General features: G+C 36.9%; 1 protein-coding gene across 1 annotated transcript; it reads left to right on the forward strand.

Moving 5' to 3' along the window:
• The first annotated feature begins 8,452 nt into the window (after positions 1-8,452).
• Positions 8,453-59,623, forward strand: LOC148943088 (18S rRNA (guanine-N(7))-methyltransferase). The gene is made up of 6 exons (XM_089102555.1): positions 8,453-8,605; positions 29,215-29,252; positions 33,329-33,507; positions 40,178-40,371; positions 45,786-46,021; positions 59,457-59,623. Exons 1-6 carry the CDS (start codon positions 8,570-8,572, stop codon positions 59,602-59,604), a joined length of 831 nt encoding a protein of 276 aa, XP_088958681.1. The 5' UTR covers positions 8,453-8,569; the 3' UTR covers positions 59,605-59,623.
• The last annotated feature ends 5,701 nt before the right edge of the window (positions 59,624-65,324 follow it).

The raw sequence follows: 65,324 nt of genomic DNA on the forward strand, positions 1-65,324 counted from the left end.
TGCCCCCAGGGCATAACTTAAAACCCTTGCCCTGAGGGTTGTGGGGGATTGTCCTCCTCAAAAGCATATTTTCTTTCTGGAAATCATCTCTGCTGAGCAAAATGGCTATCTGAAAATTTTGATTGGCTGTGTTTGGGGGAATGGTGGGCGTGGGAGGGGGGCTATTTGCCCTCCAATCACTTTCGACAATTAAAAAGGGCACTAGCCCTTTGAATTTCCAATCGAATGTGCCTGTTTTTAAGTTTCTACGACAACGCCTTTTAAAAAAACCTTATATGGCTCCAGGGCATAACTTAAAACTCTTGCCCTGAGGGGTGTGGGGGAGTGTCCTCCTCAAAAACATATTTTCTATCTGTAAATCACCTACACTGAACAAAATGGCTATATCAAAAGTTTGATTGGATGTGTTTGGGGAAATGATGGGCGTGGGGGGGGCTAGTTGCCCTCCAATCACTTTCGACTATTAGAAGGGGCACTAGCCCTTTAATTTCCAATCGAATGAGCCTGTTTTGAAGTGTCTAAGACAACGCCTTCTATAAAAACCTTTTATGCCCCCAGGGTATAACTAAAAACCCTTGCCCTGATGGTTGTGGGGGAGTGTCCTCCTCAAAAAATATTTTCAATCTGGAAATCAACTAAGCTGAACAAAAATGGCTATCTCAAAATTTAGATTGGATGGGTTTTGGGGAATGATGGGCTTGGGGGGGGGGGGGCTATTTGCCCACCAAAAAGTTTAAAATATTAAAAAGGGCACTAGCCCTTTAATTTCCAATCGAATGAGCCTTTCTTGAAGTTTCTACGACAACGCCTTCTATAAAAACCTTAAATGCCCCCAGGGCATAACTTAAAACCCTTGCCCTGAGGGTTGTGGGGGATTGTCCTCCTCAAAAAAATGTTTTCTATCTGAAAATCAACTACGCTGAACAAAATGGCTATCTCAAAATTTTGATTGGATGTGTTTGGGGGAATGATGGGCGTGGGGGGGGGGGCGAGTTGCCCTCCAATCACTTTAGCCTATAAAAAAGGGCACTAGCCCTTTGAATTTACAATCGAATGAGCCTTTTTTGAAGATTCTATGACAACGCCTTCTATAAAAAAACCTTATATGCCCCCATGGCATAACTTAAACCCCTTGCCCTTACGGATCAGGGGGAGTGTTCTCCTCAAAAACGTATTTTTTATCTGGGAATCAGCTGCATCACACACAACGAAAATCTGCAAATTTTGACGGGAGGTGGCTGGGGAAATGATGGGTGTGGGGGGGGGGGGGGGCAATTTGCACACCAATCAATTTCAAAAATTAAAAAGGGAACTAGCCCTTTCATTTACAAACAAATGAGCCTGTTTTGAAGTTTCTACGACAACGCCTTCTATAAAAACCTTATTTGCCCCCAGGGCATAACTTAAAACCCTTTCCCTAAGGGTTGTGGGGGAGTGTCCTCCTCAAAAATATATTTTCAATCTGAAAATCAACTACGCTGAACAAAATGGCTATCTAAAAATTTTGATTGGATTTGTTTGGGGAAATGATGGGCGTGAGGGGGGGGGAGGGGGCTAGTTACACTCCAATCACATTCGACTATTAAAACGGGCACTAGCCCTTTGAATTTCCAATTGGATGTGCCTGTTTTGAAGTTTCTACGACAACGGCTTCTATAAAAACCTTATATGCCCCCAGGGCATAACTTAAAACCCTTTCCCTGAGGGTTGTGGGGGAGTGTCCTCCTCAAAATATATTTTCAATCTGGAAATCAACTAAGCTGAACAAAATGGCTATCTCAAAATTTTGATTGGACTTGTTTGGTGAAATGACGGGCGTGGGAGGGGGGGGGGGCTTGTTACCCTTCATACACTTTTGACTATTAAAAAGGGTACTAGCCCTTTAATATCCAATCGAATGAGCCTGTTTTGAAGTTTCTACGACAACGCCTTCTATAAAAACCTTAAATTCCCCCAGGGCATAACTTAAAACCCTTGCCCTGAGGGTTGTGGGGGATTGTCCTCCACAAAAACATGTTTTCTATCTGAAAATCAACTACGCTGAACAAAACGGCTATCTCAAAATTTTTATTGGATGTGTTTGGGGGAATGATGGGCGTGGGGGGGCTAGTTGCCCTCCAATCTTTTTCGACTATTAAAAAGGGCACTATCCCTTTGAGTTGCCAGTCGAATGAGCCTTTTTTTAAGTTTCTACGACAACGCCTTCTATAAAAAACCTTATATGCCCCCAGAGCATAACTTAAAACCCTTGCTCTGAAGGTTTTGGGGGAGTGTCCTCCTCAAAAACACATTTTCTACTGGAAATCAACTACGCTTAACAAATTGGCTATCTCAAAATTTTGATTGGATGTGTTTGGGGAAATGATGGGCTTGGGGGGGGGGGCTAGTTGCCCTCCAATCACTTCAGACTATTAAAATGGGTACTATCCCTTTGAAATTCCAATCGAACGAGTATGTTTTGAATTTTATACGACAACGCCTTCTATAAAAAACCTTATATGCCACCGGGGCATAACTGAAAACCCTGGCCGTGAGGGTTGTGGGGGAGTGTCCTCCTCAAAAATATATTTTCAATCTGGAAATCAACTACGCTGAACAAAATGGCTATCTGAAAATTTTGATTGGATTTGTTTGGGGAAATGATGGGCGTGAGGGGAGGGAAGGGGGCTAGTTACACTCCAATCACATTCGACTATTAAAAAGGGCACTATCCCTTTGAATTTCCAATTGAATGTGCCTGTTTTGAAGTTTCTACGACAACGCCTTCTATAAAAAACCGTATATGTCCCCAGGGCATAACTTAAAACTCTTGCCCTGAGGGTTGTGGGGGAGTGTCCTCCTCAAAAATATATTTTCAATCTGGAAATCAACTAAGCTGAACAAAAATCTATCTCAAAATTTTGATTGGATGTGTTTGGGGAAATGAGGGGCTTGTGGGGGGGGGCTAGTTGAACTCCAATCAGTTTCGACTATTAAAAAGGGCACTATCCATTTGAATTTCCAATCGAATGAGCTTTTTTGGAAGTTTCTACGACAACGTCTTCTATTAAAAACCTTAAATGCCCCCAGGGCATAACTTAAACCCTTGCCCTGAGGGTTGTGGGGGATTGTCCTCCTCAAAAACATGTTTTCTTTCTGAAAATCAACTACGCTAAACAAAATGGCTATCTCAAAATTTTGATTGGATGTGTTTGGGGAAATGATGGGCGTGGGGGGGGGGGGCAAGTTGCACCCCAATAAATTTTCAATACTAAAATGGGGCACAAGTCCTTTGAATTTTGAATCTACTGAGCCTTTTTTGAAGTTTCTAAGACAACGCCTTTTATAAAAAACCTTATATGCCCTCAGGGCATATCTTAAAACCCTCGTCCTGAAGGGTGTGGGGGAGTGTCCTCCACAAAAACATATTTTCTATCTGGAAATCAACTACGCTGAACAAATTGGCTATCGCAAAATTTTGATTGGATGTGTTTGGAGAAATGATGGGCGTGGGGGGGGGGGGGGCTAGTTGCACTCCAATCACTTTCGACTATTAAAAAGGGAACTAGCCCTTTAATTTCCAATCGAATGGGCCTGTTTTGAAGTTTCTACGACAACGCCTTCTATGAAAACCTTATATGCCCCAGGGCATAACTTAAAACCCTTTCTCTTAGGGTTGTGGGGGAGTGTCCTCCTCAAAAATATATTTACGATCTGGAAATCAACTACGCTGAACAAAATGGCTATCTGAAAATTTTGATTGGATATGTTTTTGGAAATGATGGGCGTGGGGGAGGGGGGGGGGGGGCTAGTTACACTCCAATCACATTCGACTATTAAAACGGGCACTAGACCTTTAATTTCTAATCGAATGAGCATGTTTTGAAGTTTCTACGACAACGCCTTCAATAAAAACCTTATATGACCCCAGGGCATAACTTAAAACCCTTGCCCTGAGTGTTGGGGGGGGAGTATCATCCTCAAAAATATATTTTCTATCTGGAAATCAACTACGCTGAACAAAATGGCTATCTCAAAATTTTGATTGGATGTGTTTGGGGGAATGATGGGAGTGGGGGGGGGGGCTAGTTGCCCTCCAATAATTTTGACTATTAAAAACGGCACTAGCCCTTTAATTTCCAATCGAATGAGCTTGTTTTGAAGTTTCTACGACAACGACTTGTATAAAAACCTTATATGCCCCCAGGCATAACTTATAATCCTTGCCCTGAGAGTTATAGGGGAGTATCCTCTTCAAAAACACATTTTCTATCTGGAAATCAACTACGCTGAACAAAATGGCTATCTCAAAATTTTGATTTGATGTGGTTGGGGGAATGGTGGGCGTGGAAGGGGGGCCAGTAGCCCTCCAATCATTCTCAACTATTAAAAAGGGTACTAGAACTCTCGATTTCCAATTGAATGAGCCCCCTTTGAAGCTTCCACGACGACCCCTTCCACATGAAGTGCCTCTGAAAAAAAAATAATAAATAATAATAATAAATCATTGGAGTCGTATGGCCTTTACTATAGGCAACGCTACAGCGTTGCCTCTGACAACCAAAGAAATATTGAAAAAAACATTTGTATATGTAAGCAAACAATCCCCTATTACGTAACAAGCACCTGCGTCTTGAAGAAGCTTTTAAAAAAAGTGCCCGAATAGGGATTTGAGGGGACAGGGCACTCCTTAAAGTCATAATGGCATCACTACTCCTCAATACATTCCTTGACCGTGCAAGGCAAGCTCTAACCCAGAAAATAGCAGCTGATATTTTTCTATTTCTCTATTATATAAATAAAACTGTCGGTTAGATGACCTTCTTCCCAGTTTCTCTCTCTCAGTTTCATGCAGCCGCTCCTCAAAATGTTTATATATAATATAAATGTAAGTTATACATCAAACTTGCAACCCCTTGTAGACGAATCTCTTAGACGAATTTCTAGGTAGTGTTCAAAAGTAAACCCAAAATATCAGTTTTTTTTTGTTTCAGTTAATATGTCAATAAATTGAGTAAATACATCTGGCCCATCACGTAAAAGTTTCATACAATAGTCCAAAGACGGAGAATCATTTCTCATTATATAATTAAGTATTCTTTGAGAAAATATTTTCCTTTGAAGAGATAAATCTTGAAAATCCCCATCTAGAATCAAAAATTTTTCCAAAGTCACTAGATTCCCTATGATATTTTGTTTTTCAAGTCCAGCCATTTTTAATCCTGACACTCTCACTACCGATTATAGAATATCAAAGAATAAATATTCTTTCTCGCTAGTAATATATCCAACAAACTTACTCCTGTTTTATATATTGATTCAGATCATTGTTTTCAATATATTTCACTAATGCATTTAATCTGTCTTGTAATCTTTGTATATGTATTATATTCACTTTTTCTACAAAGCATAACTGTTCTTCCGAATTGAATTCGCTCAATGATATTACATTTCGTGCAAACATCTCATCCCATTCTTGGGTATGCCAACAACCTCTTGTAATTTCTACTACTACGTTAGGCCCTCTAGGTTTCATTTCACCCTTGTTAGTGCCTTCAATATCCAATAGAGTAAAAATATCCATGACTAAAGAATATGCCAAGAATAATATACTCAATGTTGACGCACTTACCTCTTTTTCAATACAGAGGTGAGTGAACCGTAAGGTCTAACGTTTTAAGTCTTATTGACCTGCAAAACCAGTTTTTGCTGGATTATAAAGGTCCACCGGAAACATAACAAGTCACGTATAATTACGTCGTCTTACATGTAAATATAGGACCAGGACCAATTTTTTTTTACAACCGAGACTCCCCCGTGGATCCTGACCTCTAACAAGTCCTATTACTTAACAAACAAAAAAGCATTTGCATAAATAAACAATCAACTCCTATTACGTAACAATCAAAGAAAACATTTGCATACGTAAACAAACAAGTCCCTGTTACGTAACAACCAAAGAAATATTGAAGAAAACATTTGTATATGTAATCAAACAATCCTCTATTACGTAAAAAGCACCTGCGTCTTGAAGAAGCTTTAAAAAATGTGCATGAATAGGGATTTGAGGGGACCTTCTTCCCAGTTTCTCAATCTAATTTTCATGCAGCAACTCCTCAAAATGTTTATATATCCTATAAACATAAGTGATACATAAACTCGGAACCCCATGTAGCCCCAACTTTGCCATACAGTTTGCCTGCTCAGTACCCCGTTGCTGCGCATGCGGTGGTCCTCGTGTAAACACAATACTATGCCTATTCCTTTCTAACTGGTTTACTTACTTACTTACTTTTTCTTTCAGTGGAAACCAGATGATGATCCATCCTGCCCGGTACCAATGGACGATGGGATGACTGCCGTAGTCCAACACGATCTTTCAGCAGCAGCCTCTTCCGCAATCTTCAGCCAGTTTTTATCCCAACGACGCCCGTGTCGTTGGAAGCCACCCAAAGGATCCAGGTCATTTTTTACTGTCTGCCATTCTAACTGGTTTACCAAATCTATTACCACGTCTGCCTTTATAACTGGTTTACCATATCTTCGGTATGCAAAACCTACTTTCTTGTATGCAAATGGCCTTCGATTAAATATTCAAGCGCTGAAAAAATTTTGTAGAAATTAAAAAAGGGTCTTCCGGTAAGGTAAATGTAAAATCAACTGCGGAGCAGAACCCTAAGCAAAGCACCTAGCTCAATAAAAAAAATCGACAGTGTTTCTGAAATTAAAAGAAAATAGTTATTACTTACCCAGGGATCACCATATCCCAACCTGCCGCAGCCCCCGATCTAGAGCCACCAATTTGTACTGTAGCGTGTCCAGACCATCGATTTGCCAACTTAAGCCACTTTTGTTTCAGTATTTCTTGATGATGATCACAATGTGGGGGCTTCACAAATTGATTTAATACTATACTTTGTTGTCCAGCACAATCATCAAACACACTCCCTGGGGAAGGAGAGAACAGATTCCAGTGCATTTCCAACCATTCTATAAAATGCTGCACCGATAAGGGAAGGGAACTTAATGTATAGGTTATATATTTCCATAATTTCTTCTTTGATCAGACTCTTGTCAACTTGGATCTTTTTTTTTCAAAAAATACTGAGCTTCAAACTTTTTTCATCTTGTATCCAAATTTGACAAGCACAGTTTAAAATACATTGCAGAAATAGGTACGGATTTTAGGAACCCAAAAACTCATCTCGATATCACATGGGGAGCAGCATCTATCTTCTCTAGTAGCCTTATAGACACTTCTCTATAAAGAGCAAAACCATGAACTAGTTTGTGATCTGTCAGTGATCTGGTCAGTGCACCCTCTCACTCTGTGAAATTCGGACTGATTTTGATGTGTTCGCTCATTTCTTACTCCCTTCAACCTTTTGAACAAAATAATTGTGAATACTTTGGTGGCCATGTCCATGAGTGATATCCCTCGGTAGTTACGGCTGTTATTTATTCCTCTTTTTAAATACTAGGATTATGACTGACACCTTCCAGTAGGACGGGAATGTCTTCTTCTCCCACATCAGCCTGAAGAGGGGCTCTAGTTGTTCCGCTACAGCATGTAGTAAGGTGACTTATTGGTCTTTAGCCATTTGGTCGCGTTTAGTATTTTTGAAGTTGAAGATGGTATTATTTCATTCTCATAGCATGTTTTTTCACCTGTTGGTGGCAGCATCATCTTTACATCTTATCCATCTGTGTTTGGATTAAGCAGGTCTTTAAAGTGATAACTCCAATGATGAAGTTTATCATAGTTTGTCAGGCTTGTGAACTGATTCTGGAACTTCAGACAGAAGTCTTCTTTCATTGATTTAAGTTTCAGTTTCTCCACGTCTAACTTCCTTTTTGAGGGTTGTCTCTTTCTCTTGCTCAACTTCATATCAGGAGTATCATGGTACCTACAAGGGTAGGATCACTTTCAGATTTTGATTCCATGCACGCTCCTCTATAAGCTTTAGAATATATGAATGAGGAGCACCAACAATGACGGATCAATATATGGTCAATTTGGGCAGCTGTGGAGCCGTCCTTTGATTGCCAAGTTATCTTTTGAGAGGGTTTGTGTTGGAACCTAGTTTTGGTAATGGAAAGGTTATGGGATCTCGCGAACTTGATTAGTCTATCCCTATTGGATCAACGACGTCCGTAAGTGAACTGACTAACAATATCGTGATTGGGGTCTGTTGGGCCAACATGGGAGTTCCAATCACCCGCTAAAATCAGGAAGTCTCGTTTGGGGCATTTCTGCATTGTAATCATTAAATTTCTGCATATAATCTATTAGAAAGAGTCCTTATAAGCATCCGTTGCCACTTCTGCTCATACGAATCTCCTCTCCATAAAATATTGATTGTCCTCAACCAAAAGAGAGACAACTGATTATGGTGGACATGTGAATTTAGTCAATTGTACAGCCAGTGGGTTCCAGGTTTTCGTTTTGGATGGTTCTACTAAGCTAAAGATGAAGAAAAGGAAAATTTGGCTAACACTTTGAATTTTCAGCACGCTAGATTTGAGATTCGGTTGTTTTATAAAAAACACAACTAGCTTCTGCAACAGTAAATTCGTTTTCTTGCAAATAATGTCTAGACCTGAACATCAAGCACCACCAGAGATTGTAAGACAATCTGTTTTATCTTAGATTAGCCTACTAGACACAATTCAACTTTTGGTTTTAGACTAGGCTACACTAACTCTTAAATCACACCTATGCTGTCGTTTAGTAGTTTTTTACTATTTTAGAAACACAAGATGATTTTCAGTTAAGTAATCCCTCATTCATAAGGAAATACTCTAAAATTCTAAAAACTAGGCTTACTTCAAAACATTCTAAAATAGGCATAGCCTAGGCTACTTACTTATATCATTCCTAAATGTAGATCATTAAACTTTACTCCCACTGGTAAAATTCCACTTTAACTACTTTTGACTATCTTAGAAAGGGGCTAGGTCAGGGAAATGAAAGGTAGCCTATGGGTCTACAGGCTGAAGTATGGGTCAATATCTACCAAATCATATTATTGAGTTAGGACTAAAGGGAATACACCATTCAATGCCTTTTTTTATGCTGATTACAAATATAATAAGCATTTCTATCGGAAATGAATTTCAGACCTCCCCCTATATATGCCAATTCAGGGTTCGGCTAGGTTAGGTATAGCCTATATATGGGGGGGGGGGGGGCTGAAATTTATTTCCGATAGAAATGCTTATTATATTTGTAATCAGCACAAAAAAGGCATCAAATGGTGTATTCACTTTATTCCTAACTCAATAATATGATTTGGTAGATATTGACCAAAGTATGTCTTAGGAAGGTATTTTGAAGTACCTACCTCCACTTCTTCTCCCTCTAGAGGGTCCTAACCTTTGATGTAGGCTACTTTAAAAATCTATGAGTTATTGAAATAAAACTTTGCAAAATAGATCTACTGCTTAAATGAAGTACAACAAAATTGTTTTCAGCTTCACAACTTTGCTCAATCCCAATTTATAAGGTTTTAAAGATATACAAGTACATTTCTTAAATTTTATTAATATAAAATTCTGCAAAAAAAATAAAATAAAAATAAACATAATTCTGCTCAAATAACTGAAATTGCATTTTCAGAGCTAAAGCCAGAAAAAAAACACTGATAACTGAAAATTAAGGTAAAATGTTGTTTTGTTTAAATTTCAATGGGTAATAGCCTAGACCTGTCATGTAGGCAAATTTCAGGACCCTCTAGAGAGAGTAGCAGTGGAAGTAGGTACTTCAAAATACCTTTCTGGGACATACTTTGGCCTGTAGACCCATCCCTGAAAGTTTCATTTTCCTAACCTAACCCCATTCCAAGATAGTCAAAAGTAGCTAAAGTAGAATTCTACCCTCACACCTCCAATGGACAATATATAGCTCAAATTATATATACTCAAAGAATTTCAATAGAACAACTCTTTCCTTCTTACAAAAGTAGGTCCAGTTCCCAGAATTTCATACCCTAGTAATTCCCTACAGAGAGTAGGAGTACTAAAGTAATAGGTAAGTTCTGGGTAAAATTGTACTTTAGCCACTTTTGGCTATCTTTGAAAGGGGTGAGGTTAGGAAAATGTAACTTTCAGGGATGGGTCTACAGGCTAAAGTATGTCCCAGGAAGGTATTTTCAAGTACCTGCCTCCACTCCTTTTCCCACTAGAGGGTCCTGACCTTTGATGACCTTTAAAATCTGTGTGTTATAAAAGTGAAACCTTGCAAAATAGATCTTGCACTAAATGAACTAAAATTAAGTAGGTTAAGTTTATTGTGATCTGTGGAGCTGGTGTTGATTAAATAATCCCAATACCTGAGTCAGGAATTCATCATGACTTTAATATTATGGATAATCATTATATTAAATGACTTTAATATTATGGCTATTTTTTTTTTGCTCAAGTTTTTCAAGTCTTGGTCATTAAGGTCATTAAGGCTTTTCCAGTTTAGAAATGAAAACAGGTTCCAGCTACCACTGCATCCAAGATAGGGATGCATTTTTGTAATGTTTGTCTTAATTTGAGTTTTCTGCTAAAGTCACAACTCTAAAAAATCAAAATCCTGTCATTACCTGATTTGAACATCAAATGCTCATCATGAATGTTTTATTTGTTTTTCATTCTTATTTTTAGCTTGCAGTTAAAGATGTTGTTGTAGACACTATGTGACTTTGAAGAACTATATTTGAAAAATTACTCTGATTACCAGTGGTTCTTTTTTTCTTAATCTTTTCTTCTTTGCTTCAGACTGGCATTGCAGTATAATGGCTTTTACTTATTAGCTTTAAGAGTTCACTAAGATGGTGTACTGTTTTGACTGAGTAGATATACAATATGACAGGCATCCTGTGACTTTGACCTGCTCCTTCAACAAGCCTACATACTTTTAATTCTTGTTTCCATGTCCATTTACAGTAATGTCCATTCTTGTTTCCATGTCATGCACAGTTAGGTTGTCTTGCTGGACTTTTATTTTGCTTTTAACTTGCACTTATATATTCTTTGTTTTACCCATTGAAGACAAGCAATAAATTAATAATTTTGCTAAAAACAGGGCTAAATTTTATGCTATAAACCTACTAACTATGCTCTCAGCCTAAAGGCAAGGCCCTCAGGATAGGCGGAGATATTACTATGTTATATTCATTAACCAAAATGGGGATATCCACCTATGCTTTATTCAACATTTCAAAAATTACATATAACCCAGTATATGATCAAGACTGCCAATGCTTTGATCTATGAATATGTCCTGTGAGCATCCAAAAATGTGTCATTTTTAGCTAAATTATGTCTACATTTTGTCTATGGTATGTTTTTCTTGAAATCACAATAACTAGTTTCATATTTTTCTTTTAAAACTTGTACACCTCTTTCAAAGAAGCCAGTTAAAATCAAATGTAGTGAAAATGCAAAAAGAAATCATCTAATACATTGATACAGAATGAACTAGCATGAAAGCACATAACTCTTAAAAACATGTAAGCAGTTAAAAACTACTTGTGGGAGCTTAAGGCTCACCTTCCAACAAGAATTCTTCTTGATACACCTGGTCAGCATGAGGGGTAGCATTTTCACTTCCTTTGGCAAATTTTCCCAATCACACTACTTCTTACATATGTCATAAGGTACAATCCAGGAGCCAAGCAATGTTGCATATAGCCAGACAAGCTAGTTTGCCCTCTAATCGCTTTTCAGAAGACTCTCAAAAGAGCACTTACATTTTCAATTTCCAATCAAATGAGCTCCTTTTGAAGTTTCTACTATAACTCTTATGCAAAGTGTCTTGACTAGATAGAAAATAAGAAAAAAATAAGCAATGTGTTTTTCCCACCTCAATCTTTACTTCAGCAGTGTTATTGCACTGCCTATAATGTCTGGTTGTTCTGAGTTTTAAGTATTATTAATAAAAAAAACTTTTTCCACAAAATAAGCTTTTCAAAGAAAAGTAAAGAACTCCATTAACAAAAAAATGAGCAAAAATAAAATCAAATAGTCTACCAAGCGTGAAACTACCACAAATAAGCATTGGTAAATAAATGGAACCCAAAATGAACAGAAATTACAGTAAATAACCAAGTCAATCACAAAACAAGCAGAAATTAACATAAGTTGGGCTCAAAACCCCAATGCCTTCCCAAGGCCGGAACAAAATTTGCACTTTACTGAAAAAAATATAAATTTTTTACTTTTATAAATTTAATAAATCAAGTAATATTAACATTTTGATTAATAAATATCAGTACATTTATATTAAACTGACAATGCACATTCATTTGTTTTTTTTTTCAGTAAAGTGCAAATTTTGTTCTGGCCTTGGGATGGCATAGGTGTTTTGAGCCCAACTTATGTTAATTTCTGCTCGTTTTGAGTTTGACTTGGTTATTTATTATCATTCTTGTTTGTGTTGGGTTTCATTTATTTATCATTGCTGATTTGCAGTAGTTTCAAGCTTTGTAGATTATTTGATTTTATTTTTGCTCATTTTTTTGTTTTTTTGTTTGCTCATTTTTTTTTCTTTGATAGGTTGGATACACTTACACTATTTTGACTTTGTTAAATTTTAAGAGCAGAAGTAGCCGGAAAGTTTGAACATAATACCCTCAGTCATTCTTGGGATACTGCTGAGATGCCTTACTGGGAATTAGCATTAACACAGTGCATTTTTATCTAATCTTAAGGCAACATTTAGTTTTTAAACATAAAGGCAAATAGGAGGGTGGGCATGGGAGGGGATTAGTTGCCCTCCAATCACGTTCGACTATTAAAAAGGGCATCAGCCTTTCTATTTTCAATCAAATGAGCCCTTTTCGAAGTTCCTATGACAACTCCTTTGATATGAAGTGCCCTGGTCTAAACAACAACAAACAAAAATCATACATTATACCCACATTGATCTTTACTATAACAATTTCAAGCCTTCTAATCACTTTTGAATACTAAAAAGGATGTTAGGCCTTTCAATTTCCAATCAAATGTGCCCTTTTTGAGTTTCTACGACAACGGTTTCTGTAAACACCTTATATGCCCCCAGGGCATAAATTACAACCCTTACCCTAAGGGCTTTGAGGGTAGTTGTCATCCTCTAAGACATAATTTCCAGAACTTTCAACTATGTTAAAGAAAATGGCTATATCAAAATTTAGATTGGATGTGTTTGGGAAAATGGTTAGTCAATCTCCCATCACTTTCAACTATTAAAAAAGGCACTAGCCCTTTCAATTTCCAATCAAATGAGCCCTTTTGAAGTGTCCATGACAATGCTTTAAATAAAAACCTTATATGCCCCAGGGCATAACTTATAACCCTTGTCCTGAGGGTTGGGGGGGGGGTTGTCACCCTCAAAGACCTAATTTCCAGAACTTTCTACTATGTTGAACACAATGGCTATCTGAAAATTTTCATTGGTTGTGTTTAGGGGAATGGTGCACATGAGAGGGTGGTTAGTTACCCTCTAATCACTTTTGACTATTAAAAAGGGCACTAGCCCTCTCAATTCCCAATTGAATGAGCCCCTTTTGAAGTTTTTCAACAACTCTAACTATAAAAACCTTATATGCCTCCAGGGAATAACTTACAATCTTTGCCCTGGGGTCTCTGGGGGGTTTGTTATCCTTAAATACATAATTTCTAGAACTTTCAACTACGTTGAACAAAATGGCTATCTCTAAACTTTGATTGAATGTGTTTGGGGAAATGGTGGGTGTGGGAGGGGGGTCAATTACTCTCCACTCACTTTCAACTATTAAAAAGGCCAATTTCAATTTCCAAACAAATGAGCTCTTTTTGAAATTACTACAACAACTTTCTATATAAACCTTATATGCCCCCAGGGCATAACTTATAACCCTTGCACTGAGGGCTCTGAGAGGGTTATTATCCTAAAAGACCTAATTTCCAGAACTTTCGACTGCATTGAACAAAATAGATATCTAAACATTTTGATTGGATGTGTTTGGGGAAATGGTGGGCACAAGAAGGGAGTTAGTTGCCCTTCAATCACTTTCGACTATTAAAAGGGCACTAGCCCTTTCAATTTCCAATTTAATGAGCCCTTTTTGATGTTTTTACAACATTGCTTTCTATAAAAACCTTACATGCCCCCAGGGCATAACTTACAACCCTTGCCCTGAGGGTTGTGGGGGGAGGGGTTATCATCCTTAAAGACCTAATTTCCAAAACTTTCAACTACGTTGAATAAAATGGCTATTTACAATTTTGATTGGATGTGTTTGGGGAAAAGGTGGGCATGATAGGGGTGTTAGTTGCCCTCAAGTCACTTTTGACTATTAAAAAGGGCACTAGCACTTTGAATTTCCAATTGAAAGATCTCTTTCAAGTTTCTACAACAAAGATTTCAATAAAAACTCATATGCCCCCGGGGCATAACTTATAACCCTTGCCCTGAAGACTGGGGGGGGGGGTCCTGCTCAAAGGTATAATTTCCTGAACTTTAAACTGCGTAAAACAAATTGGCTATCTAAAAATTTTGATTGGATGTGTTTGGGGAAAAGCGGGGCGTGAGAGTTGCCCTCAAATCACTTTTGACTATTAAAAAGGGCACTAGCCATTTCATTTTCCAATCGACTGAGCCCTTTTTGAAGTTCCTATGACAACGCGTTCTATAAAAAACCTTATATGCCCCCTGGGCATAACTTACAACCCTTGCCCTGAGGGCTCTGGGGGAGTGTCCTCGTCAAAGTCATAATTTCTATCTGGAAGTGAACTATGCTGAACAAAATGGCAATCTTAAAATTTTGATTGGATGTGTTTGGGGAAAAGATGGGCGTGAGAGGGGGGTTAGTTGTCCTCAAATGACTTTTGACTATTAAAAAGGGCACTAGACCTTTGAATTTCCAATCAAATGAGCCCTTTTTGAAATTTCTATGACAAAGATTTCAATAAAAATTTATATGCTCCCAGGGCATAGCTTATAACCCTTGCCCTGAAGACTATCAGGGGAGTGTCCTGCTCAAATGTGTAATTTCCTGAATTTTAAACTGCGTGGAACAAAAGGCTATCTCAAAATTTTGATTCGATGTGTTTCAGGAAATGGTGGGCTTGGAAGGGGTGTTAGTTGCCTTCCAATCACTTTTGACAATTAAAAAGGGCATAAGCCACTCCAATTTCCAATTGAATGAGCCCTTTTCAAAGTTTCTATGACAACTTTTTTGATATGAAGTGCCCTGCTCTAAAGGAACAAAATAATGAATAATACATTGTGCCAACATTGTTCTTATATGCCCTCAGGACATAACTTAAAACCCTTATCCTGAGGGTTGTGGGGGAGTGTCCTACTCAAAAACATGTTTTCTATCTGGAAATCAACTATGCTGAATAAAATGGCTGTCTGAAAATTTTGATTGGATGTTTGGGGGAATGATGGGCGGGGGGGGGGGGAGAGGGCTAGTTGCTCTCCAATCACTTTCGACTATTAAAAAGGGCACTGGCCACTCCAATTTCCAATTTAATGAGTCCTTTTCGAAGTTTCTATGACAACTCCTTTGATACAAAGTCCCAGGGTATAGAGGAAAAAACCAAAAATAATACATTGTGCCAACATTGTTCTTTACTTACGCAGTGCTATTGCGCTGCCTATGATAGGAATTTATATCTGCTGAATTTACTTCTTAATTGTTTTATGTTCTTTGGACTATTTTGTACAAATTAGCTGTTTCACAATTTCAAAGGGATTTTTAGTGCTTTTCATCTGGATCTTTAAATCAATCATCATTACATCTATAACTTCCTTTATGGAGATGAAGAGTCTTTCCTCAGACAATGCAACGTGATTTATCTTCTGTAATTCCTTTTGGCAATATTTTTTTTTAGATATCATGTGGGATGTCAAAATTGGCTCTAGACTGATATGTTCTGCAATTTCTGTTGCAGTTTTGAGCCACAGTTTTTTTTTTGTATTTGTGAAGTGTTCTGTTGTATTCATCAAACCTTTCATCCTATGTAGTGACTTCAAAAAATTACATCATCCTTTTGAATTTCTTTATTACTCTGTTAATTTCTCTTAACAGTTCAGCAAATGCTACCATACACAAAAGGAAACAATGACAAGAATATCATGCAAGAGACTGTCTGCTTATAACTTTGTCTCCAGTGGACTCTGCCCCTGTTACAGCATTTATATAGTCTCTATTATTCCATCAAAGTTATGATATAGGCCAGGAGTGATATAGGCCAAGTAAGTATTGGCCTATTTTATAGTGTCCCCTCCTGGAAAATAGGAATGCTAGACTTATACTGCTTAAGAAATAATGGCAAACTCACTCAAAAGCTTTATAGCCTATGACTATATCTAGATACTAGAGAAGGAGGGGGGCTAGGATGCTCAACGCTATGGTAAGCTAGCATTATTATGTTTGGGAAAAATATTAAATAGGAAATGAAATAGTTTGGTTGATTGTTTTTTACTATCTGGTTTTATATTTTAAGGTAAACTTACCATAAAACATCCATAAATTGATTTACAATCTAAATGAAGCTTTGATAAAGTGTTTTTAGTATAGTTCTAGACAGTAGACTTTTCACTACTTTGTGAAGTTGGGTAGTTTAGAGGTTAATGAAATCTACAAGAATAGATCCAGAGCCTAAATTATACTCCAAGGAAAAATCTTAGGGGTAGGCTATCTCCTTCCCCTTCAAAGAACAATAAGCACTTATGGCCTTGGACAAACTTTGTTGCAAAAGTAAAACTTTCCAAAATAGATTTGTTAGGCTATAGAAATGGTTGTTTTTACAAGAGGTGATTTATGTGCTTTATGTGCTTATAGGATAAATTTATTATTTTATTCCCATTTCAGTACTTTCCCTGAAAATAATAATTTTAATTGCTGCAACGGGTTCCTATCCTCAATCCATAATCAGGGACTTTTTTGAAAAAAAAAAAATTTGCCCCCCTTTAGGTTTTGAAAAAAAAAAATACTTTTTTTGGTGTGTGGTTTGGAAATATTTTAGAAAAACAGCAAATTGACTCCTCTTCCTGGATTTTGAAAATGTATCTTGCCCCCTACCTTATGTTTTCAAGAAATAGTGGCACCGTCCATGATGCCTAGATATAATCCATGGCCTTATCTTAATGTTTAGTCATTTTGTCTCTCTGTATTTTAAAAAAAACTGATTTCTCAACAACCGTTAGTTTATACTGCAAGTTTAAAAACATTAACAAAATGTTCAAATGTTCGAATTTATCCTATGGGTATATTCAGATATAAGGGGGGTGGAGTAGGATGGAATTACAACAGTGGTGATTATAATGTTGGAAATATATGTGAATGGTATGTTTATCTCTTAGCTAGCAAATTTGTCACCTCTTTTAAGAAATTTCTGCACAAATGAAGTTAAAATTCTATATGAGTGGCTTCTTCAAAAGCTGTTGAACAAAGAGAGTGAAAAATTTCATAGAATTAACATTAATTGTGAGAAAAATTTAAATTTATCAGTTAACGAGCTCTGGAACCAAACTTGAAAATTTTTGTTTTTAAAGTTAAGATAGGTTAAGGACCATTATTTTCAGAATTTTTAAACTTTTATCCATAGAAAGAGGGCGGAGGCTCAAGGTTCAAAAAACCTTAACAGGCCCAAATTCAGGCCTTAGACCTACTCCTAGAAGTTTTACTTATGTGCCTTGGCAACTTTCCAAGCAAGCCCAAAGAATTGTAATTTTATTTTTTTCAAATGGCTAAGGAGTCTAAGAAACTATTTTCATGTGTTTTGCGGAATTGTTGTCTATGTGATTCTGTACAAATATTTATTTATAAAATAAATATTTTATAAAAGAGTGTTAAACTAAGATAAAAAAGTCTTTTGGACTAGAATATTATTTTAAGCTGAATTTACCATCGGAAAACTTGCGTCTGTGGTTCCAGGTCCGAGCGAATGGTTTGCCCTTAAAAAGTAGATTAAAAGTATTTGAAAGAAATGCTCAGGGCCTGAGATCATGTTATACTTGCTCTTTATGTGGTATGGAGGAAGAAAATTTGCTCCATTTTTTTGACAGTGTGCCAGGGGCTTTTAGGTTTGAGATTGAAGTATGTAGGTGAAGGGGAAGGGTTTTTTTCTGGGATCCTTAAATCTTCATCCCGGGAGACGATTATAGTAGTGACTGGATTTATAACAGAGGGTTTCAAAAAATGTAAATAATGGGTTTAAGGTTTTTGTTTGTTGTTAGTAGTTATACCATTTATTTAAGTTATACTGGCTGTTGTCTTGTATAATCATTGTAATGTTTGTGTATGGCCTAGCAGCTGAATAAAATATCTATCTATCTATCTATTTATAAGAAAAAAGGAATTCGCTTTCTTCCTTCTATCAAGTCATAGTCATACTAGTGATAGAGCATAGAAATAAACGTGCGAACCCAAAAATAAGAAAACAGAATAGCAAGGGCTTATTCAGGGTTCTTGTTTGGGAGGAGGGTACAAAAAAAACTTTAAAGAACACATCAGAAATTTGTTTACAAGCATTTTTGTTAGGTTTCTACAAGTTTGACAATTTTTAAGGGGGGGGGAGGTCAAACCCTGACCCCCCTCCCCTGGATCCAACCTTACTGAATAGCCATTTTTGTCTCTTGCACAGGGTAAGACTAGTGAGTTGTATTGTAGAGACTAGCAAAACGTTTGGGTAAAAAAAAATCAGTTGATCTCACTAATTAGCTGGTTATTTATTAGTTCCAGTTGGTAGTTATGTTGCATTTATCCACCAAGATAGAAATATTATGTCAGTATTTTCACCTTTATTAATTGACTTGTTTCTGTTGCTAATATTATAAAATTAAAAAAAAAATAATTAAACTTCGAATTGAATTAAATTATTCCAATTGGTAGATTTGTTGTATTTATCCAATAAGATAATATGTCATGTCAATTTTATTCTCCTTTACAGTCAGTGTGGAGATGTTAACATTTTAATTTGTACCATTCAAAGCTATAAAAGGGTGCTTTCTGAAAAAAAAATTGTACAAAATTCCAAGACTTTTAGCCCGTGTTCCACTTCATGCAATGTGTGCATCTCCCTTTGAATAGCCTAGTAATCTCTCAGGGTGGCGAATGCGACCCACCAGTCTCACAGTAGTTTCAAAAAAGAACACACGAGTCTCACTGTTTTGAATTACAAGTCTCGAAAAGATGGCGCAGGAACCACAAGTTCCAGAAACTGGACCATGAGTCTCAGATTCGAACCACAAGTTTGAATCTGTCAATTTTTGCTATTGGTTTTGCCATTTGGAATATGAGAGGCTCTGAATAGGCTGGGATAGGCACATGTAACATACATACATCTATTTCCTTCACAACCAAAGCGCATCTAATCAGAAAAATATATTGTCAACGTAATATATAATACCCTACTCATTTCTCTCTTTTTTATCATACAAACTGTTGGATTGTCTTTACAAAAAAGAACAGAAAATTAGCACAGTTACAGATAATTAGATAATTAGCTAATTAGATAATTAGCACAGATAATTAGCTCCGTTCCTATAGCACAGTTGGATAATCAGAAATATTTACCACAAATCTACCTGCTTAATTTTTTGTTGAACTATTTAAGGCTGTATAGCCATAGTTGCAATTTTTTCCCATAAGCCTACCTTACCCATGAAATATTCCTGACCTGATCAAAATTATGTTGTAAATAATCACTACATGTTTAAGTGATACCAATGGGGCAAATCTGTATAATTCAAACAATTTTGAGACCAAACTGGCTAAGCATTGCAAAATGAAAAAAAAATCGTAAAGAAGAGAGAAACGAGGATAATAAAAAAGCCAGTGAAAATCGTAAGAGAACTATGCAAATATTTTGGTCAAGACCTCTGTTCGACTGTCTTCAGTGCAGAATAAACTAATAAAACATGCAGATAAAAGTCCACAGGACAATGTAAAAAGGCTAAAAAAAAAGGCAGAAAAGGATGCATCAGCTCAACAACCCCCAACAGATAGCATCCCTATTGTGGGTGATAAGAAACTTTCCATTTTTCTACTGTATATTCCTAAATTGAGTGACAAATTGAGAAGAATTTTAAGAAAACATTACCTTAATATCGCTTTTAAAAATTCAAATAAAAACAGAAATTTTCAACTGCGGCAAGGATAAAACCAGCTCCATTCTGGCTAGTCGTGTCTATAGTATTCCTTGTTCTTGCGGATGTTTTTATATTGGGAAGACCTACTAACAATTGGGGGAAAGGTTATCAAACCACAGGTCCTGAATCAACAAAGCCATGGGGGCTACGCCAAAGGCCTGAGACTTTTGATTTTGCTTGATTTTGCATCTATGACAACCCACATAATTTCATTTTGTTTGATAACACCTCCATAATTGCACCCATTAAAGGTCTCATGCAAATTTTCAGGGAGGCAGTTGAAATAAAAAAAAAGTGTGTCCCAGTATGTCGCCGTGAACAGAGATACTGGAGAAACTTATCTAAGCCTTGTTTATAATGAAATTATTAATTCCGATCGTGTTTATGTCTGTCCACAAAATCATATTTCGCAACTTAATAGGATCTCTGATAATAGAATACTTTTATTTATACAAGCAAGCATAGTTTAGAAGCAAAAATTCCAACTAAATGGCGCTAGTACTTACAACAAAAACAAGAAAAAAATACGAGACTGTAATTTATTAAACAATGACATGTAAAAAGGAACGAACGAATTGGCGAAACTGTTTGTTCTTGGAGTAGGCAATTCCAGTCTCACTTTGTTAGCTGAGCGTCTGTTTATTTTATTCCTCATAACTGGTGGTAGAATCTTTCTATGTTTTTCACTGCTAAGAAGAAATTGGCCAAATTTTCAGATCAAACGCAAACTACGTTCGTGAAGGGATGGTAGTTGTAGGACAGATAATGCCGATTCATAACTTACATATGCGTCTGAAAGAATAACTTTAAAGACTCTTTTTCCTAGTGACTCAAGCTGATCGCTTAGTTAACTTGTTTCGTTGACTTGGTTGACTTGAGGGCCCCATACAGAGCAAGCTTACTTGAGAATTGGTCAGATGTATTTAAGATAAGCCGTCTTAAGTTGGGACACAGAAAAACTAAACCGACGTAGTAAGATAAGGATACGCACCGCACCAGTTGCCTTTTTAGTGATTGTAGCAACATGAGTACTAAACGAGCAGTCAACGCTAAATGTGACACCGAGAATTACAGCCGAAGATACACTAGGATACGGTGGAGGAGGACCGACAAAGTCCCTCTTAAGAGGATTAAAGCAAAGAATTTAGTTTTTTCCTTCATTGATTTGAAGGCTGTTGATAATACATTGGTCTTTAAAGCTGCTCATTATTGCATCACTGAATTGGGGAACTACCTCGGAGTTATCAATGAGATATTTCAGAAGAACTGACAAGTCGTCTACGTACTTAAACCTGTCCTCAAACTCAGAAATAACAAAGTTTACAACTGCTAAAAACAACAGCGTTGCAAGGTTCGTGCCTTGTGGAGCACCACACGTGAGCTCAGCCTATTTGGAGTTGGTGTCTCCAGGGAAAAGGCTGTAGACGCACTGGAAACGGTCTTGCAAAAAATCGATCACTAAAACGAGAATATGCTTGCTTGCACCCATTGCGCGTAAATTTGTCACAGCTATGAAATGGCGAATAAGGTCAAAGGCTTTTCGGTAGTTCACTAGGAGAAGATCGACAATCGCACTTCCTTGGTCAAGCCACTCGACAATAAGGTGATACATTCTCAACCATGCCTGTTAAGCAATTGGCCTTTAAAAAGATTTACATCAAATGAAAGTTTGAAATGCCATTCACTATCATATTTTTTATTCAGTTACCCTTTCATCATTACATAGGAAGGATCTTCTTATTTTAGTTTTCTTGTTTGTTTTAAGGCTTGTTTTTTTTTATATTGTCCTGTAGACTTTTATCTGTGTTTATTATTAGTTTATTCTGCACTGAAGACAGCCAAGCGGAAGTCTCGACCAAAATATTGGCATAGTTCTCATCTAATTTTAACTGGCTGTTATCATCCTCGTTTTCTCTTCTTTACGATTATTTTTCGTTTTGTTATGCTTAAAACACCCTACCTTAACGATGGAACTGAGTGAGCCTCGTCTTTAGAGGGTTAAATTTGATGTCAACTTTCTAAAGCAAAAAGAAGAGGGATCTAAAAAAAAAAAATTACATATTTGAGGGGGCGGAGTGGTTTTAAATACAAAGGTTTTTTTTTGGACCAATGTTTTCCAATGCTTCCAAAGGTAACTTCTTTAGAATATCTATTTTTTAAGGAACAGAAGTCTGATATCTTACTCTGTGTTTAGGCATAGTTGTACAAAATACGTTTAAAAAAAGTCCAAGGGAAAGGCTGGTAATCGACTGACCAAAATGTGTATCTTCTGGCATCAATTTTCCTAGGGAAAGTGTGATTAAGCAACATTTGAGGCAAAATCCTCGTCTTTAGAGTTTTAAATTTGATGCCAACTTTCTGAAAGGAATAGTTGAAAAGGAGAGTTTGCACAAAACCCATAGAGCCCTCCAGATCGCAAAATATGAGCGAGAGAGAGAGAGAGAACTCGCGAGGCATCAGCCTTTTTACAACAATGAACAGTAAGTCCTAATCCTGATCATCAACAAAAAATGCTGAATTTTGGAGTAAATGTATTGAATTTTTACCAGTTCAGCAAAATTGTGCTGAACTTCCAAGTTAAAGAAAAAGTTGTACAGATATAAAGATCACAGGAAAATGTACTGAATCTGGTACAATTGTACCACCCATCTCAAAACTGTTTACATTATTTTCTCATATTGCTAATATTGTAAAGTTAGAACTAAATGGCTGGTAGATTTGTTGCATTAATTACCAGATAAAAATGCCATGTTGGTATTTTGATCTTCATGGATCCATTTATTCCTATTGCCAATATTATAAAAATTAGAATTAGAATGGAACTAAAATTAGAATCAGATTAAATTATTTCCAGTTGGTGGGTTTGTTGCATTTATCTACCCAGATAAAATATCTTGTCAGTATTTTCACTTTCATTGATTAATTTATTTCTATTGTTAATACTTCACAATTTAAAAATTGAATTGAAATAAGAATTAAATTATATATATCCAATTAGTATATTTGTTGTGCTAACCCATCAAGATAAAAATTTCACATCAGTGTTTTCACCTTCATTGATTAATTTATTTATATTGCTGATGTTAAATAACTTAAAAATTAAATTATTTCCACTTGGTAGTTGTGTTGGATTAATCTACTAAGATAAAAATTTCATGTCAGTATTTTCACTTCCAATAATTAACTTAAAATTAGATCTAAACTAAAATTAAATTGAATTACTTCTGATTGGTACATTTTTAGCATTTATCCAGAAAGATAGAAATGTCATGCCAGTGTTTTCACCTGTATTGATTAATTTATTCATATTGCTAATATTATATAATTCACAATTAGAACTAAATTAACTTATTCCCAGTTCGTAGATAAAAATATCAAGTCACTATTTTATGCTTTGAATAATTTATGCATAGTGCCAAGATTTTATAATTTAAATTGGAACTAAATTAACTTGAGTAATTTACAGCTGTAGATTCTTTGCATTTATTCGCCAAGAGGAAAATATCATGTCAATATTTTTATCTTCACTGATTAATTTGTTCATATTGCTAATATTGAGTAATTTAAAATTAGAATTAAATTCAAATCTGAATTAAATTAAATTATTTCCAGTGGGCAGATTTTTCATATTTATCCACCAAGATAAAACGTCATGTCCATATTTTTCCCTTTAGTGATTAATTTATTAATATTCTGTATATTTTAATCTGAAATTGGAATTAGAGTTATTAAACTGTTAATTTTTTAATGCAATTTTATTGGCTAAGTAGCCAATAAATTGCCAACTGGCACAGTTACTGCCAACTGATACAAATTGCCAACTGATTCAGTTATTGCCGACTGAAACGATGCGGTACCTATTGTGCGTTAAGTTGCATTAGAAGGAACTATGATAAATTGGGTATGACCTCTTCTCAAGCAAATAAAGGTAAAGTCAGTCAAGTGTTTGGAACACTGATCAACCAACAGATAAAAAAAAAATCAACACTTAGATATTACTTAGAGAACTATTGTTACTGTTTCAGTTTTATTTATAGGTCTCCAAGTTGGTACTACTGAGGGGGTGGGGAAGAGAGGGATTGAAAAAAAAACCTAAATATTTTCAGGGTCAGGTGGTTTCAAATACAAAGTGCGGTATTTTCAGACCACTGTTTTCCAAGACTTCCAAGGGTAAGTTCTATGGAATATCTATTTTTAAGGTAGAGGATTCTGCTATCATCCCTTGTATTTGTGCGGTTGTGCAGAATAGGTTAAAAAAAAGTCTAAGGGAGATTAAGGTCATCTGCTGACCAAAATATGTATCTTCTGGCGTTCTGGCATCCATTTAGAATAGAATAGAATTTTATTTTAAAAATTTCTTTCACAGCATGTTTGCTGACTTTGAATTTTACGTCCAAAAAAAAGCACTATATTATATATATATATATATATATATATATATATATATATATATATATATATATATATATATATATATATATATATATATATATATATATATATATATATATATATATATATATATATATATATATATATATATATATATATATATATATATATATATCATCAAAAGAACGTGTCGTTCACGTCAAACATAATTAATTGTAAAAAAAAATATACGAAAAAGGTTCACACTTAATTAAAAAGTCAAAAATAAAACAAAATAGGAAACAATAAAATTAATAAAAATACATAAAAAAATACGATGAGTCAAAAATTTAGTTAAAAAGTAAAAAAAAAAATGATAACAATAAAATTGAAGACTAATTTTTCTGGCTATTGTATAACTCAACAAAACTCTTCCGATATATTTCATGTTTAGCGGGGATAAGAGTCAGTTTGTGGACTTTTTGGGATTTTATAAGACACTGTCTGTTGCGGGCGAAAAGGTAAGGTTCGGGGATGATGGAACGTAATCGAGGAACAGATAGGGTCTTGGTACCGAAACGAAGGCATAGGAGGTTCCTTCTCTCGGCCAACGTGGTGAGCTTGAACTTACCTAGAAAATAATGATATGGAATCTTCCCTTCACCATTTATGATTCTAAGTACTCGTTTTGGGACATTTTAAATCTGATAAATATGCTCTGAAGAAAGACCAAAATGCCACACCGGACAAGCAAACTCCAGTATTGGCCGAATAAAAGAACAATAAAGTTGGAAAAGATCCTTAGGGGGGCAAGAAAACTTTTATCAAAAGTTTTAGAAGGGAAACTGAAGGGGAAGCTTGTTTTAGGATATTTTGAACATGGGCATCCCACTTCAAGTCAGCAGTTATTGTCACCCCAAGTAGTTTAATGCATGTGACCGAGATTTTGGGAGGAATAGGGTTTGTGAAAGAAGGGGGGGATTTTAAAAAATAAACTGTCATAACTGACGATTTATTAGAATTAACATTAATCTTCGACAAAGAAGCCTCCTGGGTGACATCGTCAAGTAATGTCATAATTGAGATTTTAATATTTCGTCGACAAACCTCAAGTGCAGACAGGTCGTCCACATACTTCCATCGCCCTGTGTGGTGAGTCACGAGGCTATTAACCATTATAAGAAATATAAAGGGACCCATCAGAGTTCCCTGCGGCACCCCACAAAAGATAGGAAGGGGATCGGAAAAAACATTTTTATATTTAGGCACTTGAGAACGATTGGTTAAAAAGGAGGCAACAATTTGAACTAGAAAGGGACTCACTTGAAGCTCCGTCAGCAGTTTATTTAGGAGGATATTGTGGTCAATTAGGTCGTACGCTTTCTGGAGATCAATTAACAAAAGATTCAACCAAGTATCAGGGTTTTCAAGGTTTTTAAGAATAGTGTCAAGAAGACTAAGAAAATAGTGTGAAGTAGATGTCTCCTTCAGGTTTCCATATTGTTGTAAGCCAATAAGTTCAAGAATCTCTGCCTTTAACCAATTAGCTATGAAACCCTTATACATTTTTGAAAAAACTGGGGTTAAGGTGATTGGTCGAACCCCAGTAAAATCGTTCACGCATCCCTTCTTTTGGATTGGAGTAATATAGCCCAGCTTCCAGCACGACGGGTAACATCCGGAATTACTAATATCATTAAGAATACTAACAAGAATACTCAAAATTTAAACTTTCGGTTTTCCTAAGATGGAGAACGAGAAAATGATAACGTTTTTTATCAAACTCTTTAACAACAGATTTCTTCAAAAAAGCTTTGTTCTGAGGCAACTTTGGCAGGGTGTAAGTATTAAAATCAATGCTGTGATTGGGGAGAACATCCCCTAAATGTAAAATATTATCATTCGGATTATTGTAGGGAGGTTTGCCGTAAGGCTCAAACTCACCACCCTGAACCAAGAGACTATTAAACCGATTTTGAAGTGGAAGGGGTAGAGGTTCACTTTTAAAAATTGGGGGGTAAACTGAGAGAGCCGCAGGTAAAAATTTTCTCTTTTGTAAAACTTTCTTCTATTAAAGAGGAGAAACTATAGCTTTCATCTGAGTAATCACGGGTAATCAGTGAAGCATCCCCTGGTTTATGGTTAGACTTTAAGAACGAAGCTTTAACTGGGTGATTGGATGGAGCGGATAATTCACTGGTTTATGGTTAGACTTCAAGAACGAAGCTTTAACTGGGTGATTGGATGGAGCGGATAATTCACTGGTTTATGGTTAGACTTCAAGAACGAAGCTTTAACTGGGTGATTGGATGGAGCGGATAATTCACTGGTTTATGGTTAGACTTTAAGAACGAAGCTTTAACTGGGCGATTGGATGGAGCGGATAATATGGTTTATGGTTAGACTTCAAGAACGAAGCTTTAACTGGGTGATTGGATGGAGCGGATAATTCACTGGTTTATGGTTAGACTTCAAGAACGAAGCTTTAACTGGGCGATTGGATGGAGCGGATTATTCACTGGTTTATGGTTAGACTTTTAAGAACGAAGCTTTAACTGGGCGATTGGATGGAGCGGATAATATGGTTTATGGTTAGACTTCAAGAACGAAGCTTTAACTGGGCGATTGGATGGAGCGGATAATTCACTGGTTTATGGTTAGACTTTAAGAACGAAGCTTTAACTGGGCGTTTGGATGGAGCGGATAATATGGTTTATGGTTAGACTTCAAGAACGAAGCTTTAACTGGGCGATTGGATGGAGCGGATAATTCACTGGTTTATGGTTAGACTTCAAGAACGAAGCTTTAACTGGGTGATTGGATGGAGCTGATAATTCAATGGTTTATGGTTAGACTTCAAGAACGAAGCTTTAACTGGGTGATTGGATGGAGCGGATAATTCTCTGGATTATGGTTAGACTTTAAGAACGAATATTTAAATGGGCGCTTTGATGGAGCGGATAATATTGTGTATTTTTATACTTCAATAACGAAGCATTAAATGGGTTATTGGATGGAGCGGATAAGTATCTACTTTATGGTTATACTATAAGAAAGAAGCTTTAACTGGGTGATTTGATGGAGCGGATAATTAACTGGTTTATGGTTAGACTTCAAGAACGAAGCTTTAACTGGGCGATTGGATGGAGCGGATAATTCACTGGTTTATGGTTAGACTTCAAGAACGAAGCTTTAACTGGGCGATTGGATGGAGCGGATAATTCACTGGTTTATGGTTAGACTTCAAGAACGAAGCTTTAACTGGGTGATTGGATGGAGCGGATAATTCACTGGTTTATGGTTAGACTTTAAGAACGAAGCTTTAACTGGGTGATTGGATGGTGCGGATAATATGGTTTATGGTTAGACTTTAAGAACGAAGCTTTAACTGGGTGATTGGATGGAGCTGATAATTCACTGGTTTATGGTTAGACTTTAAGAACGAAGCTTTAACTGGGCGATTGGATGGAGCGGATAATATGGTTTATGGTTAGACTTTAAGAACGAAGCTTTAACTGGGCGATTGGATGGAGCGGATAATATGGTTTATGGTTAGACTTCAAGAACGAAGCTTTAACTGGGTGATTGGATGGAGCGGATTATTCACTGGTTTATGGTTAGACTTCAAGAACGAAGCTTTAACAGGGCGATTTGATGGAGCGGATAATTAACTGTTTTATGGTTAGACTTAAAGAACGAAGCTTTATCTGGGAGATTGGATGGAGCGGATAATATGGTTTATGGTTAGACTTCAAGAACGAAGCTTTAACTGGGCGATTGGATGGAGCGGATAATTCACTGGTTTATGGTTAGACTTTAAGAACGAAGCTTTAACTGGGGGATTGGATGGAGCGGATAATATGGTTTATGGTTAGACTTCAAGAACGAAGCTTTAACTGGGCGATTGGATGGAGCGGATAATTCTCTGGTTGATGGTTAGACATTAAGAACGAAGCTTTAACTGGGAGATTTGATGGAGCGGATAATTCACTGGTTTATGGTGAGACTTTAAGAACGAAGCTTTAACTGGGGGATTGGATGGAGCGGATAATTCACTGGTTTATGGTTAGACTTTAAGAACGAAGCTTTAACTCGGAGATTGGATGGAGCGGATAATATGGTTTATGGTTAGACTTCAAGAACGAAGCTTTAACTGGGCGATTGGATGGAGCGGATAATTCTCTGGTTTATGGTTAGACTTTAAGAACGAAGCTTGAACTGGGTGATTTGATGGAGCGGATAATATGGTTTATGGTTAGACTTCAAGAACGAAGCTTTAACTGGGCGATTGGATGGAGCGGATAATTCACTGGTTTATGGTTAGACTTTAAGAACGAAGCTTGAACTGGGTGATTGGATGGAGCGGATAATTCTTGAGGCGGACTGTTTATTATAGGATAATTTTTGCACGTGGAAACTCTCGAACCAGAGTCATACTGGTAGGGTAGCCAGGGGGGATAAAGGGAATTTACTAGAGGGAGTATGTTTGAGCAATTTTAGAGGCAAAATTACCCCTCTTCTTTGATGCAATTCGGTATATGCTCACCCAACCACATGTTTCTATTTCTAGATATTTTTTGTTTAGTATATTTCTTCCTGAGAGCTACTACTTCTTAATTTTGTTTATTTAGTCACAATTAGTATAATAATAGAAAGCATTCTTTTTTGTATTGGCTGGCTTGTGTTTTCTGTCTTCAGTTTATTGTTTCTAGATCTTTTTGGTCTTCATATAGTTTCTTTTTTATTTTCAGTTTTATAATCAAGATGAAGCAAGGAAATACAGTCACAAGTAAGTTTAAGTTTAAGTTTAAACAAGTTTAAGTTTAAGTTTAAACAAGTAAGTTTAAGTAAGTTATTTTTGCTTAAGTTACAATGCCCAGTTATGTCTTAGTATTAATTTGTTAAACACCATAAGAAAGTCGAGACTTTAAGGAAGCTTTTGGCAGTAAGCTCTTTAACCCTCTAGGCTAGAGGGTCCCCAGGGTATGGATTGTCCTTTGTGTAGAGCAGCAAACCTAAAAGGGCATGAAGAAGTACAAGATTTCAGGAACCAAGGAGCTACTGTATTACAAATAAAACCATCAAAGCTGAGTACAAAAAAAACAACACTTGTCTCTGAGGAATTCATTTTTTTTTTAACCAGCATCATTGTTCTCTTTTTTATCTTTTATTTTTTTGTTTTTGTTATTTTTTTTATTTTTATTGTTTATATTTATGTTTCCTTTACTATCTGCTTAAAACCTAGACAATTTAGCCTATTGCATCACCATGGACTCCTTGGACAAGCTCAACTATTTAGAACCTATGGCATGTTGTGTTTTTTGTTGTAACTTTTGTTGATAAAATTTAATCTTAGAAAATCTAATTCCAAGGTTTTTACTCCAATGTTTCCCAATGTTCTGCAGTTAGGTATTTTAATACTGAAAATTACGTCAAAGCTGAACACAAAAAATATTACTTGTGAACCTACTACTGAAGTAGGTAAAAAAAAATGTATGCCACACATTTAATGCTAGAATATGTTCGAAAGCATTCATTGAAACAAAATATGAATTTCAAACTTACTGATTAAACGACTGATCAAAAATATGCTCAGGATTAACAGAAGAATAACTGTTTTTTTATTAAGTTATTAAGTACTCGCATATTATTATGATAATTTACTGAGCTGCCAAAGGTGTTGTTACATTTTTCACATTAGGTGAGGGACTTTCTATTAAAGTTTTGTTAATAGATCTCCAGATCTCCAGATTCTGTTCTCCATAGATCTCCAGATCTCCAGATCCAGATCTCCAGATTCTGTTCTCCATAGATCTCCAGATCCAGATCTCCAGATCTCCAGATTCTGTTATTGCTCCTCATTCTTAGCCAGAAAATCTTTGTGGTTGTGTCTGCTTTCTTTTTCAAGCTAAGAGCATACCATCAAAATTATATTTTCTTTCTAGAAGCATCCAATATACACCTAGTGGTTGTTTTATGGTGGTTGTTAATCTGGTTGTTTCTGTTTTAAACTAAGGTAATGGTGTACTGCCTTCACTGTATTCGTTTTCTAGTTTTTAGTGTTTGTGGTTTTTAAGCTTTTTCTTAGCAGCAAAAGCCAGATGTTTTGATCTACTAACTTTAGCCCCTCCCTTCAACACTGATCAAATGAGCTAAAATTTATTTTAACAAATTACCTGTTATTAAAGAGGTCTATATAAAAGTGAAAGTGCAGACTTCTTGCATTCGTTTTTAATTGTAAATTTTTCGGTAGTATTTTGTGTTTTTTTTTTGTAGATTTTATTTGTATATCTGTATTTTGTAGATTTTAAACGTGTGGAGCTATTACTATGATTGGTTAAATATAACTTTTTTTTTTGCCTTATTCGATGAGTATGCGGGGAGGAAATTACCAAAACTCTTGTAATTTTCACTTCCAAATATTTTGCTAAAAGAACCCTCAAAGTGAAAATTTTGAAAACAAAAATGCATTTGAAAAATCTGCTTTTTATACTGATTCCCAACGTTGTGTTTTTCTGCCGATGTTCTTTGTAAGGGCGATTCTGTTTACCCCACCTTATCTGTGTAGCCTTCTTTCTCATCCGCTATTCCTCGAAATGGGTGCGTATCGATTTGGTGCTACATATACCGATCATATTATATTCACGCTCTCTTGACCGATCTGATCCAGTGCTCCAGCTTGCTGATTTTGAAGACCTGAGCTAGTAAGGGGTAAACTAAGAAAGTTACGATTTGGTGAAGGTTCTGGTGAATCCTGAAAGAGGCAAATCTAGGTTACCTCTTGTTCTATATTTCTTCAAGAATACAATAAAAATACAACAATTTTTGTTTTTTTGTCATTTTTTACAAAGATACAAAAGAGTATACGAGAAAATCTCGTATAAAGAAAATCTAGGCTAGGAACTAAAGGTTGCAGGAAATACAGAAAAGGCTCTTCAACCATTTTTTTTTTAATTCTTGTCTCCTTTTTCTTTTTCTCCTTTTCTTTTCTCCTTTCAATTATGTGTTTTTCATGAGAATAAGTCACAGATACATGATTAATTAATTTATTTTTTTTCTCAGGAATGCTTATATAAAACCAGTGATTACAGAATATCAGATGAGGGCTCATTTAGACAGGTTGATAAGGTTCTTTTAGCACACAAAAGTGCCATTTTCGTCCAGAAAATTATGCCACGAAACAGTAAATATGGCCTTCAATGAGGAGTGCAGAATGGCCTTCAGATGAGTGAAAATGGAGAGGGGAGGGGATAATATTTCATAGTATGCAATGGCACCCAATTCAGAAAAGAGTATACGGCAAGGCTTTTTTTAGATTTATCTAGTTTAGGTACAAAAAAAGAAGAATTTTTTGAATTTAATGGGGGTGGGGTTGGAATTTTGTTTTTTTGTCATTTTTTACAAAGATACAAAAGAGTATATAAAGAAAATCTAGGCTAGGAACTAAAGGTTGCAGGAAATACAGGACTTTTTGGGATTTTATAAGGGACGGTCTGTTGCGGGCGGGAAGGTAAGGTTCGGGGATGATGGAACGTAATCGAAGTGCAGGTCTTGGTACCGAAACGAAGGCATAGGAGGTTCCTTCTCTCGGCCAACGTGGTGAGCTTTAACTTACCTAGAAAATAATGATATGGAACCTTCCCTTTACCATTTATGATTCTAAGTACTCGTTTTGGGACATTTTAAATCTGATAAATATGCTCTGAAGAAAGACAAAATGCCACACCGGACAAGCAAACTCGAGTATTGGCCGAATAAAAGAACAATAAAGTTGGAGAAGATCCTTAGGGGGGCAAGAAAATTTTTATAAAAAGTTTTAGAAGGGAAACCGAAGGAGAAGCCTGTTTGAGGTTATTTTGAACATGGGCATCCCACTTCAAGTCAGCAGTAATTGTCACCCCAAGTAGTTTAATGCATGTGACAGAGATTTTGGAAGGAATGGGGTTTGTGAAAGAAGGGGGGATTTTAAAAAATAAACTGACGTCATAACTGACGATTTATTAGAATTAACGTTCATCTTCGACAAAGAAGCCTCCTGGGTGACATCGTCAAGTAGTGTCATAATTGGGCTTTTAATATTTCGTCGACAAACCTCAAGTGCAGACAGGTCGTCCACATACTTCCATCACCCTGTGTGGTGAGTCACGAGGCTATTAACCATTATAAGAAATAAAATGGGACCCATCAGAGTTCCCTGGGGCACCCCACAAAAGATAGGAAGGGGATCGGAATAAACATTTTTATATTTAAGCACTTGAAAACGATTGGTTAAAAAGGAGGCAACAATTTGAACTAGAAAAGGACTCACTTGAAACTCCGTCAGCAGTTTATTTAGGAGGATATTGTGGTCAATTAGGTCGTACGCTTTCTGGAGATCAATTAACAAAATCCTCCTTTTTCACAAGCAATTAAGAGAAACTTTAATTATTTATGCATTCGTTAATTGGGCGTATCTTAGGTAGTGAGTGTGAGCTACTTGGAAAAAGAAGGAACACTCCAGAAACTCTGATTAAGAACCTATAAGTAATTTTTTTAAAGGTAGTAGGTTATATTATCACCTGTGGACGAAATTAAATTGTCATTGGATTTTGTTTTGTTTGTTTTTGATAAGTTAAATCATCTTAGATACTATGTACACATAGGCGCACAATCCCCATGTATGCAAATAGGTAGGGTGGGAGGGCTTTCCCCTCAAAATTTTCTCTAGTTACTCTTCAGGAAGGAATAAAAATAGATATAGTCATGCTTCTCCTATACTACTGAAGCAAAAATCCCCTGGGACCACAAAATTTTTTGAGCTTCATATTTTTAAGGTACTTTGTTGAATATTTTTTTTATTTTATAAAATATCTGTCTTAATTTCAGCTCAAGAATTATGGAAATTCAACAAACAATGGCGGAAAGGGCAATAGAATTACTAGCTTTACCTGAAGATTGTCCTAGTTATATACTTGACATTGGTTGCGGGTCAGGACTCAGCGGTGAAGCACTTACTGAACAAGGTCATTATTGGGTCGGAGTTGATATATCCTCAGCTATGCTAGGTAATGCACTTTTGTGTCTTTGTTTTACAGCTTTGAAGGCTTTGGACTTATTTGTAGATCAACTGGAATATTTATAATATAATTTATACTGAAATTGGTTTTTAATGCATTTGGACATAAAAACCTAATAATATGAAGGATTCGGAGAATCCTTAAATTACAACCCTTGCCCTAAGGGCTTTGGGGGAGTTGTAATCCTCAAAGACCTAATTTCCAGAACTTAAAACTATGTTTAATAAAATGGCTGTCTTAAAATTTTGATTGGATGTGTTTGGGGAAAAGGTGGGCGTGAGAGGGGGGTTAGTTGCCCTCAAATCACTTTCGAGTATTACAAAGGGCACTAGCCCTCAGAATTTCCAATCCAATGAGCCTTTTTTGAAGTTTCTACGACACCGCCTTCTATAAAAACCTTATATGCCCCCAGGGCATAACTTACAACCCTTGCCCTGAGGGTTGTGAGGGATTGTCCTCCTGAAAAACATGTTTTCTATGTGGAAATCAAATAAGCTGAACAACATGGCTATCTCAAAATTTTGATTGGATGTGTTTGGCGGAATGATGGGCGTGGGGGGGCAGGTTGCCCACCAAACCCTTTCGAATATCAAAAAGGGCACTAGCCCTTTGAATTTCCAATTGAATGTGCCTGTTTTGAAGTTTCTACGACAACGCCTATAAAAACCTTATATGCCCCCAGGGCATAACTTAAAACTCTTGCCCTGAGGGTTGTGGTGGAGTGTCCTCCTCAAAAACACATTTTATATCTGGAAATCAACTACACTGAACAAAATGGCTATCTCAAAAGTTTGATTAGATGTGTTTGGGGAAATGATGGGTGTGGGGGGGGGCTAGTTGCCCTCCAGTCACTTTCGACTTATAAAAGGGCACTAGCCCTTTAATTTCCAATCGAATAAGCCTATTTTGAAGTTTCTACGACAACACCTTCTATAAAAACCTTATATACACCCAGGGCATAACTTGAAACCCTTGCCCTGAGGGTTGTGGGGGAGTGTCCTCCTCAAAAATGTATTTTCAATCTGGAAATCAACTACGCTGAACAAAAATGGCTACCTCAAAATTTTGATTGGATGTGTTTGGGGGAATGAGGGGCTTCGGGGGGGGGGGCTAGTTGCCCTCCAATCACTTTTGACTATTAAAAAGGGAACTATCCCTTTGAATTTCCCATCGAATGAGCCTTTTTTGAAGTTTCTATGACAACGCCGTCTATAAAAACCTTATATGCCCCCAGGGCATAATTTGAAACCTTTGCCCTGAGGGTTGTGGGGGATTGTCCTCCTCAAAAACATATTTTCTATCTGAAAATCAACTACGCTGAACAAAATGGCTATCTCAAAATTTTGATTGGATGTGTTTGGGGGAATGATGGGCGTGCGGGGGGCTAGTTATCCTCCGATCACTTTCAACTTTTAAAAAGGGCACTAGCCCTTTAATTTCCAATCGAATGAGCCTGTTTTGAAGTTTCTACGACAACGCCTTCTATAAAAACTTTATATGCCCCCAGGGCATAACTTAAAACCCTTGCCCTGAGGGTTATGGGGGAGTGTCCTCCTCAAAAATATATTTTCTATCTGGAAATCAACTACGCTGAACAAAATGGTTATTTGAAAATTTTGATTGGATGTGTTTGGGGAAATGATGCGCGTGGGGTGGGGGGAAGGGGGCTAGTTACACTTCAATCACTTTCGACTATTAAAAAGGGCACTATCCCTTCTCATTTTCAATGGACTGAGCATTCTTTGATGTTATTGTGACAAGGCTATCTATAAAATCTTATATGCTCCCAGGGTATAGATTATAACCTTTGTCCTCATGGTTGTGCAGTAGCATCCACTTCGAAAATAAAACAACCATCTGGACAACCACTATCCTGAACAAAATTACTATATCAAAATTTTTCTGGGATTTGTTTTGGGTACTAATGGGCGTGGGGGGGGGGGGGCTAGTTGCCCTCCAATCACTTTCGACTATTAAAAAGGGCACTAGCCCTTTCATTTCCAATCCAATGAGCCTGTTTTGAAGTTTCTAAGGAAATGACTTCTATAAAAACCTAATCTGCCCCCAGGGCATAACTCAAAACCCTTGCCCGATGGTTTTGGGGGAGTGTCCTCCTCAAAAATATATTTTCTGTCGAAAAATCAACTATGCTGAACAAAATGGCTATCTCAAGATTTTGATTGGATGTGTTTGGAGAAATGATGGGCGTGGTGGGGGGGGGGGGCGGCTAGTGACAATCCAATCACTTTCGACTATTAAAAAGAGCACTAACCTTTTAATTTCCAATCGAGTGAGCCTGTTTTGAAGTTTCTACGACATCGCCTTCTATTAAAAACTTCTATGCCCCCAGGGCATAACTTATCCCCCGTGCCCCGAGGGTTTTGGCGGAGTATCCTCCTCAAAAATATATCTTCTATGTGGAAATAAACTGTTCTGAACACATTCGATCTCTCAAACTTTTGAGTGGATTTGGGCGGTGAAATGATGGGCGTGGGGGGGGGGGGGGGCTCGGGGCCCACCAATCCTTTTCGACTATTAAAAGTGGCACTAAAACTCCCAATGTCCAATCGAATGAGCCCCCTTTGAAGCTTATACGACGACCCCTTCCATATGAAGTGCCTCTGGGAAAAATAATAATAAATAAATAATAAAATATTGGAGCCGTATGGCCTTTACTATAGGCAGCGCAGCGTTGCCTCTGATCAACTGGAATTAACATTTATAATAAAATGTATACTGGAATTGGTTTCTAATGCATTTGAACCACAGTTCATATAATTATCCAGTAAGCTTATCGCAGATCATTTCTGGTCTTCGTTCTCGGTGTGAACAAAAAGCTCCTCCCACTTCTTTCTGCATTAGCGGGTTAGTCTGTTTCCGATTGTTTCCAACAAAGTGCATTGTTTGTAATAGCGGGTTTTCCACTTGTTTCCGATTAGATCACAGTCTGACTTGTCTACCCGTGAAAAGATCTGATGCCGCCTATGTTTCTATCTGCAAAAACGTTCTCTGGAGCACTCGCACCTTGGTCCGAGTTTTTATAATGGGTGAGATAGGGAAAGATCATACTGGATAATTATATAAACTGTGATTTGAACATAGAAACCTAAAATATTTTCGGCTTTGGTAATACAATTTTGTGTCTTTGTTTTACAGCCTTTAGGGTTTTGGACTTATTAGCAGATCAACTGGACTTACATATATTATAGAATGTATACTGGAATTGGTTTTTAATGCATTCAAACATAAAAGCCTAAAATATTTTAAGCTTTGGCAATACAATTTTGTGTCTTTGTTTTACAGCTTTGAGGGTTTTGGACTTATTAGTAGATCAACTGGACTTAACATTTATAATAGAATGTATACTGGAATTGGTTTTTAATGCATTTGAACATAAAAGCCTAAAATATTTCATACATTTAGATTGTTTGCTCCGCAATCATCTTCAGCAGTGACCACCATAACAATAAAAGAATTGAAATACAGAAAATTATATATGTTTAAGATATGTGTTAAAATTAGAAATTTCAAATAAATTATCGAATGGTTATAATCATTTTGTAATGTTTAAAATATTATTTTTATTAAAATAAAGTAGAGGGTGCAGTTGGCCATAAGTATAAGGAAATTGTACCAGCTAGAGGGATAATCTGCGGAGGGCAAACTGAAGTCTTATAGGGGCATTTACCTTCAACACCATTCCTTGGAAATAAAAGTAAGACGGCCGAATTTAACTAATTTCAATGTTTTTTTTGTGATACTTCGTATTCAAATTTTGTAAATAAATGAAAATTTTTAATAAACAAGAATTTTGTTAAAATTTGGTACCCGAGGCAAAATCAAGATTTTGCCTCGGGTACGTGTTTAAAATTTTTAAAATTTTAGTTATATGAAAATAAAGTTGAGAGCGCGGTTGGCAGTAAGTATAAGCAAATTGAATCCGAAATTTTAATTTTCCCATATCTTCATCACCATTCTTTGAAAATAAAAGTAAGACGACCGAATATAACTAATTTCAATGTTTTTTTTTATTTTGTATCCAAATTTTGTAAATAAATGAATATTTTTTAATCAATGAGAATTTTGTTAAAATTTGGTCTGGAAACTTTAGGGAAACAGGGTTGGGGGGAGGGCAAAAATCAAGATTTTGCCCTGGGTGCAAGATAGGCCAGAACTGCCATTGGGGAAGAGGGCAAAATATGTTTTTAAAATGTAGAGGGGGAGGGTAATTGACCTAAACCGATTTTGATGACACTAATTAAGGATTGAAAACACCCTAGGCATCATGCAATTTGCTAAATATCAGAGTTTTGAACATTACATTCTTCAAACTACTTCATGAGTACATTCTTATGTTGTGTACCTTCCCTTCCCAAAGAGCTTGACAGTCCTCCTCCATTCTGTTTTAATTTTCAATTAAAACACCCAAAAATAGGTATGTTTCAAGTTCTGGGGAAGGGGGATTGGCAAATTCCCCTCAACCCCCTCCTCTTGAATTGATCTGAGGGGTGGGGGCTTGGACTTGTTTGCAGCAATATAAATTATTATATTTAGAAAGAGTACTGAATGGGAATTAAATTGTAAATTTGCCCTTTAGGTAGCATATTAATCACCTCTTCAAAAAAATTACTATCTGTCCTGTAGATTTGTTTCTTAAAGCTTTACTTTTACAACACAAGGCTTGTCTGAGGCTATAAATGCTTGGTGTTGTTTTGAGGGGAAGGAAGCAGGAGATATCTAAAAAGAATTCGAGTGTATAATTTTTTTTCCTGAACTCATATATCTTTACTAGCCTACTTCCCCAGATAATGAATAGTCTTGAAACTAGAATTGTACCATTAATTCGTTCTCAAAGCCTTGGACTATTTAGGCTACAAATTATGTATAAATGTTTAAGTTTTATGTATAAATTTCCCTGTAACCTAATATGAAACCAGATAAACAGAAACATTGTTTGATCTTCTATATAATGTTCTTTCCAAATATAATAATGCTAGTTTACCATTCCAATTGCATCCCAGCCTCCCCCCTCTAATGTCCAGATATAGCCTTAGGCTGCATACAAAGTTTTGCTTATTTTGTGGGTTTGTGATCATTTTCTTAGTGATTGATTAATAATGCCAAATACTAATACTACTAACTACTCACTGCAGCACCAAGTCGCCAGAGGCAAACACAGCTGTGGAAGCTCCTTCTCCACCTCCCTCTTTTTTTTTATTAAAGCTTCTCTATTGACCCCCTCCCAAGAAGTTCTAATTTCTACGAAATTCTTCCTTATGACCTATTCCCACCCCATTTGGTAACAATCTGCTTTTTGTTCGGCCCTAGATGGACGGCCTCTTTTTGTTTAGCTCCTAGATGGATAATCTTTGGCAATCTTTCAGCCTTCATATGTAAAACATGTCCCAGCCGTTGTTACCTTTCAATGATTATAGACACATCATCTCCACTTCCACATCAATATGTTCAAAGTCAAATCCTTTACTCCCTCCTATGCGTTTCCTTTTTCTTTCAAATCTTTCCTTATAAAGTGTCCCGAATCCATTTGAACACATTCTGCCGTAAACAGGTTTGCCAACTTGCACACTTTTCGTGTGAAATGCACTCTTTTCTTTTTATTGCACTCTTTCACACCACGGACCGGATTTGCACTCTTTTTGGCCATTATTTGCTCTTTGCACTCTTTTTTACACACTTTTATGAAATGATGATAGAAAAAGTATTAAGCGAAATAAAAATTAAAACTAAACTATTTAAGTGCAAAAGATAGAACAGCTAGTCGGTCTGATCTTTGTCATCTATACCTGGCCCGTCCCCCAGGCCTCTTTCTCGTGATTTCCGAAGCGCAGAGTTTTTATGAACCTATCATCCCTTATCCGTGAAATGTTACCTAACCATTTCAACTTTTCTTTCATTATAGCCCTAGAAAATGAGAGTGAACCGCTATTTTTGTACAGACTATTCTTTGATATACAGTCGTTCAAACGAGTACTCTAAACTGTCCTTAGATAATTCCATTCTAAAACGTCTGAATTATTTCCTCGCCCTTTCGAAGGGCACATGGTTTGTTGTATCTAATCTTAGTTCGAGACTTTCATTCCTATTCTTGCAAACCTTTGCTACTGCGAAAAAACGTGCCTTGGCTGTTATACTTTTTACATCTTCACTGCACCCACTATTCTTGCTAATGCTGCTACCTTGAGCGGAACTTTCCACTCCGTCAGTATTTTTGTTACTTCGTATCGCCTCTTTATCCTTTTACTTTAGCTGCTCGGATTTATTCAAACTTATATATAATTCAGTAACACCCAGGAATGTTTCTGTTCAAAGCCACTTGTCATCTTGTTTAATTTTGCACGTTTCATAGGTACTAAATTTTAATTCCTCCTTCCTGTTTATCAATGATAGAACCACACACCCTAAACGGACATGTTCCTTCATTCTATTATAATTTTACTTTGTCTTCTAACAGCAGATTTTGTTGTGAAACATTTTCCTGTGTAATTTAATGTGATTTATGCTATTCCTTGTTTCTTTAGTTAATGTTTTCTGTCAGACTACGCCTGTAAATGCGTGTAAAATAATTTATATAACGTGGGAATAAATAGATTTGATAATTAACTGGTCGTTGATTGTTACATAATTTATATTAATACAGATGTCGCCATCGAAAAAGAAGTTGAAGGTGATCTGGTTCTGAACGATATTGGCCAAGGGGTACCATTTCGACCTGGCAGCTTTGACGGAGCGATAAGCGTTTCTGCAATTCAGTGGCTATGTAATGCAGACAAAACTTCACATTCACCTGCGAAAAGGCTGCTTAAATTCTTTTCAACTCTGTATGCATCTCTGGTGAGGTCTTTGCTTCCAATTTGATTTGACTGTAATTTAGATTAAGATTTTCTTTGATACTTAATCGTATTTTATACTTGTTTCTTATTCCAACATTTCCATTACTACTTACATAGTAGTTGAGTAGTAGTAGTACGAGGCATGTTTTTAAAGTAAGTACCGTTTTGCGATTCCGCCGCCGCAGCGCTACGGTCGGCGTTCTGCGCATGCGCGCTGGTTACCTACATCTCTTTCCTACGCACTGACGTCATTACAGTCTGATTCTTCATTGTATACTTTGTTTACTGAGTGTTTAAGATGCCTCCGACAATCGTGAGTCCTTCCGATTGTGAAGTACGGGCTGTTATACGATTTCTTAGCGCTAAAGGTGTAAAAACGATCGATATTCATCGTGAGATCTGTGAAGTTTACGGACAAATCATTATGAGTGATGGAATGGTATGGAAATGAGTGAGAGCATTTAAAGATGGCCGCACAAATGTGCATGATGAAGATCGGAGTGGGCATCCTTCGGTCTTTAATGAAGATTTGGTGCAGGAAGTGGAAGAAAAGGTGAGAAAAAACAGACGCTTTCCAATTTCATCAATGTGCGACTGGTTTCTTCAATATTCTCGTAGTGTTTTGTGTTGTATTGTGACTGTTGAATTACCGGAAATTGTAGTCACGTTGGGCTCCAAAAATGTTGACAGATTTGCACAAAACCCAACGTTTAGGCAGCGCATTGACTTTCCTTGAGCGGTACTCAATGAAGGTGAAGATTTTTTAGACTCAAATTGTTACTGGTGACGAAACATCGGTGGCCTACGTCACACCAGAATCAAAACAACAATCCATGGAATGGCGAAATTTATCATCACCCAAAAAAGTGAGGTTTAAGCAAACAATTTCTGCCCGGAAAATCATGTGCACAGTTTTTGGGGCAAAAAAGGAGTATTGCTAGGGGAGTTTCTGCCTCGTAATGAGACAATCAATGCAGCGTCTTATTGTGAGACATTGAACAATATGCGTCGTGCAATCCAGAACAAAAGACATGGCAAGTTGAGTAAGGGTTTCATTTTGCTGCATGACAATGCCCGTCCACATTTGGCTAATCAGACCAAAGATCTCATCAAATCTTTTAAATGGGAAACTCTAGATCATCCTCCATACAGCCCTGATCTTGCGCCCAGCGACTACCATTTGTTACTGCACTTGAAGAGACACCTGGGTGCTCAGCGTCTTCAAGACGATAACGAAGTCAAAACAATTGTGATACAGTGGTTAACAAGTCAGGCGGGAGAATTTTATGAGGAAGGTATTCAAAAGCTGGTGCCACGTTATGATAAGTGCCTCAATATTCACGGAAATTATGTAGAAAAGTAGATTAAGGTACAGGCTTTCACTTAAAACTAAAATTATTGCGATATCTTTGCACGTCTTTTTTTAATTCCAATATATATATATATATATATATATATATATATATATATATATATATATATATATATATATATATATATATATATATATATATATATATATATATATATATATATATATATATATATATATATATATATATATATATATATATATATATATATATATATATATATATATATATATATATATATATATATATATATATATATATATATATATATATATTTTATATATATATATATATATATATATATATATCTAGGTATAAAAATAATTATCCTTGTATTCGGGACAAAGGGGCAAGGGTCGCTTCACAATTTTATCCAGAGAACACAAATCAAATTGAGCCAGTCAGTGTAAAATATCTATCCCGCACCGATTTTCACTGTTTCTAGCTTGACTAGTTTAGCTTATTTTTTAGTGCTATGGAAAAACTACACGGACTAACACATAAAATATCTACCACAAAAAAAAAATGTAAAATGTTGACTGTTTCAAAAATGAAGATAAGCTTAATGATTATAAAACCAAATAAGGCTAAAAACTCCTCATATAAAAGCTATTGGCCTTTCTTACCTTTTCCGCCTTTCTAGCTATTACCTTTCTTAGAAACGATGATTCACCGTTTTTTTTTGTATTTAAAATCAGTGGTGAGCGTGTAACTTAAACCTCGTGTAACTGAACCCATGCAACTCAACCCCACTTAATTGAACCCTCGTGCAACTGAACCCCCGTTCAACTATACCCTTGTTTAACTGAACTCTATTTAACCGAATTCTCGTTCAACTGAACCCTCATATAACCTAACCCCCCTTTAAATCAAGTCCTGTTTGATTCAGCTCAACCCAAAGCTCTGGTCGGGCATAAATTTAAACGTGATGTACAAGAAAATTTGCAGAAAAATTGGAAGGTAATGGGAAGAACCAGAGTTTTACAGTCAAAAATTTCTGCAAAAAAAGGTTCTAAAAAAAGATTGCGACGGTAGCGATTATTATACTTAGAAACAGGTTTAGTGAATCAATTGTCATACTTATTTGGAACTTTGGGTGAAGTATGTTTTGCAACATCAAAACCAGTGGCCTGTTAATGCACGCCTTTATGGCGTGGAGGAAATAAAACACTAATTATGAGAACCTTGGTTGGTTATCCACTTCAGAGCCCCTACGATGTTCCAGCGACTGCTAGTGCTAGCGGGTAAAAAAAAGAAAAGAAGACACGTCCGGGTACCAAGCGCTTTTTCGGAATTCCCAAGAATCAGTTTCCTAATTAATTTTAGGGCTGATATAAAGATAAATAGTATCTATCATAAGCGAATCAGTTTTCTATTTGTATATTTGAATATATATTTGTTTTTTCTACTTGAATAATTTTTTTCCTTGGTAGTTTTTTCGAAAGTTTTTTTATTTTCCACTTGCAAATGTGACTAGGAAGTGGAGTATTCAAGAAGGGGATTTTAAACAGCATTTTTTGGTAAGGAAGATTTCAGTTATAGACCTTTTATGGTTTCATGCCCTTGTACTCCAGAAATGAGAGTTAAATCGCGTTTTGGTGCCACAAAGCATTTCGTGATGGTGTTGTCATGATGGTGTTGTTCTTAAAAAATTCGTAAATGTGTGTATTAGCTTTGAAATGACAGCTCTCTACGATGTTCTAGTGCCCTATTAATACTGGAGAAATAAAACAGAAAAAGGGAGACTTATCAGCGTTTCCAGCTGTTTTTAAAAGTTCTTTTAAGTCTGTTTCCACAATAAACTTTAACTATTAATTTGAATCTAAGTAATAGCTATCATTCTTGAATCAGCATAAGCGTCAAATTTTTATGACGAACCAATGTTTTTCACGTGTTTTTAAGGTTTTGGCTGCAATGGGCCGTGGTTTTCTCTGTCCTAGGGTGCATCTACCATGAGGTGCAACTGGCGCAGCTGCACCCATGAGATTCAGATGAGTTTGGGCCCTGGGCATGAAAAGCTCTACTAATTTTTAAATATATAGGTCAGAAGGATAAATTTTTGTTTTTTAGAAAGAGGTGGGAGGAGGAAGTTTTGCATTTACAGAATTGTATTTTAGCTATATAGCTATATTATTTAATATAGCTATATAGCTATATTAGCTATTTTATTTTAGTATTTTAGCTATATAGCTATATTATCTAATAATTGGGGTTGAGTTGCATAAGGGTTCAATTGCACGGGGTTCATTTGTATGAGCATTCAGTTATATGGATGCAGTTGCACGGAGTTGCTTTACACGAAGGTCAGTTGCAATGAAACCCATGTCAGTATATACGTATAGCGTGGCGTGGATAAGTCTATTATACGCGCATTGAGGAATATGTATAGTAATTTAAAAGCGCGTGTAAATGTACCGTGTGTTAATGCTTTAACCCTATCTTCTAGCCTTATACCCGTAGAGAAGGGAATACGCCAAGGAGCACTTACTTCACCACCGCTATTCAATAATAGTATTATTTCATCGCAAGAAGCGGTTCAGTCTACATGTATTTTTAGAGGTCTCAATATTTCGCTGATCGATTATGCCGACGACATTTTGAACGCGAGTAGAACACTTATAGGCATCGAAGAGAATTTCCGTGTTTTGAGTGAGGAGTATGGTAACATAGGTCTTTCTTTCAATCCCCAGAAGAGTGAAGTTCTCGTATTTAATAGCCGTCTTCGTCTAAGATTATGTACCTCGGCCTTCCAATTTGTAGCGATCTTAAAGAAACCCGCGATTGCCTTGTTTCGTTGTTCGCTGTAAAGACACGCAGAGCTTATGGAATTCTCGTTTCAATGAAGTGCTACTTTAACCGTTTTCTGCTTGCAAGGGTGTATAACGCTTTTGTTTTGCCACATGTACTAGCCCTATCTCCGTTTTGGAAAATATTTACCTCGTCTGATCGCCGCAGTATTCGGTCTATTTTCTACAGATATGGCAAGTATCTGCTTCGTCTTCCAGTTTGGATGAGGAATTCGAATATATCTCTGAAGTAGCTGTACTGAATCGCCGTGCTCGATTTGCAAAGGCGTTTGAACCAAGCCTCTCTTCATTATATGTCGCAATAACTTAAATTTGTCTTTTTTGTTTGTTGTAGGAATGTTCTTAATCTTGTTTTTCTGTAGTTGAGTTTTCTTCGGATATTTTGTTGTTACGTATTTGATGTTACTTTTTTTTCTTTTACTCCATTTACATCATTTTGTATGTTTAATAATGGGTAATGAAATAATAATAATAATAGCTATTTTAGTTTCGAAACAGAGGAGCAAGAGTCGCTTTATGGGCTGGTGGCGATGGTCAGGTTGATCTGGTGGTTGTTTTTGCATTAAATATCAAATAATACTAGTATATCTACCTGTAAAAATTATCCTTATTTTCAGAATAGAGAAGCAAGAGCCACTTTATGGCCTTGTGGCCGTGGCAATGATGGCCTAGTGGCTTATTTCTAGCAAATGTCAAATCATATCAGTAGTTCTAAATAAATATAATTATTCTTATTTTCAAAACAGAGGAGCAAGAGGCGCTTTGTGACTCGGTGGCCGCGACACCGATGACTCGATTATTTTTTCATATTCAGTATCAAATCGTATAAGTATTTCTGGCTATGAAAATAATTATTCATTTCGGGCCAAGGGAGCATGAGCCGCTTTATGGCTTGGTGGCCATGACTACGAAGACCTGTTTTTTTTCACATTAAATATTAAATCATGTCGTTTTATATAGCTACAAAAATAATCATTCCTATTTTCAGAATAGAGGCAAGAGCCGCTTTATCGCTTGGTGGCCATGACCACGAAGACCTGTTTTTTTTTTCACATTAAATATCAAATCATGTCGTTTTATATAGCTACAAAAATAATCATTCCTATTTTCAGAATAGAGGCAAGAGCTGCTTTATGGCCCGATGGTCGTGACCACAATGGCCCAGTGATTTTTTTGGAGCAAGTGTCAAACTATATCAGTAGTTCTAGCTATAAAAATAATTATATTATTTTCAGAACAGAGGAGCTAGAGCCGCCTTACAATTTTACCCAGAAAACCCAAAACAAATTGAGCTGATCACTACTCAGGCAATGAAAAGTGGTTTTACTGGTGGTTTAGTTGTTGATTTTCCCAATAGTACAAAAGCGAAGAAATATTTTTTAGTTTTGATGACAGGTGGTCCTCAGCCATTGCCTCAAGGCCAAACTGGAGTAGAAGAAGGAAGCTCTAATCATGCCATCTTCAGTAAAAGGTAAGCATTTAATTTAATTGCTAATGCATCTTGGTACAGCTTACCATTTACCCAGTAAAAGTTAGACCCCAGTTGTTAGACCCCACAGCCCTTAGACCCCACATTATAAGCTGTGTTCAAATGTACTCCTCCGAATGAAGTGTGGTTAGGGGTTTAAATTTGGCGTTTGACAAAAACGAGAAAATACAAAAAGTAAAAAACGTAACAGAAAATAGAATATAATAGAAAATATAAGAGAAAACATAATAGAAAATATAATAGAACATAATTGAAACATAATAGAAAACAAAAAAAAACGAAGCGAAATGACAAAAGCAACTATTTCAGCAAAGACCTCCGCCAAGCTGCCCTCGGCACTATAAAAACTAACCTTTTGAAATGGAAATAAAAAAAGCATATGTAACACTGAAAAAAATTAAAAAGAAGCCAGAATAAATGAAAGACTATTCACAAATTAGATCGGGCAAGAACCCTAGCGATTAACTCCTGATTTTTATTAATATTAAAACGAGAAAGAACATTAGTTGTAATTCGGTTTATTGGATATCTCCAGTATTTCTATTTAAATAGCCTGTATCTTAGTTACATATTTTTTCCTTTTTTTTATATTCTCTCGTTTTTTTAGCAAAAGCCATATATATAGCCAGTGTGATCTTAGAACGTATTAAATAAAATAAACAAGTTTTTTCAACTGAAAGTAAGGAGCAGCATTACAACTGAAAACGAACAGAAATTATAACTTAAATGAGAGGTTTGCTTCCTCCTCAATACATTGCTCTTTACGCTAAAGTTTGACTCTTCTCTCCAATTATTTAAGAATGACTCCTGAAACACAAGGGCTGATTAAGTAGAATAATAAGCTTTTTTAAAAGTTAAAAAAAAAACTTCCAAGTGCATCAGGGAATACGCCGGTTTGGAGGGAAGGATTGATTATGTGGACGAGGCATGGTACTAAATAACACACACTGATTGAAAAGATTAATTTTTAAGATTAATGCCATCTGTCTCTGTTGAATCAGATTTTATTGTTTTCAACTGTTTGCGACAACTGGGAAATGGTCCGAACAAGGCTATAGAGCCACATAAGCATAACTACGGTCCATATACTTCGAACCAACAAAAATATTGTCTGTGAGAGTGGCTAATGACTCGTAACACGTGTTGGAATATTCACAAGGGGGAAAATGAGCAGCCATCGTGAGCAGCAAGGATCGTGAGCAGCCATCAAATTAGAATAATCAAGATTCACTCCATTCAATAAAAGCAGATCAAAGTTGAAATCACCCACACAAATAAAATCTAATTCTGTCCGAGACGCCGCACGTGCAAGTTGATCAAACTCACGCTCAAATTTTTCCCAGCTAGCACTCGTTGGCCTATACACAACACTAATGAAAAGTTTTCTACTTCCTAAATCTTATTCCAGACTAAGACTTTCAAACTTACCCTCTATCCAAAAATCAATATCATTTCTTACATGGTATAGCAAAGACTTTGAAATCAAACACGCAATTCCCCTGTTCAGTCCTTCAGTCCTTTTGTCTGTGTCCTTTTGTCTCTGTCCTTTGTCTGTTTGTCCTTTGTTCAGTTTTGTCCTTTGTTCAGTTTTTTCCCTTTTCAGTTTGTCCTTTGTTTTGAATGTTCGGTCCTTTGTCTCTAAACTATAATCTGGACAAGAATACAACGAGAGAGAATGTTCCCAACTCAAAAAACGTAAACATATACCAATAAAACTAATTTTTCAGGAAAAAAAAATTGGTTGAAAAAACAGCAAGAAAAAGCTCAAACTATAGGGTACCAACAGCTTAAGTAGGGTATAGCTTCCCTTTGAAGGTGTCGTTGCCTTTGGTAACCAAGTGATTGTTAGTGTTTTTATTTCTGCTGTGGAAACACTAACGTAAAAGTCGTACTGCTCTAAAAATCTTTCATGATTTTTCCGAATAAACCTGAGTCTGGTCCAGGGGAACAGTTTTTTTTTTTTACTTTTTTTTTCAGATTCAGAGAGAAATTGCAGCACATCCTCATAATAAGTAGTAAGGTGGGAATTCCAGGCAGCTTCCCTGGGGTTTAACTGCGAATTTTGAACATAAGCACTATTTCTTAACTGTTGAAGTCTAACTTGGTTCATACACGGTTCAAGACCTGTATGCCGACAAAACCTCTTCTAGACGAAAAGGTCGGCTCATTAAATAATCAAGTATAGACGCAGTAAGAGTAGATAGATACACTAACTAAACAAATCTCTAAATGAAAAGAAAAAAAAAAGGAAGAAAAACAAATGCAAGACTGAGAATACACAATTTTTGAGAATAATAATGAAAATAACAAAAATAGCGAAAAATACACGGACCAAACAAATATCTCTAAATGAAAAGAAACAAAAGTAAGAAAAAAAAATGCAAGACTGACAATCAACAATTTTTGAGAATAATAATGAAAATTACAAAAATAGCGAAAAATACACGGACCAAACAAATATCTCTAAATGAAAAGAAACAAAAGTAAGGAAAAAAAAATGCAAGACTGACAATCAACAAATTTTTGAGAATAATTATGAAAATAACAAAAATAGCGAAAAAGTAGTAAGAAAAAAAAGAAGCAATACAAGATAAAGAAAAAAAAAACGACGAAAAACGACACGAATACTATTTCAAATGCATTCACCAACGGATCTTATTTTCCGCGCAGACGGTTCACTAGTATGTTGCCGCGGTCAGTCCATACATGTTTGACACTGAACTGATCCCTTGTGGCATTTAGCAAATCACGACGTCGCTTTGTAAGGGATTCCGACACAAAGATGCCCGAACCAGCTAGTTTAGACTTCTGTGAAAAAACTTTTAAAGCGACTTCTTTGCTAGCAAATCGCACTAGTACTGGGAAAACTTTGTCACTAGTAGTATGAGGCCCAATCATTCTAAACCAGAAAATATTCGATAATTTGCCAGAAGACATACCAGTAACACCCATCTGTGTGGATAGGACATTGAGCAAAGTCGTTTTAAGGTCAACTCCTAGCTTTTATTTCAGACCATTGAAAAACCTGTTTCCTAAACCGGAAAATAACCGTTGAAAACAAGACTGTCCAAGATATTTTCTTGATCCATATCGTCAATCTTAGGCTTCGATTTTTTCAATTCGATTCTCCAGATTAAGGGTTAGCATTCCACATGCTTTCAGCTCTCGTTCATTACTGCCTAGGATGGGCTTGAACTCCTGTGACACAGAATTGTACAACTCATCAATTATAGTCTCAGCAGAGTCTTTAAGACCAGATTGCACTCTCGCGCCAAGCTACAGAAAATTGACGAGATATCTCTGAAACTATAGATTCTCTGGTTTTCTCTAACTTGTGTTCTGTAGTGTTCTGTGTGCCAAGAAAGGGCAGTGTCTAAAAATATTCTAGTATACCTGCTCGGAAAACATCAAAAATCAGCTCCAAAGAGGTATCATTGAATAACTTGACAGCTTTAAAACTTTCCTGTTGCACTCTACCTCGATTAAAATCTTTGTTGGCACATGATGCATATTATGTATGCTGTATGTACAGGGTTTGTCCGGAAAGTAATAGGACTAATTTTCTTTCACCACGACTGTACTTCGGAGTGTGCGCGTTCCGACTGGATTCGGTAGAGGGCTTTCCTTGCTAACAACCGAGCTGCTGGACAGTTGTCTCCGAGCACCTGGAGAGTCATGACAGGCATTATTGTGTGACGTGTTTTCTGTGAGTGATGCAAGCCGAAAATGCAGCGTTCGTTAGACCAGAGGTACGGGATTAAATTATGTGTGAAACTCGGTAAATCTGCAACAGAGACGTTTGATATGATCAAGCAGGCTTACCCAGATGTTGCCTTGCAAGAAGTGGAACGTTTCGGTGGCACCAGGCCTTTTTGGAGGGCCGGGAAGAGGTCGCCGATGCAGAACGTTCTGGAAGACCTTCGACTTCGACAAAAACTGACAATATGATTCATGTGCTCAAAGTTTTGAACCCACACCGTCGCCTAAGTATTCTTTTAATTGCCCAAATGTTAAATTTACTAAAATCTGTCTTTCATGACATAGTAACGGTACATTTGAACATGCGCAAGGTGTGTGCGAAGATGGTCCCAAAAGTGCTCACTGAAGACCAGAAATCGCGGCGAGTGGAAGTGTGCCAAGAAAATTTGAACATGCGTGAAAGAGACCGCCAATTCCTGAATAACGTAATCACAGGTCACGAGTGCTGGATCTTTGAGCATAATCCCAAGACAAAGAGGCAATCTTCCGAGTGGCACACATCGGTGTCTCCACGCCCAAAAAAAGGCAAGAATGAGCAAATCCAAAGTGAAAACGATGCTCGTTGTCTTTTTTGATCAAAGGCATCGTCCACCATGCGTTTTTTCCTCCTGTACAAACCGCCAACGCTAAGTTTTATGTGGAAGTGCTCAAGAGACTCAAACAAAGGGTTAATCGGGTCCGACAAGACATCGCACCCGACTGGAAGTTGCACCGTGACAACATCCCGGCTCACCCCGCCTTTCCCTTGAACAGCTACCTGACCAAGGCTGGCATCCCAATTCTTCCGCAGCCGCCCTACAGCCCATCTATCGCCCCCCCCCGGACTGGTTTTGTTTCCTCGCCTGAAAAGGCCGTTGAAAGGCAAGTATTTTAAGGCGACAGAGGGGATCCATGCAGCATGCACCGCGGCTCTCAAGGCTATTCCGGAGAATGTATACCTCGACGTCTTCGATGCTTGGAAATCGCACTGGCAGCGCTGCATTGACGTAAAAGGAGCCTATTTTGAAAGTTTTCAAAGAATTGTAACGATTGACTCAATAAATGTCTTTAAATCGACTCAGTCCATTTACTTTCTGGACAAACCCTGTATATTGAATAGGCAGCGTTTTGCTTATAAATTAGTAAGTGATTATAGGGATTTTTTGGTTTAAACTGGACTCTCGTTAGCTTTCGAACCGTTGACACAAGTAAGATCCCCTAACAAGTTTTACCAAAATTGCCTCCAAAGCTACCTTTAGGGCTTGGAAAAACGCTAATGGGCTCTTTGTCTTTGAGACTGTCAGCTGGTGCTGAGACTCGCAAAATGACATTTATGGTATCGAGCATCCTTAACAGCCATGGTTTTTAGCACCCTTTTTTAGGAGAGTGGGGATAGGAGGGACTTATAAGACCGGTTTGATAACTTAAACAGCATTTTCTGGTATCAGCAATAGCTTAATGAGCCTTTAGGCAGATGTGCTCATTACAATAACTTATAGATCCCCTTTCCTCTTATCTTAGATAGGTCTATTCGACCTTGGAATCTAAAAAATAGGGATTAAATATTAGTTCTGAAAAAGTTTGGTTGAAATATGACCGCCGCTTTTGATAAATTCCTTAATGACTTGAATCTAGCCCTTTTAGCCCACGTAGGTCAGATCTAGCCTGGACCCACGAAAAGTATTACTAGAACATTAGTTGTTATCTCTCATCAAGTTTAGTTGAGATGCAACAATCTCTTCTGGTCGATGCCTTAGGACAAGAATTCAAGGACCCTTTCCCCCTACAGAAGTTGGATGAGGTCATGCACAAGACAAAGTACAAACAGGACATTAACTCTTAATTCCCACCAAGTCCGATTTATGTTGAACCTTCCGTTCTGGTAGATATGATGGTTAGAATGGAGGGCCCCTTCCCCCTCCCCCAAGGGGCAGGTTGGGTGATAACCCTCAAAAAGCAGATAAGACACGTTACTCTTGCTTTCTACCAAATTTGGGTCTAAATCCTACAACCCTCTCTTGTGGATATTATGATAACTAGAATTTATGCACATCCTTCCCTTGCCCCTTTCCCCCACAGAGATAGGATTGGGTTACGTACTCCAAACAGGGACAATTAGAATGATAGCTCTTAATTTCCGCTAAACTTGACTAAGATCTGACGACGCCTTCTGGAACATGTCAGGAGGATCAAAATTTTGGGTCACCTTTATTCTTTTCCCCAGAGGTCAGACTAGGTATGGCCCCTCATAAAATGGACATAGAACACTTATTACTTTCTATTTGAGATCCAACAGCCATTTCTGGTAGATTTTCTGATGACAAGAGCTAAGGGATCCACCCAACTCCCCGCAGAGATTGGAAGGGATCTGGACTCCAAAAACGTTCCATGGGGAAAATAGGCACTCGCTTTCCACCAATTTCTCTTGATATCCAGTAACCTGCTCTTTTAGATGTTGGATTAGAAAAATTAGCCCTTTCTCTAGCCTCCACAGAGGTAGAATCCGGACTGGAGTCCAGAAGGCGCAAGTAGGTTACTAGCCTTTATTTTCGGCTGTGTTTGTTTGAGATCTTTTAAACCGTTACAGTGAATATTGGGATAGCAGGAATTTATGGATTAAGCATAGGTCGTATCAAGCTAAACTCACTAAAGGTCTAACTAGGGCATTTACTCCCCGTTGATTTCTGGAGCTAAGACAGTTTAGTTTTGTTTCTCTTCTATACTATTTAGTTGGCTAGAAAAAAAGGATTTTTTTTTACGATTATTACGAATTTTGTAAACTTCAGATAAGTTTTTATCCTCCATTAAACAGTCTCGGTTACTACTTACTATTTCTTATTTTACTAAGCTATGCGAGAAACAAAATCTTTGAAAGCCGTAATTTTGCTCAACAGCATAATGATAAAATCATTTTAATACTAGCAGCAGAATCTGCCGAACAAAAGGCAAAAAAAAAGTGTATAGTCTTTTATGAAGATGGGAAGCCTTGCGACTGTATAGTGAGATATACTTGCTTGGTTGGATAACTTCAGGCACTCGTTGTATAACGTGTTTTCAAATCTAAGAGTTACTACGGGACAATAACAAAACATATAGGTAGATGTAATTGGATATAATGTAAAACCAAAGAAAATTCTCCTGTGAACAAATAACAAATCCTGTGAAAATTCTTATATATAGAACATTTGCAGACAGAGTAGTGTTACGAAGTATAAATAATGTTCTAACGTTACTTCCTTCTTTTTGAAAATGCCCTCTAAAATGAGAACTTAAGGAACAGATGTCTCCTGATGGTATTTTTATTTTATTTATTTATTAAGATGACTCTGCCTGTTTTCTATAAGAAATGCAGAGGCTACTTTTTAATTTATGGTCCATGGGAAACCAAAGAAAACCAATTGAATTTTATTAATTTACCCACATAAATAGCTTAATTTCCAAAACCATTATTTTCTTAAAAACTTCTGTCTTATAAAATTTTTCTGTAATAAATTTAAGTGTCTGCTTAACAAAAAAATGCAGTGCTGAAGGTTAAAAAACATTGATATCATGTTCTATAGAGGATGCTGTTCTAAATACCTGTTTATTCCGTTTTACTGGCATCTTATTCTCTATAGCTACCTCTAAACATGTATTTTAGTGGCTACCAGTGTCCCTCCTCATGTGTGAATCCATTCCCCATCCCCAATCCGTGAAGCAGGGTAAAGAGTAGCAGTGGCAGATCCAGGGGAGGGGCGAGGGGGCGCCCTCTAACATAGTCTGAAGTAGTGTAAGTTTTACTTATCTTATTCTCTATAGCTACCTCTAAACATGTATTGTCGTGGCTACCAGTGTCCCTCCTCATGTGTGAATCCATACCCCATCCCCAATCCGTGAAGGAGGGTAAAGAGTAACTGTGGCAGATCCAGGGGAGGGGCGAGTGGGCGCCCCCCTAACATAGTCTGAAGTAGTGTAATTTACGCAAGTTTGCGTTAATTAAACTTGCTCCTAACGCCAGTTTATTGGATCAACCTATTTTGCACCCCCCCTCCCCCTAATTTGCGTCTTTGCGCAAATCAACCTATTTTGCGTCTCCTTCTAAAAAAGTCCTGGATCCGCCACTGAAGGGTAGAGAAGACACGCGCACTGTAAAAAAGTTTATGATTTTTTGTGAATAAAGTATTCCGAGGACTTGTTTAATAGAGAAGCAGCTCATCAGGGTTAATAGATTAAAAAAAATAGTGCGTGCGTGCGTTCAAAAAATCAATTATTATTGATGATAATTACGACTATTTAATTTATGTAATCTGTTTATTAGTTCTTTTAGACAATTTTTTCCTTTTCTCTGATGAATTATTCAATAAATGACTCGTTTGCCCCCCTTCTTTACAGTTCAAGGAGTGTTCGTGGGGATTAGTATAGTGTGTTCATTTTCATTGTATGTTTGTTTCATTATGAATAAATCTTGTGTTAGTTGTTTATTTATCATCATCATTCGAATTATAACCCGTCACAAAAAAATGGGCAGAGCCCAGAAATAAGACCGAGTAAAAATCAAGAAAAAGAAAAAAACTGAAATAAAAACAAACTTTGACAACTACGAACAAGGGACAAACAGAAATTACCAAAGAAGGGAAGACTTCTGGCATTCAGAAGAGAAAGCACGAATACGCTTCTCAATAAACCCAGCTGGATTTACCATTTGACCATTACCCAGCTGGGATTACTTTTTCTGCAGAAAAGAATTACTTTTGCATGTTGGCAGCTCTGTCAAATACTTACTGAATTCAAATTTAAAATCTTAATTATTACGTTTATCCTACACAGTGGCGGTTCTGGCCTCTCTTACGCCCGGGACAAAATCTTGATTAGTGCCCCCCTTGTCTCCCAAAAATTTTAGAGGCTAATTTTAACAAAATTTTCATTTATTAATAAAATTCTCCATTTATTTAAATCTGACTTTTCTTACTTTAGACTCTGCAAAATTATTAGTTATCTACACATCCAGTAAAATACGAACAAGTTTGAATACAAAATGTCACAAAAAAATTAAAATTAATTAAATCTGGTCTGCTTACTTTTAATTTTAAGGAATGGTGATGCAAATATGGAAAAATAAAAGTTTCGGGCTCAGTTTGCATATACTTGTTGCCAACTGCGCCTCTACTTTATTAAAAAAAAAAAAAAATCTAAAGTGACAAAATAATTATAACTGTTAGATTATTTTTTTTTAATTTTGCGGCCCTAGTATTTCTGCACCCGGGGCAACTGCCCCCTCTGTCCCCCCCTAAAACCCCCCTGTCCGCCCCAAAATCCTACAACGTCTAATAAAAAAAAATATTAGTCGGGACAATTCAATAGGCGCTATGTGCACTGCGTACATTTTACACGAGAGTAGAAAAAGCGAAAACAAAAATATTATTGCTTTTTTTAACTTTTTTTTACTGGTATTAAGGAATAATTTTTCTGTGCTAGGAAGGTATTTTTAAGGCATCCGGGATATGTCGAAATCGTATTTGCGCAAGAGGCTTCATTTTTGAATCATTTATGCGACCGAGAAAAAATAACTACATAAATTTCAAGATATCTTCTTCTAAATAACTTTTAAAATAAATTTTTAAATATATTGACAAACAAATGAGGTAGAAGAAAACAGATTAGACTAATTGATAGATTAGTTTGAGGATTATCTTTTAGTTTGAGGATTAGAATTGTTTTCACAGATTAGCCGAGTTTAAGGAGTGGTTTGCAAATATACGGTTTTCAGGAAAAGGTGGGTATCATAACCCCTTTTCAATTACTTTGGATTAATTTCTTTTCAATTAATTTAGAATTAAGTTTTCAAAATTAAATATAAAAGGGTTTGGGAACGAGAAATATAAATAATGAATTATTATTAGTAATAATTGGTGCTCTTCTACTGCTCTGTCATACTTAGCACATTTTGGCCTCAGGTTCAATAAATTAGGAATGACGAAAAATGAGTCTATTCGAATAGACAAAATCATAGGCAGTGCAATAGCGCTGCCTAAGTAAAGAACGATGTTCGTACAATGTATTATTATTGTTTTTTTCTTTTTCCATACCAGGGCACTTCTTATCGAAGGAGTTGTCATAGAAACTTCGAAAAGGGTTCATTCGATTGGAAATTGGAGTGGCTTTTGCCCTTTTTAAAAGTCGACAGTGATTGGAAGGAAGCTAACACCCCTTCCACGCCCACCATTTCCCCAAACAAATCCAATCAAAATTTTGAGATAGCCATTTTGTTCAGCGTAGTTGATTTCCAGATGGAAATTATATTTTTGAGGAGGACTCTCCTAAAGCCCTCAGGGTAAGGGTTGTAAGTTCTGTCCTGGGAGCATATAAGGTTTTTATAGAAAACTTTGTTGTAGAACCTTGAAAAGGGGCCCATTCGATTGGAAATTCAAAAAGCTAGTGCCCTTTTTAGTAGTCGAAGTGATTGGAGGGCAAATAACCCACCTCTAATGCCGATCTTTTCCCAAAAAACATCCAATCAAAATTTTAAGATTTCCATTTTGTTCATCGGAATTAAAAGTTCTGGAAATTAAGTTTTTGGAATGACAACCCCCACACCCCTCAGGCCAAGGGTTGTAAGTTATGCCCTGGGGCCATATAAGGTTTTTATAGAACGCGTTGTCGTCAAAACTTCAAAAAGAGCTCATTCGATTTGAAATCCAAATGGCTAGTGCCCTTTTTAATAGTCGAAAGTTATTGGAAGGCACCTAACATCCCTTCCACTTCCACCATTTCCCCAAACACATCCAATCAAAACTTTGAGATAGCCATTTTGTTCCACGCAAAGGAAGTTATACCTTTCATTAGAACACTCCCCCCACAGTCTTCAGGGTTATGCCCACAAGGGTTATGCACTGGGGGCATATAAGTTATTATTGAAACCTTTTTCGTAGAAACTTGAAAAAGGGCTCATTCGATTGGAAATTTAAAGGGCTAGTGCCCTTTTTAATAGTCTCGAAAGTGATTTGAGGGCAATTAACCCCCCCCCCCCCTGTTACACCTACCTTTTCCCCTAACACATCAATTCAAAATTTTTAGATAGCCATTTTATTCAACGTAGTTGAAAGTTTGGAAATTAGGTCTTTAAGGATGATACCCCCCCCCCCCCCAGCCCTCAGGGAAAGGGTTATAAGTTATGCCCTGGGGGCATATAAGGTTTTTGTGGATAGTGATGTTGTAGAAACTTCAAAAAGGGCTCATTCAATTGGAAATTGAAAGGGCTAGTGCCCTTTTAATAGTCGAAAGTGATTGAGGGGCAACTAACCCCCCTCTCACGCCCACCATTTCCCAAACACATCCAATCAAAATTTAGAGATATCTATCTTGTTCAACGTAGCCGAAAGTTCTGGAAATTAGGTCTTTTAGGATGAAACCCCATCAGAGCTCTCAGTGCAAGGGTTGTAAGTTATGCCCTGGGGGCATATAAGGTTTATATAGAAAGTTTTTGTAGAAATTTCAAAAGGGGTGCATTTGATTGGAAATCGAAATTGGCCTTTTTAACAGTCGAAGGGGAGTGGAGAGTAATTAACCCCCCTCTTGCGCCCACCATTTCCCCAAAACATTTAATCAAAGATTAGAGATAGCCATTTTGTTCAACGTAATTGAAAGTTCTTGAAATTATGTATTTAAGGATGACAAATCCCCTAGAGCCCCAAGGGCAAAGGTTGTAAGTTATACCCTGGGGGCATATAAGGTTTTTATAGATAGATTTTTCATAAAAACTTCAAAAGGGGCTCATTCAATTGGAAATTGAGAGGGCTAGTGCCCTTTTTGATAGTTGAAAGTGATTGGAGGGTAACTAACCCCCTCTCACGCCCAGCATTCCTCCAAACATATCCAATCAACATTTTCAGATAGCCATTTTGTTCAACATAGTAGAAAGTTCTGGAAATTAAGTCTTTGAGGATGACAACCCCCCCCCCCAGCCCGGAGGGGAAGGGTTGTGAGTTATGCCCTGGTGGCATATAAGGCTTTATTGAAAGCGTAGTCGTAGAAACTTAAAAAATGTTCATTTGATTGAAAATTGAAAGGACTGAATTGACCCCAAACACATACAATCAACATTTTGAGATAGCCATTTTGTTTAATGTAGTTGAAAGTTCTGGAAATCAGGTCTTAGAGGATGGCAACCACCCTAGCAGCCCTTATGGTAAGGGTTGTAATTTATGCCCTGGGTTTATAGAAGTTGTAATTTAAGGGTTGTAATTTAAGGTGTTTATAGAAAGCATTGTCGTAGAAACTCAAAAAGGGCTCATTCGATTGGAAATCGAAAGGCCTAGTGCCCCTTTTTAATAGTCGAAAGTTATTGGAAGGCTTGACATTTTTATAGTAAAGATCGATGTAGGTATAATATATTACTTTTATAATGTATTACAAAGAAAAGTAAAGAACTCCATTAAACAAAAAATGAGCAAAAATAAAATCAAATAGTCTACCAAGCGTGAAACTACCACAAATCAGCATCGATAAATAAATGAAACCCAAAACGAACAGAAATTACAATAAGTAACCGAGTCAAACTCAAAACGAGCAGAAATTAACATAAGTTGAGCGCAAAACCCCTATGCCTTCCCAAGGCCAGAATATAAATTGCACTTTACTGAAAAAAATACAAATGAATGCATTGTCAGCTTAATATACATATACTGATATTTAGTAGTGAAAATGTTAATATTATTTGATTTATTAAAGCTATGAAAGTAAAAACATTTATATTTTTTCAGTAAAGTACAAATTATGTTCTGGTCTTTGGAAGGCATAGGGGTTTTGAGCCCTACTCATGTTAATTTTTGCACGTTTTGACTTTGACTTGGTTATTTATTGTAATTTCCGCTCGTTTTGGGTTTCATTTATTTATCGATGCTGATTTGTGGTAGATTCACGCTTGGTCGATTATTTGGTTTTATTTTTGCTCATTTTTGGTTTAATGTAGTTCTTTACTTTTCTTTGAAAAACTTATTTTGTGGAAAAAGTTTTTTTTAATTAATCACCTATAAAGACCATAAAACTTTGTCGGAATAGGTATTAAGTGCATGGCAACATGGTGGGTGGAAAGGAGGAGGAGGTCTGTCAGAGTGTGGGCTGGGTATTCACTGGGTATAATACGGCTGGGTATTCACTCAACAACAGATTAGTTTTTCGATAGGAAAGAGGGAGGGGGGATAAGTAGGTGCATGCATAATTTATTCCGCTGGGGCTTACATTCGTAAAAAATGGTGCATTGCAGGTGAATTATTCGAAATCATGGGAAGCAGGAAGAATCGTGGGATTATGGTGCAGAGGGATCTGAAGACCCGATGGGATTTGGTAAAATCGGTAGAAATTCGTCATAAAGGTGGAAAGGAAATGTTTGTTGTTTAAGAAATAAGAGTGGGTGTAAGATTTCTATATTCTTTCCCTTCTTTATGCGTGGTATGTCATTTTTGAATATGTGGGAACATATTGCCAGGGTCCTAGTTTACCTCTGAAATGTCAAACCTATCATTTCTGACAACCCCTGTAATGACGTCAATGGACCCCTCCCCCATGAATCTAGATACACAACTGGATTCCAAGAATTAGTCTGAACGTTGTCTCTTATTTTGCCTTTGGAATACATTTTTGGGTAATAAATTTCGATTAAATTGATTTATCATATTTATTTGTTGTTTTTTTTTCATTATAGGGAAAGAGTGAAGCAAATAAGACAATCGAAATCGGTTAAGAAGAGTCGAGATTGGATTTTAGAGAAAAAAGAGAGAAGAAAAAGGCAAGGAAAGGAAACACGTGAAGCTACTAGATTTACAGGACGAAAACGACCTGGGCATTTTTGATAATAAAAATTAATGCGAAGTTTTAAAGTTCCTTCAACGCAGCGGGTCTTCGGTACTCGAGTCAGTGGCCTCACGGGATCTCGAATCAGGATAGCAGAATTTTAGCTTCGGGACTCAAAGGCATCTGAAGTTCGGTGCGCTAAACAATCCATTAAATAAAACAGATTTATCAAGCCCTAATCCAGGGAGAGGGGGTTACCGGCTTTTCACCCCCCCCCCTCCCCCCGAAATTTGTGTTTGGCTCGTAAGACGCAACGAAAATGTAATAAACAAAGTTTTGATGAGTTTTTTTTATTTGTAAACCCCCTCCCCCCAACAAAACTCCTAGATACGCCCTTAGGTCGTATGATAGCATCTCCCTATATAGAAGAGGTTCCTGTGTCACTTACATACTGTATCAACGAAAAAAATAACGCTCTGACAAGTTTTATAATTTCTTTAAGGAGGGTAGGGTCTCTGGGAATTTTTATCCCAGCTTTATTCGTCAGTTAGGGCAATCACCGGCACTCAGCTGCAGCACAAGACTTTTTAGTTCTTCTCACTCTATTTTTATTCTTGGAGGGAGGGGAGTCTAGGAGCTAATGCGCCAATGACGATTCATTCCCAGTTTTTCCCCTCTATATTATTGAATTATATTCTCCTAACATGACGGTTTTTGCAATTAATGATCCTAGCTGTGACCTTTTTTATGTTGGCGTACTCGAGGGGTTTCCCACTTTCCGCCACCTGGTGTACATCTCGGAGCGCCACGTGCCGCACGGTTCCGCCACAAAGTGGTAAATTTTCGTCATGCGTGGCACGCGCCACCTGGTTTATATGACTTCTAAAAGCCTGTGACCCCTTGGAGATATATCTTATCGTTTTACACATTATTTTGTTGATCTCTTCATGTCACTGAAATTAGCAATCCCGGGTATCTCCAGTTTTAGTCACCTCTATGAGTGCGCACGAGTATCCCTTATCCGGCCAAGTGCTAGCTGAAAGGCTTACGGACAACCAGGCAACCAACGCTTATGGTTACCAGGTTGGTAACCAGGAATGCCAACAATGATCACGTGCACTCCAATGTAAACGTAGCTTATTTACAGGTCACTGAAGGTTTACCACTTTCACGTTTGCTGTCCCCTTTTGTTCTCTGCATATACTCTCACATGTTCTTCAATTTTTGAAATGATTGTATTGTTTGTTTACAAGTAATGTCATTTATCCTGCATTTTCTGGGATTAACAGGTATAGCTTATCCAAGAGCTAATCCAGACCGATTGAAGTAGCACTCCCAATAACCTCTGACGTCATTAAACTCTCGTGAAATTGGTATGGGTAATTAATTGGTATGGTCGAACCCAATATGCGATTCTTGAGCGCCGAAAGTAGGAAGCTGCTAACCCGACCTTAGATCCACAAGGTCCACCTGCAACCAATTTTTACTGCCGTTTGAGCCTGTCAAATGTGTATTCAAAATGAAATTATACCATGGCAACAACTCTTTCTCCAAATGAAAATCAACCTGGCTATAGAAGAAGAATAAAAAAAAAATTGGTAATAATTGTTCGAATGATGACCAACCGCTGAAATGCTCGAATATACTGCAATATATACTATGCAAATACATCTCTTATATGCAAATACTCAAAGTACCAAGAGCATATCCAGGATTTCTGTTCAAGGATTCTTTTTTTTTGGGGGGGGGGGGGGGTTATATTTTTTTTAACAAAGCGCATCAAAAGTTTGCTCATGTGCATTATTTATACCTTTTCACGGGTCTAACATTTTTCCGGGGGGGGGGGGTCAAACCCGATAACCCTCCCCCCTGTACGGCCTTATTAAGTATTTTACTCAACTTAAATACCCTCGATCCTCAAAAATATAAGCAGACACAAACAAACTCTGAATATTACCCACCAAGCTACTGATAATTTACAGGGTAAGAATTACAGGTTTGACTTTTTGACACCGGCATTTCTGTAGACAATAGAGGCAACTTAGCCACAGTAACATAGAAGGCGCTTTTTCAGAAAAGCTTAGATTTGCAGTCCACTCTTCAAACCAAACAAGCTGCATCGACTGATCCAATCTGTCTTCGCCTATTTTAATATGTTCTCAGAAATATTTAGAGGTTTCAAGTTTTCCATTAAACGTTAAAGTAAACGACAGCTTTCTGGTCAAACTTAGTGGTGTAAAGAAAGTACTTGAGTTTGGTGAATGAAACTTACAGAGATTGTAAGGAGTTTATATTTGTAGAAATTCCTCCAAGTTTCATTCGCCTAGTTCTTCTAGTTTCTTTAAATATCGAAGAATTTCTTTTTTCAGAAAGCAATTCCTACTAGTACTACTACTAACAACTCACTGCAGCACCAAGCTGCCTGGGGCCAACACAGCTGCGTGCGCTCCTCCTCCATCCCAATCTGTTCAGAGTTTTACTCTTTATGCCCTACTGTGAAGTTCCAATTTTCTTTAAATTCTTTCTTACGACCTCTCGCCGCATCATTTGGGAACGACCTGCCTTGCGGTTTTTGTGTCTCCAAAATTCTCCCTTTCTTATGTATATTTACGGAATAACGTGATTGGTTTGTGAAATACGTCACAAATATAAACCAATGAAATGAAAGCACAATTATTACCGCTAGATTAAAGGACAGTAATCTCTCTTTATCTCTGGTTTAATCTTTAGGTAAGCCTCTCGTGTCTTTTTTAGAAGTTTCATCCTTGTAATATCAAAAACAAATAATTATCACATTAACTGAAACCGAATTACAGTAGAAATATTTTTTGTCGTGCACCGATTTTGGAGGGAAAGGATAAACAGCATAAGGATGAAACCGTTAATTCAGGGGATTTTCTTCAGTAAATCATGAAGAGCTGCTAAAGTTAACAAATAAATTTCTTTTCCTGGATGTTTCGATCAACACTAATTTTTTTTTTCGTTAAAATTATAGGCCTATACTTTGATATTGGAATAAAATATTTTTAGGGAAAAAGAAAAACTTCTTGGGGAGGGAAACTTATTGAAATCAAGCAATAAAATATATCAAACTCAAACATTAATTTATTGATAGTTCCATTTATGAAACTTGACCAAAGTTGATTTTAAGTAACACTGGAAACTCAATAAGTCTAAAATAAGGTTGAGGATTTCAGCCCTAAAACTAAAAAATGTTGTCTCCTGAATTTTGGTGAAATGATAGGCCTTAGTGTGCCCTACACACAAACGAAATAGGACAAACATTTATGTAAATGTAGGAGCTATAAAAATAAAGCACCTAATATAAATACCTCCTATAATTGTACAAGAGCCCTTCCACTCCAGTTTTTTTTTCGTTTGCTTAAATAGCTATCATAGCTCAAGAAAATGAACGCTAAGTTATACTACTTATACGATGTCAAAGAAAATGCAAAAAAGGTCATTTGTTCAATGCACTAACGAAACGAAAGATATAAGTATAATTTTTTCGAATCCCATGACGCGAAAGTTTGCGGATCTGTTAGTACAGCACTTGAGAGTTTGTAGTTTGTTCAGATGCCCTAAAGTCTGCTGATCGGTGCGAAAGGTGGGAGAATAGATCGATGCTTCTAATTTGGAAAGATCGGCTTCCGGGTTTTACTATTCTTCAGTCAAACAAAGTGGGCAAGTTCACGAACTCAAAACACTTTTATAGTTTCTACAGCGGGTTCCCAGTATTTTTTTTTTTTTCTAGTTTTTATTTTTGAGCAAGTTTTTGAACTTCTTCTGTTTCTGCTGACAAATATACAGCGTAGTTTTGGGACCTGAAATAGATAGCAATACTAGAGTTTCGGCCTGATGTCTGTTACATGCGCGAATAGGAGTTAGACAATCTGTGAAGCCCACCCCGCGCACATTTCTTAAACTCTTGATTGACAGCCTTTGCGTACAATATTTCGGAAGTGCAGCTTAAATGATTAATTACTTGTAAATATTCCACCTACTACTGTTGCAGAGGAAATAGTTTGATACGGCACATCTTGGCCATGATATCCCGCTTCAGCAAATTAAATCGTAGAAGGTCTAACTGTCGCTTTGCAACCACATTTTCCATTGTTTTGAGAACTGCAGACAAGTTATCGACGAACTTGAAACGCTCCTCAAATTCTGCTAGGATTGAGTTAAGAACGACTAAAAATGGAGGAGCAGGAAAAAATCTAGATTTTATGACTGAGCGCACCATTGATCGGGGAAAGCTATTTGAAAACATGTAGGACATTGATTTTAAAGGTCCTCCTTTATATAATAATGACAATGACTTCTGTTGTTAATGCTGATCGTTCTTGACGTAGGCTTATTTTTGTCATTAGGGGAAAACTTCGACCTCTTTTGTTTTATCCTGTATTTCTTTTTCGATGCCGCCGATATATAAATTTTTGACTCAAAATATTAAACAAAAACCTAATATATAATATTAGTAAGAAATAATAATGTACAATAATGAACAAAATATAATTGTGAATATTTTTATAATAAAAAGAATACACTGCGTCATGGGCACCCATAGGCTGAATTTTAGGGGGAGGGGGGGGGGCTTACCTGGTCTAATCGGCAGTTCCAATGCTGTATAATATAAAGCTCAAAACAAAATATCATAGGCAGCATGATAGTTCTGCTTAAGTAAATAATTTCTGAGACCACACTGGCTAATCATGATAAACAAAAAATCGCGAAGAAAGGAAACGAGGACAATTAACAGCCAGTGAAAAACTGGCTTTTTTATTGTTTCACTGGCTGTTAATTGTCCTCGTTTCCTTTCTTCGCGATTTTTTTGTTTATCTGCTTAAGTAAAGAGCGATGTGGGCACAATACACTATTTATTTATTTTTCAGATCGGGGCACTTCTTATAGGAAGAAATGTCATAGAAACTTCAAGAAGAGATCATGAAGGGCAACCAGCCCCCCCCCATGTCAATCATTTCCCCAAACACGTCCAATCAAAATTTTGAGATAGCCATCTTGTTCTGTGTAGTATAAAGGTCCGGAAATTATACCTTTGAGGATGACAACCACCCACAACCCTCAGGGCAAGGGTTGTAAGTTATGCCCTGGGAGGATATAAGGTTTTTTATAGAAAGGGTGGTCGTATAAACCTCGTAGGGGGCTCATTTGATTGGTAATCAGAAATTCTACTGGCCTTTTTAACAGTCAAAAATGATTGGAGGTTAACCCCCCCCCACCAATCATTTCCCCAAGCACATTGAATGAGGATTTTTGAGATAACCTTTTTGTTCAGCGTAGTTGAAAGGTCCAGAAATTAGGTATTTGAGAATGACCCCCCCCCCCATGACCCTCAGGGCAAGAGCTGTAAGCTACGCCCGGGGTGCATATATGGCTTTTATAGAAATGATGGTCATATAAACTTCGGAGAGGGCTCATTGGATTGGTAATCAGAAGTTATAGTGTCCCGAGGGCATGGAAAAAGTGGTCGTATAAACTTCGGATGGGGCTAATTGGAAATCGGAAGTTTAAGTGCCATTGTTAAAGAGAGTCAAATTTATCGGAGGCCAGCTATACCCCTCCCCACGTCATATTTTCCCCAATTGTATCAGATAGAAATTTTGAGATAGCCATTCGTTCGAAAATAGTCCAAAAATCTCATAACACAGCGTTTAGGGTTGACACAACCCCCCAGAGTATAGGGGTAAGGGATGTAAGTTATTCCTCGGGGGCATGTAAGGTTTTTATGAAGGGCGGTCTAGTGAACTTTAGAGGAGGC

This window comes from Artemia sp. Qi Xiang Cuo, chromosome 16, assembly GCF_049724085.1.
Source record: "Artemia sp. Qi Xiang Cuo chromosome 16, ASM4972408v1, whole genome shotgun sequence".
NCBI classification, from domain to species: domain Eukaryota; kingdom Metazoa; phylum Arthropoda; class Branchiopoda; order Anostraca; family Artemiidae; genus Artemia; species Artemia sp. Qi Xiang Cuo.

What these genes read in the sequence shown, in the direction of transcription:
- LOC148943088 (XM_089102555.1), top strand. Translation starts at nt 8,570, where the DNA reads ATGTCTAGACCTGAACATCAAGCACCACCAGAGATT. An exon ending in ATCAAGCACCACCAGAGATT is followed by an intron (nt 8,606 to 29,214) that starts GTAAGACAATCT and finishes TTTTATTTTCAG; the next exon opens with TTTTATAATCAAGATGAAGC. An exon ending in GCAAGGAAATACAGTCACAA is followed by an intron (nt 29,253 to 33,328) that starts GTAAGTTTAAGT and finishes TCTTAATTTCAG; the next exon opens with CTCAAGAATTATGGAAATTC.